Source organism: Astyanax mexicanus, chromosome 17, assembly GCF_023375975.1.
Source record: "Astyanax mexicanus isolate ESR-SI-001 chromosome 17, AstMex3_surface, whole genome shotgun sequence".
Taxonomy (NCBI): Eukaryota; Metazoa; Chordata; class Actinopteri; order Characiformes; family Acestrorhamphidae; genus Astyanax; species Astyanax mexicanus.
In genome coordinates, this window is record NC_064424.1 from 32,641,487 (window position 1) to 32,713,575 (window position 72,089).

The 72,089-nt window shown below is 40.4% G+C and overlaps 1 protein-coding gene across 1 annotated transcript; it reads right to left on the reverse strand.

Moving 5' to 3' along the window:
• Nucleotides 1–2,302: 2,302 nt before the first annotated feature.
• LOC103037947 (inactive tyrosine-protein kinase PRAG1) lies at nt 2,303–41,269 on the reverse strand. The gene is made up of 6 exons (XM_007230609.4): nt 41,061–41,269; nt 29,560–29,953; nt 25,807–27,329; nt 10,862–11,004; nt 5,281–6,023; nt 2,303–4,914 (listed from the first exon to the last, which is right to left on the reverse strand). Exons 2-6 carry the CDS (start codon nt 29,815–29,817, stop codon nt 3,826–3,828), a joined length of 3,756 nt encoding a protein of 1,251 aa, XP_007230671.3. The 5' UTR covers nt 29,818–29,953; nt 41,061–41,269; the 3' UTR covers nt 2,303–3,825.
• Nucleotides 41,270–72,089: the final 30,820 nt, after the last annotated feature.

Genomic DNA, 72,089 nt, shown 5'->3' on the forward strand with positions numbered 1-72,089 from the left:
GCCCAACACACATATCCCGCAGGTCAGTGCAGAGTTCTTATGCTTCCATGCCATGGGTCAAGACTCTAGTTCCTGTCCCATAATGCATTCTTGGAAGACTATTTAGCATATTTTAAACATTGCTCTACTAGCTGTGTGAAAAAAGTTTTCTTTCATTGACAAAGGTTTGCTAATTAAAAAATAAGCTAGAAAAGATCAAGACTGCATTATTAACATTGTATTAATGTAATTTTATTCGATTTTTAGTCTAGAATTAAGATAATTTGGCTCGCAAGTACAGTTTTTACATGTAGTTTGCCTATGGTTTTTTGACATTGTATGAGAGAATATCTAAAAATCTACAAACAAGGAAAAAAGTTCAGTTAGCCTCATAGCTCCTCATAGTTTATGGCATCTGACGACATTCGTGGTAAGGGGCGGAAACAGTGTAAGTTAATTTTTTCACTAAACTATCACTTTAAGCCCTGCGACGGGTTTATAGCAGGTCATTTTCAAATGAACTTAAAAACCAGTGAGGTTAACGAAGCCCATATGTGCCACTGACTTAAAAGGACGAGATGTTCTCCTTTTTTCCCCTCTTTACGGTGTTGGTTTTTACGATGAAAAACAACCACGTATACGGCTGTGTTTACAGCTCTCTCTTTACAGATATGCTCTCTCTCTTTCTCTCTCTCTCTCTCTCTTTCAGCTTTGTGGGCAGTGTTTTGCTGACTCAGCAGCATGTGGGCCAGTTGTTTACAGGACAACCCACATGCTTTTCTCTAGACAGGCCTCTGTGAGTAGGGGGGTGTACTGTCTGCAGTTAAATGCTCTGGGTAAAAAACATCCCTCAAGGCAGATCACACCAGCGTGTATTTTCTCTGTTCTGACCTTGCAGCTGCTTTCAAACCCGGACGGACGAAGCACTTTCACCAACAGACTCCTGATACGGGCGTCCACCGACATCCCGCTTTTCAAAATCCGCCACCCCGCAGAGCCGCGATCCAAACCTAACCTTCCACACTGCGTCTAATCCCAGGCTTCGGGAACACAACATTAGAACCAGGTGCGTCAGATCTGGGACGGATTGGACCACCACAAGCAAGGCTCCTACTTCACAACATCAAAGCGAGCCCTGAGGACGGTATCGTGGTTACCTTACAAAGCTTCAAAGGAGGGATGCAAGGTTTGGACTGAGTAGTTTAAAGCAAGAAGGCGGCAACACCTAGTTGGCAGGATATCTACACCTGAAGTCTGAAAGATTTGCGCAAATGTTTCCAGTACTGCAAAATACTAAAAGCTGAACCATTATTGGGTCAGTCCTCTTTTGGCCTTAACAGTGTGACCACTGATCACAGAATTATGTAATACTTTCATATCATCTTCTTAGACTAGAGACAAACTTGCTGTTAACTATGCTTTGATGGCTGCACATAGGGGATCCTACCTGGTGTTGTGCTGAATTTAGCAACCCTGCCAAGAAAAGCACCCTCTCTCGGGAGCATGCACGTCTTCTTGGCTTAAACTTTTTTTTAGAAAATGAAAATACCCAAGATGCTGTTCTAAGCTACGCTGACTCCTAAGAAATAATAAAAAATAGTCATGTCACCTGCAGCCTCTCCTATGAGGGAACATAGTGAACATAGGGAACATAGTAATGCCGAAATCCGCACCCCGCCATGAAAAGCTCCCCCTTTCGTCAGCGTGTACGCACCGTCTTTTTCACAAAAGCGCATTGAATTTACTTAGAAATACGCTCCAAGAATCGGTGCTTTTCCTGGCAGGGGTGCTGATTTCAGCACAACACCAGAATCATTAGGTGCAAGGCAGAGATAACCCACTGGACGGGGTGCTAGTCCATCTCAGGGTCCCACATACAACCACTCCCTCCCATATTGAGTCACAAATAGAGGGCTGTTAATCATGGCCAAATCATCTTCCACACAAATCTTTGGTAGATGGAAAGAAAACCAGAGTACCCTCACCCAGCACACCAGTTCCTTATGGACAGAAGTGGGGATCAAACCCACAATTCCAGACCCATGGAGCTGGGTGAAAAACACAGTACCTGAAGCACCACCATGCCACTCTAATAATCCTAGTAATCCTTATGGGAGGAGTGTAGGGCTGTGTGGCTGCAAATTTTTATTCCATTTTCATTAGTTGTTTGTAACTGATTAAACAAGTGAAATTAGATGTTTTAAAATGAACACCAGCAGTTATCTGCAGAACATTGTGGATAAGAGCATCCTAACATCCCTGCCTCAGGGTGTATTCAAAATCAGGCAGTATAAAGGATTAAACTCATCTTCTACTTCTACTCTTCTTCCTTTTATTCTGTCAGATCTCCTATACCTCTTTTTTCTCTGTTTTCCAATACAGTCCCACAAGTTCTCAACAGGGTCTAAATTGGATGATTTGGTGTGTTGCCAACCCATTCCATTACTTGATAAGTGGTACAGCACCCCACACTGTTTTGCTGGCAGATTAAATCATGTTTTTATGGTTATCTACCAAAAGAGGAGAGACTGATCCCTTCAAACACAATCGGTGCAGTTGCTAAGCATCAATGTAGGACATATAAAGATCTGAGCAACTCTTTTTAACTGCCAGTGTAAGTGCAGAGCGCTCAAACCAAGAAATAAATAAGTAAACAGTTCCCACAGCATTCTGCAACTTCGAGTCGTTGCAGATAAATAACACGCTTTGACATAGTGTGCACACTGGCAAAGATACAGCCCAAAGCAACACCCCTATATGGTCTTATCGACAAAGAACTAAGGTGAATACTATTTTGGGAACGGATTTCCATTTTTACTCATACAGAAAACGAAGAAGAAGAGTGTAATATTTTCAGATGCCTTGTGTTTGTTCATTGTTACTGTTAACACAAAGAATAAATAAAAGACAGATGCTGATGCGAGTCCTTAAGTCTCGGAGTCACAGTTCCCGTCATCCAGACTGGTAAGTATGTGCTTTTAAAGTCTGCTCCGTTTGAAAACAAGCTGATGACTGTTGGACAGAAGTGGCGAGTGTTCAAAAATGGAAAAAGCAGAAGTCAGTTTTGACAAATTCGTTGGCAGTTGGAGTCTGCTGTCTTCTGTTGCTTCCTGGAAATATTAGAATGTCTACGCAATATCTTTTACCACAGCGCAAAGCATGGAATTGTAAAACAGAAAACGCACATCAGGTATCAACCATATCAACCATCAACTTATTTGAAAATCTACCTTCCTGCTTAGTTCAATTTGAATCCTAGTCTTGATGTGCTTTCACATCTACCTTGTTTGGTCTGGACTTTTGAAGAAAAAAAAAGAAGAAGTTTAAAGGTGTTACAGACCATAGTCTGGACAAAAGGACCAAAAGAGGTGGTCTAGGTCTTCTAGACCTAGAGTTTTAGGATGTTGGGGGACCAATTACAGGAAGTTTATACTCATTCTGCTGCGCAAAATTTGCACTCAAATGTTGTCAGATTTTGACAATGAGGCAGAATTTTGCACAACAAAGGCAACTTGACAAATTGACAAAATAGCCAGGTCTGATGCACACCCTCCCATAAACCAATCGACGTCAAGTATAGTGAAATGCAGCCCAAAATGATCTACTTAAACTAACTGGACCAAAAATATAAACCTTGGTTAGGACTTTGGTCCAGTCTTTCAGCTGTAACAACCATGAATTGATCTAGTTCATAAAGGTCTTTAAGAAACACTGATTATGAACTTGAGCAGACTATGATTCCAATAAAAATTTACAGGAAGGTACATCTATAAGAGGAGGGTTGGTTACCCCAACATACATCATTTACACAGATATAATACTTGCAATTGTATCCCACACAAGTCTTCAGTGTGACACCTTAATTGCATACAGAAGTTCAGCAGTGTGGCACAGAGACATCGGGTGTGCAGTAGAGAAATACTGGCAGCACAACCAGTCCTCCAGCTCGGCGTTCCTTTCTGGCTCCAACGAGCGTTCAGCAAACTTCATCATCAACAGAGCCCTCTTCACATCCAGCCAGTTCAGAAGGCCATCCTGCCTAGGCTGTTCAGTGCTTCCAGTCCCAATCCCAGACGAGCCCCCGATGACTGATCGGCTCAGCTGCTGCTGCTCCATAAGCTCCTTCCTTGGGCCCCACAGTAGGCTCTGCAGCCCACGTTTGGCCTCCTGGATATGGATACGCTTGATGGGGTCAGGCTGAAGCAGCAAACGGGCGAGGCGCTGGAGCCCAGCCGAATAGATCGAAACAGCAGGAATGGGTGGTAAGTCCTCAGCCTGGTAGTCCTGCTCACGTAGAGCTGGAGTCACCTCGAATGGGTTGGGCTGGTGCAGCAGCTCGTAGATCAGGATGCCAGTCTGGAACTCGTCAAATTTGCGGTACTGCGATGCAGAGACAATCTCAGGTGCCAGGCGGGCGTGGTCCCGAGGGGCAGCGTCTTCAGCACCTGTGCCTCCTCGCTGTTTGGCTTTGGAGAAGTTGCTGATAAGAAGGCGGGGCAGACGCTGCTGCTGGGGGTCTGCAGAAGAGGGCGATTCAGAGGCATGTGGGAGGCGCCTGTGGGGTACTAGCAGAAGATTCTCCAGACAGAGGTCTCGATGGGTTACACCATGGACCTTTAGGTGTTCAAGGCCATTGCATAGCTGCAGGAGCAAGAAGCACACACGCCGCTCGTAAACCTCCGGCTGTGCCCGGTGGAATGATTCCCATTCTTTGACAAAGTCTGCCGCACTCTGTCGGGGCACCTCCCTTGTGATGACCACTACCCGCTCCTGCTCAGGGGGACCACAGTCGTCGCCAGGCAGCATGCTTTGGGGGACACAGGCGATGAAGTGACCGCAGTCCTGCTGCAGGTTGAAGTGCGGGGGGATGTTCTGCTGAACTGACAGACCATATAGATGTGCCTGCTTAGCATCAGTGGTCTGGCCTTTACAGATCTACAGAAAAGAAACAGGGTAAAAAAATATAGGGTTAGACTGGCAGGACTGACTGGGATTCAGACCAGTGGTGTAGACACCAATCTTTATTGTACAACAGTTTAAACAGCCCTAGTTTGTTCTCATCTAATTTTGTTAATTTACTCTACCTATTTGGCAAAAAATTATGTTAATTATGGTGAAATCCAAATGTCATAAGGACTTGCTGGCATACTAAGCAGGAGAGTCTTGCTTAATTTGAAAAGTACATGCTTTCTGAATGGTTTGCAATAATATTCCTTTTTACAGCTCTGATTCAGCACTACTTGTTGCTAAAGGAGGCATTTCGATAATGTTAAACAATTTAATAAATGTATTTTTTCTCACCTTTACAGCGTACATGTTGTTAGCATCTGACGCGCAGGAAGCTGAATAGTATACAGCATCACCTGCCAGGCAGCTGGGTCTGTTGCAGGTCAGTTTAAAGAGTGACCAGTTGCTCTCGTCGAAGCGCATTGGGTCCTTCTGGCTTCGAGTAAAATGCTCCTCGCACTTCAGTGCCAACCGCCGCAGCGACTCTGCATACAGTCCGCCCAGCTTTGAGTAGACACACTCACGACTGTCCATGTTGCTCAGCAGGGTGTGGAGCTGCAGAGTGGAGCCTAGCAGGTTAGCATTGTTGGACGCGCCATGAGTGGCAGTGTGGGATGGTGGCAGCATGCTGAGCTGTGGAGAAGAGCAGGAGGTCACACTTCCCCGGCTGTGACCCCCCAGCCGCCCCTGGCCTTTGGTGGTCTGCCGATTGGCGCTGTCCAGCAAGTCACTGGAGGACAACACAGGCCGTGGCTCCACAGGACTGGACGGTCCAGCACTGTTACTGCAGCTCACGTTGCTCTCTGAGCCACCAAATGGCAGCCGTGGACGAGCCCGGGCCACTGCCCTGATACCGGGGTCGCCTGGGGCAGAAACAGTGCGGTTTACCAGCTTCTTCTCTGGCAGTGGGGGCGGTTGGAGTTGCCGGCCCAGGCTGTTGCTAGGAAATGGGTTGGGACGTGGGGAACTAGGGGAGGATGCTAAGGGGCTGCTAGGGAATGGAGATGGGCAGGAGCGGAGTGTTGAATCCTGAGCACCTAGAGGAGCAGAGGGAAGAGAAAGAGAAGGAATTTTATTGAACAAATAAGAACAAAAATCCTTTTGTTGCATCTAGGAAGATACTTCTGGAAGATCTTTATTGTGCTTTAAATCTGAGGAGGTCAGCATTTCTGGAAATACTCAAACCAGCTTGCCTGTGATGAATAGTTTGACATCAGTTTCTGAGGGATCCTGAGGAATCTTAGTCCATTCCTCGTGTGCAATGGCCTTTAGTTAACTAAGATTTATTCTTATGAACATTGCATGCAGAAACCACCTTCAAATCCTTTCAAATTCCAACAAATCTTACATGTTCTTTGAAGTTCAAGTCTGATAACTGGGATGGGCAATCTAGAATCTTTCAGGACTTCTTCTGAAATCAAGTTTTGATGGATTTAATGAGGTATGCATAGGGTCACTGTCCTATTGAAAATTTTAAAAGACACCCAAGCGCCAGTGAAGTTAAAGCATTTCTCTGTCCAAAGATTTACAAGTTTTGGCTCCCAAATTTATGGATGTTTGGGTGGATTTTCTTTCCTCAAATTTAGCACCTTTATCCATGGATACAGCTCCTTATCTTTGGGAGGTGGTGGGATTAAGATGATGTAAAAAACACCTAACTGAGCCTATTATATTATTTTTGAGTACATTACTAATGTTGTAATGTATATAAATAGATCCACTTATGACTAAGTTCTATCACAAAGTAAACAAACATGCCGCTCCCTTGATGTCATGGAAAATAACACTAACCCACTGGCATTGGGTAACCAGTTAATATCTGAAAATGCTAACAAAAAACAATTAAGTGAGTGAGAGGTAGACAGAGAGAGAGAGTGAGTCAGAGAAGGTGAGACATGTTGTAGAATTTTATTTGATGATACAATATCGGACAGGTGCCAAAACCAAAAGAAAGACAGGCGAGCACAAGCGCTGTTCATTCCTCCTCACTTTAGTCAACTGCAAACCAGACTCGCCTTTATCACTGCTAACGTCAGAGTGTCATCCTCAAACATCTCACAAAACACAGCAGATCTTTATTTATCTCCAACCACAGCCTGTCCATTCATTCATCTTCTGTCTAATCAGATTATCTCTCGCTTTCTTCAGTCAGATTGAAATTCATGTGACTTTTACATTAAGGAGTAAAAAAAAAAAAAAAAAAAGTTGGGTTGTGAATGGAAGAAAAAAATAGAGGAGATGAAGCTTAAATATTTGGGGTTTGCTTAAACTAATTTTATAGGCTTGCGATTAGGGCTGGGTATCGTTTAAAAAATGTTGATACCAAAACTAATAAGATACTTTGAATTCGACACAGATACCCAATCGCTACTTTTTTCAATAAATTTTTTAAAATTAAAAAAAAAAAGCAATAATTTATGTATTTATATAATAATGTATTTATTTAACAGACATAAGTAATCTCATTATCATACTGTCACCAGGAGCCCTTCTTGTGATGCAACCGCTCCATGTTTAAAGAGCATCCGAGGAAAACGAAAACCTCAAAAATAAAGAAACTAAAGAACTAGGCATTGAAAAAAATTGTATCGTTTTTACAGATAGGCCCATTTTGATGTTGAATATGGGTCACATTAAAAAAATTGTGTAAACAACCTAAAATAAACATTCGATTTTGCAACACAATCAGATTTGAACTTGGGATTGTTTCCCTGCTCTCTCTGCACTCTACCTCTTATTTCTGGATCTCCAACCTTTGATCACTTGATTGGAAGCTTACTTGATTAGCCAGCGTGCTACCAGGCTATGCCAGTACACCTTCACACACAACTGGGATGATTTGAACAACTTTACACTTGCCAGTTTTAACGTAGGGTAACTCTGTACTCTCTACTCTTCCACTTTTTTTCTCGTGCCCCTTTTCTGTATCTCTCTCTCTCATTTTCTTTTTTACCTTCCTCTTTCTTTCCTGCTTTCCCTCAAGCCTTTTTGTCTGTTAACACTAAGGGAAATAAAGATGTATACGAATGACAAACAGATAAACTGATAGTGTAGTTATTGATGCAATAACTCAACACACCTCACATTCCTTCCTCTTAAACACACACGCGCTTATTATAATCTGGTTATCAATAACAGTGCCGTGACGTGTGGTGTGTGTTTTAGTGTAAAGGCTGGAGAGGTGGAGCCCTGTGTGAGGAGAGACAGACTGCCTGCCTCCTGTGTGTTACTGTTTAACCCAGAGCAAAGTGTGTGAGTGAGTGTGTGTGTGTGAGCTGAGAGCAGCTAATATTAAAGGGGAACTACACCCACTTTCCAAAATTCTCTGCTTAATTCCTTATTTAAGATAAACTCATTCAGAGTGGGTTGGGTGCAAAACGGTTTGTTATAGAGTAATATACTCACTCGGATTTCCTTACAGTGGTGGTGATTTTTTTCAAATTATGCAGAAATAAAAAAATATCAGTATAGTTCCCCTTTAACCCTGCCATGTTCCCTTTTCTACGGTACAGCGGATACACTAACACTGGACTTCCAGTAAATCAGATCCCCCACTAACCTTCCAAATAAAAAAAGAACAGAGATTTTTTTATAAATGTATAAAAATTATCTGTTAATCAGCCTCTACCATAAAGTAGGGCTGTGTAATGTAACTGTATCTGGCAGTATAATATGAATCAACATACAGAGGTTATAATACTATATATATTATGATAGAAATGATGTTAGTATTATATATAGTGATAAAGTATAGTGAAAAAAACACCCCATTATATACATACAATCTGAGTAAACGTTTTAAACATCTAATTTTTAGTGTCTTATGTTAAAATCTGATTACAGCATATGATTTAAACAGATGTGAGACACATCCAAATACAGTAGCTGACATTACTCTCCAACTACATCTGAAAAATGACATCTAAAATAAACTGACAATTACATGATACTGATATTAGCATCGGTTCACAGCAACATCCAATTATATGATATTATCTGACATTCGTGAGACCTGGCAAGAAAGAGAAAAGTGTGTGTGTATATGTGTATATAAAAGAGGGGGTAGTGGGATAGAGAAGGAGAGGAAGAATATGAGTGAGTCAATGGGGAGAGAGAAAGAGAGAGAGAGAGAAAGAGTGAGATAGAAAAAGAGAGTAAGAAGAGTGTATGTGTGTAAGAGAGAGGGGGAGAATGAAAAAGAGAGTGTGAGAGAGTGAGTGAGAGAGAGAAAGACAGATATAAGAGTGAAAGAGGGGAGAGAGAGATAAAGAGAGGGAAGGAGGGGAAGAGATAGAGAGATAAAGAGAGTGAAAGAGGGGAGAGAGAGAGAGGGAGAGTATGCTTTAATTAAGAGGTGGGGACTAAATTAGTGGCTTCATGGGGAATAAGAACATGGGAATGGCTCCCTGTGATAAACGAGTGGAAAACCCTTATTTCCTCTCATTATCCTTTCTTTATCTCCCTCCCTCCGTTATTATCCCTCCTCTCGTTCTGGGAAACCCTGAATGCTGCAGTTACAGGACGCCGGGAGCCGACCGCAGTCCTTAAACAGGGCCGAGTTCACCCCTCCCTGACCGGCTTAAACTGATCAGTATTTCTGGAGCAGTGCGTGTTGTAAAAAGAATTACGTAAAAAAAAGGAAAGAAACCGCAATGCCATGATGCCACGACACCAATAACACCATTTTACCATATTACTTAAACTCTTCAGTGAACCTACATGTATATTCTGAGGTATTTTATGGAATGTTGATGCCATATTACACATTGCATCCACAGTTTTAATGATCTGCATGATTAAAAACGGTTTCAGGCAGTGGTTCACTACCACTTTTAAATCCATTTTTTTTCTCTGAAGTGTTTCACACCAAACTCACACTGAAGAACTTTGTTTACATTAGTAAGAGAATTATGGCATAGCTAACAATACCAATTGATAACAATGCATTATAATGTATACAGTGTTTGGTTGTCGACTAATCTGATGATAAGATTAATCTGATGATTACTCTGTCATGCCCTCCTTCGCTTTAAAATGATAGAAACAACTGAACATGACATTTAAATGATCTTTAAATAACCATGTTATGGTGGGGACTGCCACTAAGTGCTGCCACTATGATCAGAACATCACGAGTTGGAATCCTGCTCATGTAGCTTGCCATCGGTTACTGGAGCCCTGAAAGAATACAATTGACCTTGCTCTCTCCGGGTGGGTAGATGGCGCTCTCTCCCCTCATTATTCCAAAGGGTGGTGTTGCTCAGCACAAGGCGTCTGTGAGCTGATTTATCGAAACCGGGTCGCTGCGCTTTCCCATGAGCGCGCTGTGATGCTACTCGAGCACGCAATACTACATCAACAGTAGCTTAAAAAAAGGCGGTGGCTGACTTTACATATATTGGAGGAGTATTGTTATTGTCCATTGTGTTTCCATTGTGTTTTTGTGCCCAGGATTTTGGTAGTGCGATGCTGTTACAAATTAACCAATAGTCAACACTGACATTTTCAGTAGACAATTTTTTATAAGAAACATTGTCAATTATGTTGAATAATCATTGCAGCCCTATAAATAAATTTAAGCTTATGTTATAAAAGTTAATGTACAATGCTACTGCTCATACTACAGCTGATTGGACTCAGTCATCTTGGACTCCGAACATGGGGTTGGCAAGGCTTTCCCCACTTTCCTAGTAGGAACTTGTAACTTGAAATTTTGACATCTGAGCTCAAATGGATCGCAGCAATACCATGGAGTGCAATGGATTGAGGGAGACGTGGTCCAGTAGATTGTGGGCCACATAATTCAGTGGCTTGTTAGTGATTTGTTACAGTGTACTGTAGGAGATGCATGAAAGTGGATTGTGGGTAAACTCACCACTGTCGGAGAGTGCCTGCAGGCTGTCTGTTGAGGCTGTGTTGCTGTGAAGTCCTCGCAGGGAGTGCGGAAGAGACTCGATTGATCCCTGCTGGCTGACCCGGTCCAGCTCCATACTGCTTGCACTCAGCTTAGCACACACCCTGCATAAAACACACAAATAGCATTAATAAAAATTATACACTACAGCACCAATCCATTTACACTGTACACAAATACTCAACGTCAATACATATCACCTACGTTTAATTTACCCACACGTGCACACACAGTAAAAAACACAGGAATAGAAACCACACCCCTGCGTTATCTCTATCTTACTCTTTCTGGCCTGAACCAACCTAACACACACCCTAAACACAACCAGGTCAATCAACACCTGCTCTCTCATTCTGTGGCAACAAAGCATTTAAACCATTCATCACATCATTTAATGCACAGTCATATTATACTGTATTTATTCTTGTAGTTAGTGTGTAGTACGTGGAGTGTAACACTTTGAGTAGGCTTAACACTGTGGTGTGGGTTCCAGGTCAGTGATGTAACAATGGATGGTGTTACGGGTGTGAAGTGAGTTACAGATCAGTAGTGTAACAGTGTAGTGTGTTACACACCTAGGGTTTTACAGTGTAGTGAGTTACAGATCAGAATTGTAACAGTGTAGAGTGTCAAGTCAAGTCTAGGGTGTAACAGTGTGGAGTGTGTTACAGGTATGAGGTATAACAGTGTGAAGTGAGCCAGATATCAGAAGTGTAACAATGTAGAGTGTGTTACACATCTAGGGTGTAATGGTGTGGAATGAGCTACAGATCAGTAGTGTAACAGTGTAGAAAATGTTACAAGTCTAGGGTGTAACAGTGTGTAGTGAGCTACAGATCAGTAGTGTAACAGTGTAGAGTGTGTTACAAGTCTGGGGTGTAACAGTGTGGAGTGAGCAACAGATCAAGTGTACAAGTGTAACAGTGTAGTGTTACAAGAAATCACATCCATATTTATTGCATATTCTTTAGCTTTCATGGGACATGACAAAAGTCACGGGGCACAATACTAGTTCCTGTCACATGACTTTTGGCATATCAGAGCATACAGTAGAATTTTTACCAGTTTTTTACATTTTGGACTCGCCCGGGAGACCCCTCTAGTGTCTGACATTCTCTGCGGTCACTTCCGAAACCTTCTTTAACCTTTTGTTAGAAGTATGTTTATTTTTTTGTTTTTCTAATTGTATCATCGATATTGACAGAGCTTAAAAACAATAACCAACGCCACATGTCGTTACATAGAGTGTAATTAGCCTTTAATTGGATAAACTACAGTTTATTTTGAACACAATCACTGTACTGAGTATGAGATAGTATTTGAACATTCCACTACTGATGCATTTTGTCAAAATATAGCAATATGATATTTTTCCCATATCGCCTAGTCCTAGATAGAAAGTTTAGCCTTACTTACCTTAAAATCTGACTCTCCAGATTTTTTTAATCCGTGCTTTTTCATCCGGGATCTGATACAAACACAAGATTTTGTCCTGTTGTCTACGTTTATAAAAGTTAAAGCAATGAGACGCAGCATTTTGAGAGTGACGTAAAGCTAATTCAGCACTCATATCTTTGCTGTTTTAGGGAGTTGTCCTCCTTTCCGTTCACTCCCATCACACACTCCCAGGAGTGTGTCTTCGGACAGTGGCTGTGGAAAGCTCCCTGCAAAGGCCTTGATCTTGTTATCGAAACACCCAACAGTATGTGTGTGTGTGTGTGTGTTTGTGTGAACATGAGCTAACCTGTCTAAACTACAAAAGAGCAGCCGGAGCTTCCTCCTGCATCACTCACACACAACACACACTGCCAATACACTTGCTTTAACTGGGCTTTAAAATATCTCTAATAAAAATACAATTTTAAAAACTATTATATATAAACACACGAAAGTGAAGAGATAAAACACAGACTCATATTAGCACACGCATACTGTGTTGCTAATACCTACTTCACGTGCTAATACCTAATTAACAAATTCTGATTCAGCTTCAACAATGAAATAAAAGTGAAATAACGTAAGAGAAACTTCACAGAGATGCTTTATCGAAAAAAGACCACATGAACTCCAGACTACCTTCAGTAAACACTCGCAGAGTGAGAGTGTGTTTCATGTGTGGGCATGCTGGTGTGCCCCCCGCTCTGTTAGAACCTAAAAACCTCAAACCCGCAGCACGTCTCTCTTAAGCTACCAGAGCACAGGCGGTTTAAAGTGATATGACGATGCTAATGTAGCTAGTTTAGCTAACCAGTAGAGGAAGCCAGGAACTCACCGATTAGCATCATGCTAAATCAACACACTCTTAAACTGTGTGGGAATGCTTCTAAAACAACATTAAAATCAAGTGCTTTTTAAAACACTTCAACAATCTCTTTAAAATAATAAATAACACACACACACACACACATGCACACACATGTGCACACACACACACAAAAGTGCTAATACCTACTTCACAAATTCTGACTCGGCTCAAACAATGAAATAAAGTCAAATAACAGAAGAGAAACTTTACAAAGAACACAGAGATGCTGTATCTGAAAAAGACCACATGAACCCCAGACCACTATCAGTAAACACTGCAGAGTAAGAGTGTGTTCCGTTAGAAACTAAAAACCTCAAACCCGCTGCACATCTCTTTAAAGTTACCAGCACACAGGCAGTTTATAGTGATAGGATGGTGCTAATGTAGCTAGTTTAGCTAACCAGTAGTGGAGGCCAGGAACTCACAGATTAGCATGACTCTAAATCAACACACAAACTGTGTGGAAATGCTTCTAAAACAAGATTAAAATGAAGTTATTTTTTTAAATACTTCAACAATACCTTTAAAAGAATAAATAAAATCCAACACACACACACACACACACACACACACACACGCACACACACACACACACAAACACAGAGAAGTGCTAATACCTACTTCATGAATTCTGAATCAGCTCAAACAATGAAATAAAGTCAAAAAACGGAAAAGAAAGTTCACAGAGAACAGAGAGATGCTTTATCTAAAATAGACTATCAGTAAACATTCACAGCGTGAGAGTGTGTTCTGTTAGAACCTATAAACCTCAAACCCTCATAACCTCTCTCTAAAGCTACCAGAGCACAGGCTGTTTATAGTGATAGGATGATGCTAATGTAGCTAGGTTAGCTAACCAGTAGTGGAAGCCAGAAGCCACTGATTAGCATGGTGCATAGAAATGCTTCTAAACTAATTAAATCAACTTAAGTGCTAATTAATACTCCTTAAAGACCTCAGTTAATGATTAATAATACAATTTACATCAAATACTACCACACATTTACTCACACAAATACTCAGTTTATTTCAGCAAGCAAGGCAGTTTCTTCCAATTCACCTTATTTGTCCACGTCCACTTACTAGAGTTTGTTTTGGTTATTTCATATCGAATTGTTAAGTAGCTAACTATTCCAAAAGGCTATTTAACATTATTACAGGTATTTAGAGTACAGCTAACTAGATTTACAACACAACATAAAATGTTTTTAGAGTAGTTTAGAGCTCCATGTATCTATGTATCTACTACCACCACCACCCAAAGAGGAGGAGCTGTGCCTATGGTTGAAAGTGCTAAAACATACACCAAAACTTCTTTGAAACAGCTCTTAACATTCTGTAGATAAAAAAAACTACACCAAATCATCATTACCAAAAGAAATGGCTCTGTTATGAAGCGGATGCATTTAGTGCTTTGTGTGTCTGTCAGGTAAGATGTTAGCCTAAGAGCTATCCTAAGAGTCTTACATATGATGTTTACTATTAAAGGAGACCAGGGGTAAAATAACTTGGTTGGGACATCCCTAGTATTTGCATTTATATCTAAATTAATCTAAATCTAAAATCTAAAGCTATATGCGTGTACATGTATTTTTATTACTTATTCGACTAGCTCACTGCATACAAAGTAAGGTGGTTTTTGAGATTTAGCCAGAAAGTCAGTGCTTTTTTTTTATAAAGCTCTGTTTTCCCCATCCATATGACAATAATGAAAACAGATTTAACACAAAAAGCTCAGTTTTCAGTGACCAAATATTGCTTATTGTGTGGATGGTAGGCCAAAAAATGTGGACGAGTGTTGTGTTGCACTGTAGCAAGTGCTGGAGTGTACTAGTAATTGTGTAAAACTGCTGGAATTTTTAACAAACAATTGCTTTAAGATTTTTCTCTTTGGCTGTGTGTGTGTGTGTGTGTGTGTGTATGTGTGTAAAGGAATGAATGGATCTTTTTTTCTCTTCATTCCATCTAATCACCAAACTCAATTAGGTTGAGTGACAGCTATTGAGACGCCCATTACAGCAGTTAATGAATCAAATGACCATCAGTCTCTTCATCCCTTTCTTTTCCTCAATCTGGAGTCTTGTCACAGCTTATTCATCTACCATCCCTCTCTTTCTCATATCTGTCTCTCTGTCTGACTTTTTCCATCTTCTCTTATCCTACAGTACTATCTCTTCTTTAAAGTTATGATACCTTGTGCTTAAATTCACTGGCTACTACTACTCTGTGCTTCCATTTTCCTGGCCAGTTTATTAGAAACACCCAACTCCTATTTTGTGCTTCCATCCACTGGCCACATTATTAGAAACACCTACATACCACCTTATGCTTCTATTTACTGGCCTTTTTTTTTTAAGAAACACCAACTACTACTACATTGTGCTTCCACTCACTGACCACTTCATTGGAATCCACATGTGTAGCATCCAAGTAATATTAATTTTAATAATAAATAAATAATAATCATCAATATTGTATATATATATATATAATATTTAGGTAAATATATTTCAGGTCTGTCTGTCTCTCTATTTCTGCTCCTTGTCCAAGGTCAGTTGTCTGACACTGGGCGATGACACGTTTGTCTTCATTTATCCATGCTATCGCCATGGGAACCATAGATCTCCCCTGATTGGACAAGCCAACAGACCGAGTCAGGGTTTACTGGCATTGCTGTGTGTGTGTGTGTCTGTTTGTGTGTATATGTTGTACAGATGGGCTGATCACATACATACAATTGGTTTAGAGAGAGAGAGAGAGAGAGAGAGAGAGAGAGAATGATTGAGAGCATGAGTGAGAGAGATAAAGAGATAAAGAGTGAGAGAAAAAAAGAAAGAGGGTTGGGGGGGGGGGGGGGGGGGGGGCTTGGTTTCTAATCGTCTCTTGCCCTGCATGGCTAAGTTGACCTTGGTAAGTTCTTGGAATTCAACACAGCTCTCTCTCTTTCTCTCTCTCTCTCACACTCTGTTTCTGTTCCTTGGTATGTATTATTTTAAAGTAAATTGTAAATATTCACCCTCTCCTTCTTGCAGCTTTATCAGAAACCCTTCTCCTGTGGTTTTACCTTACTGGTGTACAGCTGGAAACTGTACATCATTAGCTGACTAAAAATGATCTTGTATGTGTTTCTAATAAAGTGTCTAGTGACTGGAATCACAGGGTACTAAGTGGTTGTTTATAATAGTGATCACTGAGTAAAACCACGTGTAGTAAGTGTTTTAAATAAAGGGGCCAATTATTGAAAGCATTAGATAGTAGGTGATTTTTAATAAAGTGCACAGAATAAAACAGCAGTAGAGTGAGTGTATAGTGCATGCTGAACGTGACAGGTCGTAATATTTGGGGCAGTTCTGAGTGAATTATGAGACAGAAATACTGAGGGTCAGTGTTCCAAATTAAGATGTGTTGTGGTTGGTTCCGCTTGACACTGCAGCGTTTCGCTGAAAGCTGATAAATATGAACTAAAGCCACAGTGACACAGTTTCAGTGCAACTATAGACATGGTTTCCTGTGAGTCACAAACACAAACACAGGCTATGTGTATTTAGAAACATACTCAGACCTGCTGTCTACCTCGTTTTCACAGTGCCGTATGAGTATGCTACCCAAGTTTCCTAAACGTACAGGATGGAGGCAGTAATAGACACTGTGTGAGCTTATATTTGTAGTTTGGTGCACTTGGTTTAGACCAATCAGGAAAATTATAGATTATTACATTTAGTCCTGGTTTGCTTTGCATTTATACTGAGACAGGTCTGCAATTAAACCAAAATTAGGAGTAGAAAAGGCTGCGAGTAGAGGTCTGCACAAGGACCTATGTGAACCATGCAATAACAAGCATAAAATCCTTACAATTTAACCCCAGAACACTTTTAAATCAATATGCCTTGATCTCAGTATTAAACCGCATTTTCAATGATTTACACATGTTAACTTGCTTACTGCCAAAGAAAACAGATAAATTAAGGCAAAAAGTAAAATTGTACGATACTGTGGTTGCATCCCAACTTCCACATGTCTTTATTGTGGCAGCTAAAATATTTAATGCAGTTCTAGAGATGACGAGAGTTGAAACACTGTAGTGTGGTACAGTGTGCTTTGGGACACAGCCCAGCTAAACTAAAGCATCAGGCAAAAGAAGTTAAAGCACAGAAGCTTGAGACTTAACTATGCAAAACATCATCATATCACGTCTTGCATTTTGTTCATATTAAGCTAATATTTTGTTACTTAGTTGTTTCAAAATGGACTGAGGCCAACCTATTCATCTCAGTCAGCTTGTTTAGTGATTTCCAAAAGCAGCATTCACACTATTTCAAATTGTTAATATATTTTAATATTTCAATAATTTACTCATTAACTCATTCACTATACACTATAATAATAAACTGACTAGGGAATGAACAAACAACAAACTGTCATTGTTTGTGCTGTTCTTAGAAACACCAATGTACTGCACTACATTTTGTGATGCATTATGGGGTTATAGGTTTACTGTGTTTTTAGACATGTAGTTTGTTTCTTTAGTCCAAATTAGTTGGCAAGTTCATTAACACTTGAAGTGTTTTCCCCTTTGGTTTCACACAATTGCAACAAAGTGCGCTGCAACAACCCCAACCATAAGCACGTTGTCTCCACTTATTGGTCAGGCCTTTCTGGGGCGGTAGTAAGAAAGTAAATACAAGAAGAAGACTAGGCTCAAACTAGGCTGTTTTTCAGTGCAGTGTAATAATAAATCAGGTTAAACTGCACCTGAACAGCCTTTCAGCTCAAAGATAAGGAGTATATTTGATAAATGGGTTGGATTGAGGTTGGGTCTTGTTTGTTTGCACTACAAATGAACTGGTCTGGAGTTTGTTTGGGACCACGAGACCATCGCGTCTTGTTGTCTTGGTCTGCACCAACAGTGCAAATGAACCTGTTTTAGTCTGTTTTAGCTGGAAAAAAGGGCAGGTATGAAAACACTTAAAAAAAAGTTGTCAAACAATGTTTTACACCACAATAAATTAAGATCTGTATTTGTATTGTTTTAAGAGACAAATGTTTTGGTGACAGTCTGGATGGATGGATGGATGGATGGATGGATGGATGCTTTATTTATCCCAAAGGAAATGTAGGAGTACTAAATTTAAACTATTTTACTAAACTAAGTACAGTGCACTGGTGTGTCTCCTATTGTGAACTAATGAAGCGCACGTCAGATACCAGACATGTCTCAGCTGACAGACTGCATTTGGGGTCAGTGATCAATCATGTGCATTTGAATTTTTGCCAAACTTTTCCCTTAATGTAGGAGAAGAATAGAGCTCATTGTGTGGGGATGGATCATATGAGCACAGACAGACACACACACACACACACACAAAGAAAGAGAGAGAGAGAGAGAGAGAGAGAGAGAGAGAAAGAGAGAGAGAAGCCAGTAATAAAGCCTCTCCTTCATATTAATCACCCGCTAGCCCAACTGGGGCAATTACAACCTCTACTGCTCTCTCTCTCTCTCTATTATACTCTCTCTCACTCTTTCTGTTCTTCATATCTCTCCATCTCTCTCTCCTTTTTTCCTTTATTTAGATCTCAAAGGAAAAGTCTTTCTGCATATTTTCCCCATTTCTTTTCCTGTCCACTGACTTTCCTCTCAATTTCCAATCTCCATGTGTCCCCATAACAGTCGCAAGCTGTGTGTGTGTGTGTGTGTGTGTGTGCACACTGAGACATGCCTGAAGCATGTTCAAGTCCAGCACGGATCACGGCTCTTTCCCAGCCTGCCGGATTAAACCGGCTCCAACTTTCCGGTACCGTGGCTTTCAGGACAGACCTGTTCCCGCATCAGTGATTCGGGATCGATCCCGCCAGCCGCTTGCCGCTCCCTCAGGAAAGGCCTGAGATGCTGCAGGAACTTTATGTAATCAGAAACCTGTGAAGAGGAACTGTTTCCCCCTCTCTCTTTCCTTTCTCATGCCTTTAGTCCACTCTGGGCTGCCAGCCATGTGTCTGGTGCCAGGCGAGCCTGCCAGGCCGAGCGCTGGCACAGGCTGGTAGGCAGGCAGGCAGGGAGGGAGGTTGTATTAGGGAAATACCTTCAGCGGGGGATAAAAAAAAAACTGTAGTTCCAGCCAACCGAACAATTCGGAAAATCCCAGGCAGGAATCTTACCTTGAAGGTCAAAGTGAAGTCCTGTTCAAAGGTTACGAGGCATAAAAGGATTGCCAAAATTAGCATACATTAGCATATAAAGAGGGCTGTCTCTTGCTGAGCTTGTGCATTTATCAGCGCAAGTCGATTTTTTGCTCAGGTTCCAGAGCCGTCACTCACTGGTGGTCAGACAGTTCAAAGAGTCCCAGTTATAGGAATCTTCTCTTTGAGGTAAATGAGACGTGTCAATCTGGTGTTATAAGGCATAACAGAGCAGCTATTAGGGATGTCACAATAAGTTCAAGTTCATTTTGTTCTCATTCTAGAAACATCACAGCAATCCCAAGATGCAGAATCATAAATTAAGGTTAGGGATCAACACAATTAGCACATTCTAGCATAGAAAGTTATGCTTTGCTGAGCTTGTGCAAGTAAATTTCGTCGACGTTGTAGTTCCTTGTATCTCTTGTCAGTCACAGCACAGGAATGCTAGTGATGCCCCATGGGGGTGGATTAGCTCAGTGTAGAGGAAGGACCTTTCATGCCATTGTGAAGAATGAAAAGATCACAATAAATGCAGATGTCAGGTTCCTGACATGAAGTCCAACAGGAGTTTAGGAAAGGTCAGAGAACACATGGAATGATGGCTGGGATTAGTAAAGTCAAGCAGTGGGATATTCACCTGGAAAGTATGCTAACAACATCAGAGGAATCTGATGTTAACATGCTAAGACCCATCCTTTACCTGATTTACCATATTTTTCGCACTATAAGTCACACTTAAAATCTTTTTCCCCCAAAAATCGTCAGTACGTCTTTTAATCCAGTGCGTTGTATGTATGAATTTTACCAATCAGGTTGTAAGGAGCAGTAAAGACACTCCACTGAAGTACAGAGTTATACAGAAGTTTCAGTTTACTTTTCCAGTACTGGGGCTGGAGTAGCATTAGCATTAGCCGGTAACCGCTATTTCCCTATTCAGAGGTAAGTATATTGGCCTATAGCCTGCTGCTAACCCCGGCTAGCACTGCTGGAGTAGCATTAGCATTACCCGCTAAACTGGCTCGCTATTTCCTCGTTCAGAGGGGAGTATTATCGGCATGTAGCCTGCCCCTAACCCCGGCTAGCACGGCTGGAGCAGAAATTTGGAAATCTAAGCTCACTGTGAATAAACAAAAGCGATATACTCACCCAAATACAGTTTTCAGGGGAGAAATACATGTAGATTTACATCCAGCGCTCGTTTGACTTTAAAATAAAGTCTTTTTTATTACAGTTTTGTTTACTTAGCTTAGCTTTACTTAACTTAGTTAGCTAACCCCCACCCCCCACCTCCACCCAGTGATGAAACCTGCTGAATTAGTAGTTCTCTTAAAAGGCACCTTATAATCCAGTGCACATCATGTATGAAAATAGACCAGAAAACAGACTTCAAGACTTCAGACTTCAAGCTTCTTATAATACGGTGCGCCTAACAGTGCGAAAAATACGGTACCTGAAACCATGCTAACACTCATCACAAGATGTACCTGCAAACATGCGAACACCATAACACAGACAAATGAACCTAAAATGTTTTAGAAACAGGAGTCTCAGAGTTTTAGAAATGCTCAAATAAATCAGAAACGCTGCACCTACCTGTGTAGCAGATATCAAAGGTGTCTGGCACTAACATTAGAGACATCATGCTTTTAGTCTCCTCGGGTACACGAGCCACACTGCCTCAACAAGCCAAGCGAGTGAGTATTTTAAGTGTCTCACCCTCAAAATAAGTAATAGTGACGTTTCCTGCCACGTTTTAAAATATCCACGTCTTGTAGCTCCCTAGCCCGACTCTGAACAAGACTTTCACACCTAGCAACTACATGCTATCTTTTCTCTGTTGTCCGTGAACGGAGGGGAGGGGGGAGGCAGATCTGGACCTAGGGCATGGAGGGCCTTGGACTGGAAACAAACACCAGGGGCGAAAATCTGCCCCACTACATTTCTCTAGAACGTTCTTTAACCTAGCTATCGCTGATAAAACAAGGTACTTTAAGGGGCCTCACCCAAACCCACACAAAAACTCCAGCCAACCAAACACAGCTTCTGGCCAGCCTCAAAAAAGCATTACAGCATCTGCCACAGCTGTAGTGGCAGCCCATGTGACAGTTCTGAAGGCAGAAAGATCTCAGCCTCTGCTGTCGCTGAATGGAGGAAACAGATTTGGTCCACCATCTGTTTCTTCAATGATTCATCAGGCCAAAAAGTGCTTGCTCATAGCTCAGCATGCACCACTTTGCTTGTGACTTTAGGCTAAACTGGACGCAATGTTGGTTTTCTATAAATAGGCAAAAAAAAAAAAAAAAGGAACAATATGATTGTAGAAATATAGTTTAGAATGGTGAAAAAGTGTCTGTTTGGTCATTATCAATGTAACATGTGTTTTGGGTTTCCTTTGGGGTTAGGACAGTATATCAATATTGTGATATATTTGTATCGTATTGATACATGGCATCAAATATCTGTAGTTTTATTGAAACATAGGCACTCTAAACTCCCTAAGACTCATCCCAATATGATACAGATCACAATAAAGGGCGTAACACTTTATTGTGTTCAAAAGATAACAACATTTTGCAATATTTTAAGTAAGGAGATACTGTATATTCTGATTGCTTAAATCTTTAAATAAATCTTTTATGTTAGGAAATGTTCCATAATAATAAAATCAGAGAAAATTAAGGTTTACTTTTTATCCAATCAGGACAGCAAGATCTGAAAATAAAGTACAACACTGATTTTTAGTGAGCAGGGTTTAAACACTACACTAAATGATCCACTAATCCACTATTAATCTTAAAATAAATAAATAAATAAAATCGATGCAGTATTACAAAACATTTCACTAAACTTGATAGATATTTTCTTACACCCCTAATTATTACAAATTTGTTCTTTTTTATAGTGCTATTTTAAATACAGTTTTCTTTGACATAAAGTGCGGCAAGTTTTATTTTTTTGAAGATGTTTTTTTTATGATTTAGGATTAGCATTTAAATTATTTATTAATAAATATCAAGCTATTTAAATGTGTTTCTGTCATCTTGGGATAACTTTACCCCTTTGACATTAGTGACCTCACATCCTTCAATCTCATATAGTCTCTATATTTATCAGAGGTAAAGCTTAAGCTGTTAAAAGTCCATCCTGTTAAAGTCAAATATTACGGTAATGAAAATCTAAACCTTCTTTAAAAATCTTTAAAACAGAACAAGACCAGTCACTACAAACAATTTAACATGTTTGCAACTCTGGTTTAATCACACTTTTAGAAAATGCCAATTTGTCCCTAAATTTGTCCATCCTGTTGTGCGGCTGTACGACATGAAATAAAAAGATATTAAACTGTTACATACTGTGCCTCAGCATAGTATCCTGATCATAACTTTGTTGAGGGCAACACATCGCATCTACATGACCCTTTAGTGAAGTTGACCTCAGCCTCACATGTTCCTGCAGGAGGAGCCGGCGTCTGCAGTTTGTTGTCAAAACACCAGGAGCTTTGGCTTTTTTTATGCTCGGCTCCGCTACCAGACGTCCTGAAGAACCCCCAGCGATAAGCACGATCAGTCGCTCGGAAAGGCGAGTCTCTGCGTGTGCAGGTGCAACGGTATTTTTATCTGCTGCATGCTTGCTGGGTAATAATAGGGGGCAGATGCACCACAGTGCTAGTATTACAACAAAAATAAGGGTCTCTATGAAACAGGATCAGCAAATGTTACTGGGAACTCAGTCAGCACTCAGAGTCTCTACTCCTGCTTTCGTTTCATCCTTAAAAGCTTCAGTCCTTTTTGACGGATAGTCTTTCAGGGGTGAACGAGCTCTGAGGGAACAGGTCGATAAGTGTTGGCATAATCTTGCTACACGCTAGTCAGCCGTACAAAAACACAGGCCCGGGCGGTGGACGCCCTGAATGGCCTTCGGCTCCTGGAACGTCACGCCTCATCAGTCCCCAAGAACGGAGGAATGATAATGCTTAACTGCCAACCGTCATCGTCCAGGAGACAGATTACAGCTCGTCCCAGGTTAGAACAGCCTTCCGTTCGGGAGCCTGGATACTATCTCCAAACAGAACCCCATGTGGTCTGCATGTTAGCCCGTCTTGCAGCTAAGCAACAGCGGAGAGGAATTCACAGTTGTATTTTAAATGTAAACATGCCCACCTAAGCAGGGTTTTATTTTGATCTGGTCAGTTGCCTTGAGTCGCCACCCCCCCCCCCGCCGCTTGCGTTTATCAGCCCTCTTTACTTTCAGCTGCTCGAGTCATCTGAAAATAAAACCTCATCTCCACGTCAAAAGATCTCAGCAGGTTAGGGCTGCACGATTAGTCGATATAATCGACGATGCCGACTACAAATTTCATTGTCGACTAATCGTTAATTTGTAACAGTACCGCATTACACAAAGTGCTGGGGACAGAATGCCTTTTAAGTCTCATGTGTAGCTGTTTTTCTACTGTTTTTAGAGATGGAGGACATGGCAGAAATAATCGTTGACTAATCAACTAATCGAAATAATGATCATTAGATTAGTCGACTACCAAAATAATCATTAGTTGCAGCCCTACAGCAGGTCTAATTAAAGAATGGAGTTTATACACTTATACAGCGCCTTTCAAGGAACTCAAGACAACTCGCCACAATCTCACACGCTCAACACTTTCGAATCCAGCACAGCATACTCTCAACTGGAAACAAAACATCCACCTGGAGGACTGGCACTGGCCCAAAAAAAGAGTTCCAATCCATATCTACGCATGCCAGGTCACCTAAGGAAACCCAAGCAGATACACATAGAACATAGAAAGGAATAAATAAGGAATTGAACCCAAGACTACAGCGCTGAGAAGTGAATGTACTAATCACCAGGCCACTCTGCTACCAAAGATACCGACTACACGACTTTCAGTTGTCAGATTGCTGTACTCTTCACTCTACACAACGTGTGAGTCTTGTAATCAGGAATATTTTAGTGGTTGTGGTTTGGAGAAGTTACACACTACATGACTGATCAGTGTCACAGGCTCACACATTATAAGATCTTTTACCAGGAGGAACCCTTGACGAACTGTTTCGTAAAATGTTTTATAATGAAAACTAATGGATTAATTTGTAAGAAATGAGCGATACACATTATTTGCAGTGAGAACACAAAAGGGGAAAAAAGAGAATATTATAAATAAGAAACATATTGTTCATGCTATATAACTCAGCCCCCGGCTCTCTCAAGCTACTGGGTCTTGCCCTCTCATTGGCTGTAGTTAGTCACTGCACTTAAAAAAAATAATTAAATAATTAAACCTAAAATTATGAGACTAAACTGAAGCATAATATTCCACAATGTCCACAACCAGCAGCAAGCTAGCACGATGCATACCTCTGTATTTGAGTCAATGAAACATTAAAAAAATTACTTTGCTGGACACCAAATGCACCTCAAATCATAAGCATAGAAACGCTGCACTCTGCTATGTCCACGCAAGACATTGCAAGTCAATACAAATGTGACAAAGAGGACTTTTACAGCCTGGGTTTGTTTAGACAACAGAAATTAAAAGGACACTATTATTAACAGAACGACCAATACGACTTGCTAAAGGAACAAGGAATTCATTCAGCATCTGAGGCCCTGGAGTGGAGGCCAACACAGACAGAATAATCACTAAAAGAGAAAGAAAAAGAGATATAGAGAAACAGAGACTGGAACGAGGGTGAGATAACGGACGTGCCTCGCTGGAAAGAAACAAGGGAGGCATGGTGTGTATCTCAGTGTGTATCAGCCCAAAAGTAGCACGGGGCCTACACACAGGCCAGGGTCAGCTGATCGGCTTTTAAACAGAGAAAAGGGGAGTGCTAAAGTGGGGGAGATGGGGAGGTGCTTTTTGAATGCTAAACCGTTTCATTTAGGACCAGCGAAGACAGACGTTTGTGCTGAATCACAGACCATAGAAATGTTACCAGATACCTGGTTGAAGGGATAAAAGGAAAAATGTAGATTATCATTGATGGGAACCTGCAGAAAATGGTATTTTTTTTTTATCTCTTTTCCTCAAGAACTTCATTAGCCAGTTGCTGTAGAACCTAAGAAAGTACTATTTCAAATTTCAAAGATTTCAAAATGCTCAAGAAAAGAATCTACAATAAAAATCCCACAATGGCAGAAACTAAAAAGTGTTCCACCATCCTTTATCAGAACCACAAACTTTGTACAAACACCCGTTAAACCATTACTACATGATATTTAAAGTGTTGAAAATCTAACTATAATTCCAGACAATAAAAGCCATCTATCGATAAAAGCCTTGGACATCAAATAAATTAAAGACCCTGAACAAATTAAAGTCTCCCACAGTAGCCACATTCAGTTCATTACAAACACCCAAACAACAGCACTTGACCCAACGAAAGTACACAGAGCTGGCTCTTACCTGTGGTGTTTTTTGGGAGGCGGTGGAGGAGGTTTGGGATCAGTGCTGGCTCCGGTTGAAGCGAGCTCTGCAGAGGTAGTGAGCGGCACTGGGTTGGAATTGGCTCTGGTCAGCATGCTGCCACTCTGTGTGCCCTCTTGGGCTCGGACGCCTGCCTGCTTCTGACTGGTGCTATTGTTGCTGTTGGTGCCTGGCGTAGCGTTGCCCTCACTCTTCCCTGCAAGGTTCCATTCTCTCGCCTCCGACCACCAGACAGCAGGACCATTGATGGAACTGCTAGACCCGCCGCGAGGACCTCCCTCCTGGGCAGGCCCCTGCTTGGCTTCCCACTCCTCCTCCTCTTCATCGATACGACCCTCCAGGCTCCTGGAGGCGCTATGGATCTTCTGCCGCCGATCCAGGTGAGCACTAGCAAGGGCGTCTACCTGAGGTGGTTTGGAGGTTACCTCCTTGGACACCAGATTCAGATGAAAACTGAGCTCAGGAAGAGGAACTGGGGAAAGGCTGGAGGTGCCCAGTTTTGGAGATCTGGAGTTCCGTTTAGGGGGAATAGGTGGACTGGATTGAGGTTTGGTCTGGATGGAAGGTGAAGCGGTTACGGCAGTAATTTCTGAAGTTGCTGGTGAGGATGGCCAACTGAAGGCTGGGCTGGAGGGGTCATCCGGTGTTGTGGGACTGAAGTGAAGCCACTGGGTGCTCACAGCAGAATCGGGGCTGCTCAGGTAGAAAGTCCGGTTGTTCTCTTCTGTGTGAGCCGCCACTACTGTTATAGTCGCTCGCTGACTCTCGATGTTGTTACTGACATCAGAGTCCCCTTGCTGAGGCTTTCCGCAGGCCTGTGGGCGCCGCTTACGCTTTGTGCTCTCAGCGTAGATCGGCTCACTGTCCCCTTGTCCATGTGCACATCCTGCAGAAGAGGGACTCTCAGGGTGGAAAACATCCGGTCCATTCAGCGAGTCCGTGCTGCTGCGGTAAGAACACGAGTCAGACAAGCTGACATTCTGAGAATCTGGAGTCGCTGCAGGGGACGACAAAGTGCTTGAAACAACATCTTTTTTTGCACAGTTCACACCACTTCCGGGCATGCTCGTTATGGCCACAGTCCCGAGAGGTGCCTGTGCATCCTTTATAGGAGAACCCAATGTTGCAACTGTGTCGGAGGTTCCTGAAAGTTTTCTCTGTGCATTATTGGGAAGAATGAAATCTCGGGTACCCGTATAAGTGCTCTTGGACATTTTAGCCACTTGTGGCCTATAGGGGTCACTGTTCCCATTCTCTTTCAGACTGTGAGGACCGCAGCCATCATCTTGCGTCACAAAGACACTGCTGGTTATGAGGGAGTCTTTGGAAAAGCCAGTGGGCGAAAGTGCGCTGGGGGAAAACCTGCTAGAATAGTCCAGCTTTCCAGAGATGCCGTTCTGTAGCACTGCCTCTCGCAGCGCCTTGCTGCAGCCATTGCTGTCTATGTACAAAGGAGCCAGGTCCAGAATCTTCTTCAGTCCAACAGGGCTCTTCTGGTTCTCCTGCAACAGAGTGACAGAAGTAGGCATGTGGACATTTCAGTAAGTAAGCTTCTAAACTAGAGGTGTGCCATCGCATCGTATCTTCTCGTACGCAATTATATTGTCAACATTTTTTTATATTGTAAACGATATTATACCCTAAAATATTGTGCTATATTACCCACCCCTAATTATCAGGGTACTACTTTTTTACTGCCTAGCATCATTTTTTTATTTTAATCCTGGATATATGAAGATATTTGGAGTGCATAATTAGTATCAGGACATTCTGGATTATTTTTAATATCTCAGTCAGTTAGTATCTTAGTGTGCCATATTATATTATATGCAATAATAAAATGTAAGTTTCATTTTGTAACAGTAGTGTATTCTTGAAATATTTTTTTTTATTCAGTGTTTTGTCATATCGCCAAGAGTATCGCTTTTGTGAAAACCGCCCACACCTAGTCTAAACTCAAAGGTTCCTAAATAATACTAAAACGGTTCTCTTAGTTCCAATGACAGCAGAACTCTGAATACTGAATACCCAACATGTTTTAAATAATTTTGTAACTTTTTTAACATCAAATAAATTAAATACTATAAATGTATATTGAAAAGCAATTACAAAACTACACTTGAAAAATTATAACTGAATACCAAACAGTTTTAACATCAAGCACAATATTATTTAAAAGATATTTTAACTTAAAATCCTCTGATGATGTGAGTTGTAAGCAGATGATGTGTTGTGATTGGGCATTTTGAGGCAAAGGTAATGTAAGTAGACCCTGAACAGACTCTGAATTAAATAGAACTTATTCAGTAAAAGCATCTCTAGTTTTTGATGGACACTCCTTACTACACCCTTTTTATTGAGTCTTGCTTTATGGATAATCCCCCGCCCCACGACTAAAATGAACCTGAACTCAGCACTGGACCTCGGTTACCCACCCCTGCTTTAAGAAATTGCTTCCCAGTCATCTGTATACGTTATAAATTGGTTTCAGCAGTACATCTGTGGAAACCACTTCTGTTACTTCCCTCTAGATCAACAGATGTCCCCATTATGAAATTAATGCCACCCACACAAGTCTAGCTTGTAATAGGTTTTGGGACTGCTTAGCATGCACCGTTGCTCTTGCTTTCACTCGCTAAGCTGAGTGAAGGTAGGGTAAAAAAAAAAATATAATAATAAAATGAATATAGCATAGCATATAGCATAGCATAATAATACAATTACATCCTTTTGCATCTATTTAGACACCGATAATTTAATAGTTATAGAATACTTATTGTTACCATGTAGATGTACCAAAGATCATGTGTTGTGTTTGGGCATTTCAGTCACAGAGAAAGTGAGTAGACTCTGAATCGAATAGCATGTTAGCTACAATGCTAATTTGCTAAGCCAGCTACAGTTGCTATTAATTGGTTAGCTGATTGTTTTGGTATCCCAGGTTGTAATAGTATTACACAATGATCTACTGTTCATAGTTTGTTCTACTCAAGACTAAATTTTACATTTAAAGGAGAAATTTGGTATAAAGTGGACTTGGGGTGTAGTTAAACATGATAAGTACAAACTTTTTTTGAATAGCCCAACTTAGTTCACGGTAATTAAAAGAAAAATAATGTTCACTAACTGGAACTAACTTGAGAGTTTATAAAACTAACTAAAATGAACTGAAATTACAGATAGTATACCCTTTGTTTTCGTGTTTGTTAATTTATTTATAAGCGCTGTTTCCACTCATTTTTACAGCAGGCGGTGTTGTGCCGAAATCCTGCTCGGCACCTCACGGTCCGTGACATTACTTCTTGTTTACAGTGCGCATGCTACCAGTGAAATAATGACAGAAAACACTGAGAAACCTGCAGAATTATGTATGGGATTAGAATATGAGCATGAGGGAGATAAAAGCATGTGTCCTGTTGTGAAACAGAAGATACAGTATGTGGAATAAACACCACACAGCTATAAGTTCATTTGAGAAACAGCATAAGAGCACTAACTGTGAGTACACTGTGATAAATCTCTCTCTCTCCCTCTCACTCATACACACATTCTCTCACTCACACACACTCTAAAAGAAGTATATTTCAGCTGTGTTCACTTTCTGATGTTATATACTGTAAGTGAGGTTCAGTATAGTTAGTTCTGCACTGATATGGTAAAAAGCTGTATCTGTGTCTAGTGCTGGGTGTTGATAATTTTGAAAATGATCATAGCGGGCTTGCTTATAGTTACCTGTTCAGAGTTCATGTTGATATCTGTGGGGGTCTCGATAGCTTCCGTGCTCATCATGGTCGGCCGGACGGCGATGGTGGGCTTGCTGTAGGGGGAGGGCGAAGCACCCCCATCCTCATCGTCGGCCCCCACACTGGTCCTGGCGCAGGAGTTTCGGCAGGTCGTCTCAGACTGCGTGTGGGCGCTGCGCGGGTGGAAGCAGTTCTTGCATGAGCCGGGTTTCCACACGTGCTCTGCAAACTCACTGCACGCAGACATTTTAACCAGAACCTGGACAGCCCCCCAGCCGGGGGTCTACTTGCGGGTCACTGCCAGGCAGCGGAGGTGGTGCAGAAGGTGGGGTAGCATTTTGGCAGCAAACACAGGAGGGTGGTCTGGTGATCACAGGAGAAGCCTTAGAGAAGATAAAGGAGACAGAAGTAGAGCTTAATATACAGTTTTAAATTACATTTAATACAATATTTTAATGATTTGTATAAATCATTTTATTAAGCAAATGTCCTTTCTTAAAATAAACTAAGACAGCTTCCAAAACATGTAAATGTAATTTTTTTTATTACCCAACCCACTCATTAGGACTCCCCCTATCACTCGTAATGCCCCAACACCACGAGGGTAAAGACTAACACATGCCTCCTCCGATACGTGTAAAGTCAGCCACCACCTCTTTTCTTCTCCACCATTTCTTCATATGTTGTGTAATTGTGTGGGACAAAGTAAACCCAATAGTAATCCAAGTCTTCAAAAAGTCCAGACATGCAAAAAATAAAATATAAAATCTGCCAGAATCTTTAAAAATACTGTGATATAGATTTTGGTCCTACCGCCTAGCACTAATGAAAGCTAAACTAGTTTTTCTAGAACAAAGACTTTTCAAATCCACACTAATCCCATTCTGGGCATTCTTGACCTGATGAATGTTTAATTATGCAGGAATTCAGAGAAATCAATGACACGTATTGAGTCAATCAGCACTGTTTGTTCTCAGTCTTGTTCTGTCTTTCTAAACACAAGCACACGCCTCCTGAATGGAATATTGGGTTATGTAAGCGACTTTGGCTTAACCAACTCGATGAAATTACCTCACGCTAACCCACCGGGGGGAAACACCAGCTCCCCTAAACTCTCCAATCCTCTTTCACGCTTTACACAGAACTCATTCATTCAGAAACATGCTACAACGAACAACGACTTATGTAATACTGTTCTCCGACATGCTATAAGTCATGGGACAGGCACTAGTACTGAGTCCCATGACTTTTGCCATGTACCATGTAAGCTAAAGACTGACCTGTGAATACGAGTGTGCGTGGTCTTTTGCACTGGAGGTGAGTGTGATTTCTGATTGCATGGACAATTCTAGCCAGACACCGCCAGTCACGATCATTACCACCCACTGCACTGTGCTGTCCACTGTGGATGGTAATGCCGTCTATGATGTATTCCCAATAACAATACTGTGGAAAATGACATGATAAATGCCTGCACAACTTAGGAAAGGGCATGGCAAAAGTCTTGGGACAGCGCTGTGTGCATGTTGTGTACATCGTGAGAACTCATGGCTCTCCACTTACTAACTGAATAAATCAACATGTTTCAATTTACTTGTTGAATCATTTTCAAATTATATACTGTAAATTTTACATTGGTTCTCCGTGGTCCAGCAGATATTATGCAAGGAGGAGAGACCAAAATTTTGGGAACCGAAGGTCTAATTACCACTTGAACAACAGATTTAACATCGCTGATTAAATCAGTAAAATGTTTGGCTCAAAAAAAATGCACAACAAAACCATAATTTTTTTTTGTCTCCAAAACGAGGGAGGCTTCCCCACTAGCACGATGACTCTTCTCCACTCTCCGCACAAGCAGCAAGCTGATATGCTCTTTTTGTTGAATGGTGGGGCTTTATCCATAAACAAGCCCCATAATAAGCATTTAGAAAAATCCCTATTATTTATAAGGTCTATAGTGTGGATAATATGATCCATGGAACGCTGGTTTAAATCCTGGCTCATGATGCCTTGGCATCAGCCGCCGGAGTCCGAGAGAGAGCACCACTGGACATGCTCTCTGGGTGGGTAGATGTCCTTCCCCTCTCCACATCACTTCTAATGTAATGTTGGTAAGCACAGGTTTTTGTTAGCTGAGGTATGAGAGCTGGGGATCTGACACTTTCTCACGTTTATTAGAGAAGGCATGTGCAAGCCTTCACCCTTCTAGTGTTGGGGGCATTACAAGTGACAGGGGCAGTCCTTATAAGTGGGTGGGGTAATTAGCCTAATTAGAAAATGGGATTAAATTAGATTATCAATTAAATAATTTGTACCGTAGAAAATTTCGATGTCAGTCAATTATTGAAAAATTGGAATAAAAAATGTTTAATTTATTGTGATACTGATTTAAGATAACACTGTCTAGCACTATTACCCAAGATAACCACTTATTATCTATTGAATTGACCATTATACAAAACAACAGAAGCCATCAGTACTAAACATTTCTGCAAAAAATCTAAAATAAGAAGCCAAAATTTACAAAAAAGTCCCATCTGAATGAATGATTTGCTCCAATAAATCAAAAGAAAACTAAGATCAGCAGCTGTTCATTAGCCTGTGGGAGTGTTTCTGCCTGATTTCCCCCAGCCTGTTAAAGTTTCACCCTGCTTATGAAAGATAATCTGCACGCTACAGCCAAAAAACAACCAAATGGAGCTGAAAAACAGTGACCTATTAATGGGTTCAGTGCTGCCTGCCAGCCACTGGATGAATGGCCTTTCCAGTGTCAGTAAACCATTAACCCCGACACCGCTGACACTCATGTCATCAACACGTAATCTGAACAGGGCAGTTCACTGATCAGCACGGCTCCTGCTGTAATTAGATTCCGTCAATGAACCGAGGAGAGCGCTTATTTAACTGCATGTGAATTACAGGTAAAACTGTATTGACTTCTGAGAATTAAGTAGGTCACCATCGTACAGTTATAACAACTCTGATCAATTAAGGCCATCAAGGCAGGGACTTCACAAGAGCTCTAAAGGTGCCTGTGGAATCTGGCACCAAGACATAAGCAGCCGATCCTCCTTTAAGACCTGTAAATTGTGTGTGCATTAATTAGCTCTGGGTGCCAATGACTATCACTGGTTGATCTTCACAGGATAATTTTTTAGTAGGTACTGACCAATCCTAAACACCCCACAAAACCTGCCTGACGTTTTAAAGATGTTCTGACCCTCCGATTGTCTAGCCATCACAATTTGGTTCATGACAAATGTGCATCAGAATTTTACAACGCCCCGATTTGCTGCTTAAACACATCAACATTAACAGAAACTGACTGTTCACTCTCTGCCAAATATGCAGATACCGCATCTTGAAGTGTCATTGTAAAATCACCCATTTTCACTTGAAACAACTGACAGTAGGGATGTGCTACATCATTTCGAAAACACTCTTTTTGTAATCATTTTTTAAACAATAAAACAAATCCATATTGTGATAATATCGATATTCTTGTAAGCATTCTATTTTGTATTTGTACAGAGCAACAGACTGATAGAATGACGGATAAATAGACAGATGGACAGGCAGATAAAGGTGAAGACATAAGCAAACAGGAAGATGAACAGACAAACTGGTACGAGAGACAAACAGACAAACAGTAAAAAAAAGGTAAGGACATAGACAGATAAATAGACAGACTGATAGTGGTATGGTTAAATAGACAGACAGACAAATAGAGAGAAAGATGAAGACAAACAAATAGACAGACAGATGTGTTGACTAATAATCAGAGATGTAAAAAGATGGACAGACTGAAAAAGATAGATAAACAGACAGAGAGAAAGACAGGTAAATACACAGACAGACAGAGGCAGGTACACAAATAAACAGACAGACAGGAAAATAAATGGATAAGCAAAGAGACTTTACAGAGAGACGGGTTAACAGATAAACAGACTGATAGAAAGATAGATATATAGACAGATGGACAGGCAGACAAGACTGATGAAGGTGATGACAGATAAAGAAATAGACAGACTGACAAACGGACAGGTAAATAGACAAACTGGTACAAAAGATAGACAGACGGACGGATAGAGAAATAGATAGAAAGGCTGGTTGAGAGACCGTTGAATAGACAGACATGCAGATATAGAAATTTAAAGACAAACAAATGGATAGACAGACAGGTAAACAGATAGGATGATAGAAAGGCAGTTAAGTAGACAGACAGAAAGAGAGAAATAGACAGCCAGCCTGGTAGAAAGTCCGTTAAATATACAGACATGCAGATATAGGCATTTAAAGTCAAACAAATAGACAGGTAAATGGACAGGACGAAAGAAAAACAAGTTAAACAGACAGGTAAAGACAAACAAACAGACATGCTGTGAGAGAGACTGTTAAATAGACAGACAGACACAGACAGACGAGACAGCCAGATCTTTTCATCCAGCAGAAAATCTACTAATCCCACCCTGCCCCGCCCAGCCCAGCCATTTTTCCCAGGGTTCCCAAATTAGAGGTCTTCAGGTCTGACCCTGCAGAGCATCGGGGGTCCGTGGTGTGGAATTCAGAACACTTTCTCACGTCCCAGCAGAGAGGCAGAGGAACCTCTGTGGAATGGCTGGTATGCAGTGGGAGGTGTGAGGAGGGGGGGTGCGCTTCACATCGCAACAGTGTCCAACCGTGCCATCTCACACACCATAAACACACAATACACACCAGCACACACAAAACACACACCCCGCAGCGAGAAAACTCTCACTACACCACCACCTCGGGTCCAGCTAAGGGTTCACTACCCTCTCCACCCAGGGGCCAGTGTTGTGGTCATTAGTGTGTGTGACATTTCTTACGTAATTGTGAACTAATTATAACACTCCTGTAAACATCACACACACTGTACAGGTGTCCCTGTGTTCTTTACAGCTCTGCCTCCTACCAAATAAGCACTGATGAAAGTGTAATGGCATGACACGGCAAGGTCAAAGACCATCAAAAAAGTTGAAATGATTTAACTTATGCATTTTTAACTTATGTTTTAATTAATTATGATATTGAAAATCTATTTTCCAATTCCAAAATGACTATAATATTGTTTTTTACAGTTACATTTGGGAAAGTATATTGTTCAAAGAAATATAGTTATTGTGATAGGCCACACAAATGGGCAAGTCAACCAGCTGGTTGACCTAAAAATCCGCTTTTTGAATAGGTCATCTAAAAATGGTGAGAAAAACAGTATTTGCTTTTGTATTTGCCCATATATTTCTTTGTGACTGTTAAAAAATAGAAAGTTCTCCAGGGTTTTTTTGGCTTAAATGTATGTACAGATCTTTCTCTTAAAAACAAACCAACAAACAAACAAAAAATCTTTAAATTCTAAATATATGATTCTTAAATACAATATCAAGCTTTGGTTCTTACATAAAAACTTCAGTTTTTCCTATGTAAACCAACCGCATTATTTTAAGTCATGCACAAGCTATTGTTTCCTTTACATTTAATTTCTACATTTTTGTTCATTTTTATGAATAGTAAACAGACCCATTCAAGCTTACATGCAGCTTTTATATTAAACAAGGTGTAAACATAGGAAAGAAAAAAAGTAAGGCTAAATAAGAAAATCACTGCCACATAAAAGTAAGCAAATGTATCTGTACTGAGATTTCTTCTGGAAGTTTCTATATGTAAAGATATACAATTTCCCCAATTATCCCATTGTGAAAATTGCATTTTAAAAACAGTCATTCGATTAATCAAGTTAATGTGATTAACCTCCCAGTCCTATTATATGGTTCTATGTACATTAAATGTTTCTAGATTATTATTTAGTGAATGTATTCTGTACTATGATACCAAATGTTATATAAAAACTGTATAGGTATTTTTATTGCCCTGTCTGCTGTACTGGTGTAGAGTCTAATGTATTTTATAGCTCCGTATCAGTCCTCTCAGCCCACGTTTCTTACAGTAACAGTAGGAGGAACCATAATAGCACTTCACCTTTGTCCCCAGGCCAGTGTTTTCAGTTCCATCCTAGGAACCTGATTCAGGCTCTGAGGCAACACAGCCCCACCCTTCACACACAGCCCACGAACAAATCAAATAAATCACCGCCAATCCTGACACGACCTGGCCTACAACAAACACCAGCTCTGCCGCATTCTTTCACATAATGCCACTTTCGTCATCTCCACTCAGACTGATATTCTGGACAGACAGAAGCTTAGAGATACAGAGAGGTTTTGATAAACAACCCGCTGAGAGCAGCTCAGCTCTGCTGAGTAAACCAGCATGAAGCCCGTTTTAATCTGTAGCTCCTGATGGAACTGGTGTTGATATTACCAACTTGCTACTTCACTTTTCCTCACCCTGCCCTATGTCCAGGCCCTTTGCAACAAAGCAAGTAAAACGATCAATTGCCAGGGGGCCCCTAGTCAACAACAAACTATCTTAGCACACTTTTATATTCTGTGACGGTCAAATGCAGAAAACAATGTACATCAACACTTTTATAGAAATCAAGGGAGCTCCTCCTACTAGTTGCAGACAGCAGCCAGCCATTGAGGTTTGTGTTTTCTGCACCTGGCAAAATATGAGTTTTTCAATCAGCAACGTCTATTTTGCTTGGGGTCCCCAAAACTTTGAAACAGCCATGCTTGTATTCACACTGGAAGGTGACCAGTTGCTCGCGTCACCTCAAGTTTGTAACTTATGGGTATCTTTTAGGCTGTTCATGCTATCGGCATGACCAGTTAGCATGCTAGCTAATCTAATAAAAAAAAGCTATTTTATAAATTAATTTATTTAATCATTTGCATTTAAAATGGCCACAGGATAAGGAAGATTTCTGACAAATTTGCTGTTGCTCATGGAAAACGGGTGAGAAAAAAAAACACAGGTCAACCAGAGTTGTAGGTTTAGCAATGTGCTCTGTTCCAATCAAAAGGAAATTCACTATCCCTGGACATAGGAGTCTGCAAGGTTCACCTCAAAACCCCCCCAAGGTCATTAAACCCACTGTATTCGCAAGCATTTTCTCCTAAATGTGTGATTTAAGCATCATTTAGATGGAATATAGTCTGTGCTGTGGCCTTAGCTGTTAGCTAACGTTATCTAGGTAACTAACTAAGACTTAGACACTCCCTCAGGAGTGAGTTTGTATCATCAGTACTCAGGTTAGTTAGTCAAAAACAGCTGTACTGAGCTGTCTGATACTCTGTGTTTATGTACTTAAGGCTTTAATTTTCAGAACCCAACACCACAGGAAAAAATGTTATTTCTGTGTTCTGTCTGCCCAGTTGCTCATGTTTTTTTGTCTAAATATTTAAAAGTGAAGAGTCAGTCAGTCAGACTTGAGTGTGTTCCATGGTGAACAGAATGATAGGTATGATGACACTTGAAGTGAGGTCCTCTAAGGAGCTGTGCTAATCTTTTAATGGTCAGTCTGATGATTTAACATTTACAGTATGACTAACTTAAACGTTTGTGCAGTGTTCACTTAGTCTGTAAACAAACTGAACTTTGTATTTTAGAATTTAAAGTTTAAAAATAACCCAGAATTTGATGGTATTGTAGCTACATAAACACATGACTTGCACAGCTAATGCAAATCTCTAGCATTATACAAAACATTTCCGCTGTATATGGTATTGGTCTGCCCCACATCTCAAACCCAGAGTGTTGGAGATATAAACTAAATGTAGTAGGAATCAAAATTCACCGAGCAGAGGAGATGAAGGCCTCTGACCCAAATGTCTACAATCGGTCTGGAGAATTCGTTGGGCCAATTGTTTTAGAATATCACTTTACTGTGTCGTAACTAATTTGCGTAAGATGCTAAAATCTCAACTTCACTTGCCATTCTGTCAATTGATGCTTGCAGCCAAATCACAAAACTACAAAACACATCCTTTCACAACGACTGCTCACTTTTTGCTTGGTTGCCTGCTATTGTGAACGCAGGGTCATTGGGTTCAGCTCCACTGCTTCAAGAAGCTTGGCAATGGGAAACACATCATTCTGCTCTGAGAATCACTTGGCAATACAGCGCCAAACACAGCAAAACTTTTCCATTTTTACCAGGGTTTCAGTGATATTCAGGGTTTCTAAAGCGTTCAAGGTTGCTTGAGCATCCAGGGTTGCTTGGGTATCAAGGGTTGCTGTGGAATCTGAGCTCCCTGTGTTATCTAGTGTTTACACAGTTCCCAAATTCTGTGGTGTTCCATATTTTGTGCTCTCTGTGATATCTTAAATTTTTCTGTGGCAACAAGCATTCCTTTGATATCCAGGGTTGCTGTGGTGGCAATGGTCGCAGTGGTATCTAGGGTTTCATGGCATCTGTTGTTCCCACAGTATTTTAAATTAATGTGGTCTCCAGGATTTCTATGTGTACTGTACTCCTGAATCCTCCTATTGCTCCCTATTGTGTCCAGCAAGGTTTTTTTTTATAATTTACCTTCACATAAAATAATCTATTTTAAGTGCAGCCAAATGTGATCTAATCTGGTCTATTGCCAGAGCTCACCAGCAGGTGGATCGGTATTGCTGCCAGATTAGGAGAGGAAAGGAAGTTTCGAACATCTACTGTTAAGCAGGCTGGGATTTCATTCAAGTGGTTTACTAAGAAAATCTATAAACTTTTCTAAATAAAGGTTCCTAAGTGGTTACAGGTTTGGGGAATTGTTCAAGAACTAAAAAAAATAAATCATCATTAGTTATGGATTCCAACATTCTTAAAAGTAAAGAAAATGTTAATTAAAAGTTCCTATCTTGAATGGGGTTCTCCATTTTTGTACGGTGTATAGTTCCACCCTGATACATACAATAATATAATAATAATTTCTATATAATTTGTGAGGTATTATCTGCGAGTAAAGCTGAACACTGGTCACTGGTTCTCACGGTAAGATATGGATTAGGTGTGATGGTGTGCGCCAGATGGATGTGTCACACCATTTCCAAAGTTGTGAGAAACAGTGTTACGTTTGTACCGGGAATACATCATAGAAGGCAGCATCACCCACAGTGGACAGTGCAGTGGGAGGTAATGATCATGACTGGTGATATCTGGCTAGAATTGTCCATATAAACACACAAGTAATTCTGGCAGAAATCACATTTAATTAATAAAGTTTTTTTTAGCTTCCAGGGGACTTGGTCTTGAGACATGATACCAGTTCCTGTCCCATTACTTTTAGTCAGTCGGTGTACATTATTTAAAACAAAATGCTCCAGGAATGATCTACAATAAATAAGAGAAATATGTTTCCTTTATTCACAGACTTCTTTACTAAATCATCCCTTGTGCGGTTCTTCAAAAGCATCGCTCCACTAACTCTTTCAGACCAGCAGTGTGGGAGGGAGGTGTGCCACAGGTATGCCTCTAAAGTCCCAAAGCAAACAAGCAAATAAAGCCCGGACGGTCAGGAATTTGGTGCCTGCAGGCAGATCTGTGTCTGACGCATCGTGGTGAAATTTTTTTAAGGTTGTCAGGTCAAGTTTGCGGCAACTTTGTTTAAATAAAGAAGGAGGGTTAATCAGGCACATTCTTCTAATCACATGTGTGTCTCAATAACCAGCGAGTTTCAAAAAAGTAAATAAAAAATATATATATAGAACAACTAGTGTTGAACAGTCTTGACAAACAATGATGGATATCCTGATATTGATCATTCCTTCCTGCTCAACTTCACTCTACCTGACTTTTCCTCACTCTGCCTGACTTAACTTCACTCTGCCTCATTGTGCCTCGCTCTTCCCCACACTACCTCGCTCTGCTTCAGTTTACCTCAATCTACCTGGCTCTGAATAAATAAACATTTAAATTAAATGTAAATGAGGCAATAGACAATAGCACATCACATTAAATAATGCTGTCTGTTTACAAATAGACAATTAGTCGATATAATCAACAATGTCGACTCCAAATGTTCTTGTCGACTAATCATTAATTAGTAGCACTACACAAAGTATTGGACACAAAAACATGATGGGAGAAGGGTAATGGGCTCACCCACACAGTTTACACCTGCGTCTCAAAAAGTGCCCTAATTTTCTCACTAAATAGCAGCACTTTCCACATGTAAAGGGCAATGTTCTGGACATTTGAACGGCATTTAATCCCACATTCATTTGTTTCCATTGCTTGAAAGTGACTGAAAAACAGGAACTGTTCACACAGCAAGCAGAGATAAAGGGCATGGTAGAAACAATCGCAGACTAATCGCTAAATCAGAAAAATAAATTGCCAAATTAGTCAAACACCAAAAAAAAAAAAAAAACATTTTTAGCCCTTTCTTAAATAAAAAAAAATTAAATTGTTACATAATAACTAAAAATATAAATTGATTTAATCAGAAATCGATCACATATTTAAAACATATCCCTACCTCATACGTGTGCAACCAATTTTAAACTCCAGAGTAAATAAAATAAAATCAATTAATAAAATAAACTATAAATAAAAAAATAAATAATTTCCCCAGTAAGGGTTAACTGAGAGCTGTCTGTATTTGCTCAGGGCCAGTTCTCTCCTGCTGTTAGACTCTCTGGCTGCGGGTTTGACAAGTCAATAGCCTAGACAAGAAAAGGGTGAGGCTTCTGTTACACCAACACTCAGCAGCTGACAACACTCGTGAACAATGAAGGTGCTTTTTTTTCTTAAAGCCCACCTCGAGATGTTTAGGGGGTTTGTGGGGAACATTCCAGCATCTGCCTATAGACTTCTATTGTACGCCTGTTTCAAGTTCTTGGATTTTTGGTGATTTTTTTTGTGTTTGCCTAAGTGTACAGAAATACATATCTGTGCTAAATGACTGTACTGACTGAGAATTCTGAATTTAAATGAAACATTTTATTGTGTATCCCATTATTTACATTTTTTTTTATTGTCTATCCATCTGAACTGGTATTTGTGGCTTTATTTGAAATGTTTTTTTTTCTTTGAGTAGATAAATTGGTCTTATCTACTTGTCTGTCAATTGTCAGATTTAACCTTCACAAACACGAGACTATACAATAATTTATACAAATAAACCCTAAAACACACAGTTTACAATAAAAGAAATAACCTAGCTAGCTAACCTTCCTCCCATACAGCCGTCCACATACAGCACCTATGCACTATTTCTTTCCATGCCTGTTTTCAGGCTGACAGCGCCCGTATTGGTCGACTACTCACGAGCACGAACTCTCAGCCAATCACAGCGCAGACTGGAGAGGCCCCTAAGCCAATCGCAAAGCAATGCAGGCGGGACTTGCCTCAAAACGGGTGTGAAACATAAAAAACCCACGTGTTTTCGTTCCCAGTTGCTTTTATCGCTACGAAAAAAAAACGTGAGCCGTTTTCTTAAACTACACACAAAACCAACGGTTCTCATCTCTCCTTATCATCATAATATGATGCAAAATATATTTATATGTAAATATATTTTAGCAGATATATTTTCGCATACATGCCAGAATCAGTCGTTTGTAGCTTAACGTTACCTGTGCTCTTCAGAATCAGCCTGAAAACCGCAAAACTGTGTCCAAAAACAGCCGCTCCGTGATTTAATTCCAGATTTAGGAGTCCATACTAGAAGAAACAGTAAAATCCACAGATCCTCCTCAGCAGACAGGTTGCAGGGGGAGTGTGAGTGTGTGTGTGTGAGTGTGTGTTGTGCTGCTGCTGTAGGCTGTGAGGGTGCACCAGACTGAATGAGCAGGCAGAGAGAGGGCTAGCTGCAAGAACTCCTGCAGAGGGGCGGAGCCACGCGGCGACACGCCCACCACCTTATACAGTGTCTGAAGCTAGGAACGCCACGCCCCCAATGGCTTCAGGGATGTGGGTCCAAGCTGTCAATAAACAAAACCAGCCTGCTTTAAATTAGCATTAGCATTAGCATTGTCATGGCTATATTTGGTACAATATTGAAGTGATATCTGGTCTAACACACAGTGATGTACTGTATTCCATTCTATTAAACTGTATATATTATATACGGGTATGCGTACATTAAATTTAATTGCAAGCTGCTGAAACCTTCTAATAAATTAATAAAGATTTTTTAAAATCTTATTTTATCTTATATGGCGTCACATCAATGTCAAATGTCAAGGGGGCAAAAATACCAGGTGAAGAAAATTAACCTGTGTGTTTTAATAATTTGCGTGTGTAAATTAACTTCTTACAAGCGTAAATGGGAAACTCATGAGCAAAAAAAAAAGGAATTGTGTGTGCGCTAAACAAAATATCGCTCTCGAGCTTCATTTTTCTCCCACTTGAGTGTTTTTTATCCTCTCGAATTCACAGTTGTCCTCGTGCACTATGCGAATTGCCTGTGGTAAGGCTTTTGCGCTCGAGTTTTGAAAGGGATGGTTTTAAAAGTTTGGGGTCACAGTCACCTCCATCAGCAAATGTTATTGGCTGATATCTCCAGAGTTAGCACATTTAGCTTTAGCTTATTCCCTTTTTGCTATTCTAGATAATTTAGCATAGCAACCATGTCACACTGCCTGCTGATGTTCATAAAGGTTTTGCATCTTGATTAGCCCACCTCCATTCGCACTCATCATTCTGAAATACAACGCTTTTAGCCAATGCTCCCAACAGGCTTAAAATGCTAGTGATAGGGCCCATGCAAAAATCACTATTTTTACATCATTAACAAAATTAAAGTAGCTCCACTCCTCATTGGTAGAATTCTGAAAGCCCTGACATTTAAACCGAGGCTCTGAAAACTCTGATGCACAGGTAGTTTATTTAAAAAAACATTGGATTCTGCCATCTTGAAATTATGCCACAATAATTTGACTGTAGTAAAACCCTATGTGGTAAGTTCACGCCATTTATTTTTTGGTACTCTATGTTGCCTTATAGACAGTCCCCAGATATTTTCAGCATTTCAACTTATCAGTTCATCAGTTGACTTAATCGTAACTTAATTTCAAGATGGCGATGCCAGAAGAACAACCTCAAGGTGCCGCATGTATATCATCATGTTTCTTCACATTCTAAGTCCATTTAGCACCGGATTTCTCCTTTAATATTTTACAGCTACAACTGCACATAACTGTCAAGTCTATATGGTGAAGATCCCCTTTTGCTCAATCGAGTCATTTTACAAGCCACAACAAATGGTAATTTTTTTATTGCAATGTTTAAAACCACATTTGGACAACTAGCATCCTCTGTAAGAAGAACAATGAAAATGTAATCCAATATTGCTGTTTTCTTCAGTAATGTTTAATCATGAGTCAAATAGTCACCAGCACACCTGATTACACCTGTTTAATCAGTTAATTTGCTAGTATTGACCCACGCCCTTGATTGGGCAGAGAAGAAGAAAGAGGGGGAGCGAACTCAGAGTATTTGGGATGGAGTTCGGGGCAGCTTCGCTGTAAAGCGTGAAGCCGAAGCCCCCCCTCTCATGAAGAGAAACATGAGAAGAGAATAAAATTAAAGAAGGAGGAAGATGGGGAGGAGGTGGGTGCGAGGTTTGTTCAATGAGTAGGTAGAGAGGAAGTGACGGTTTAAATAGGGATGGAAGTGGGAGGAGTGAGGGCGTGGCTCACTCCCAAAACTTAGTTATGACACATAACTCCACATAGTACAGAGAATGTGAACTGAGTATCAAAGTTTGGCTTACTACGGTATTCTGACAGATATGACTATAACAGCCTAACTAAAAGGAGCCAGGAGGTAACATAGACACGAAGCAACCTGAAACACTGGCATCCATCTGCTCCACTGTCCACAAACGTGTGGAGATGACACCAGCATCCCAGGTTATCACAATTCCATGAACAACAAAATGTCCATAAACTCTTGAATCAGCAGTTTTTATACAAAAGGAAACATTAGTTACCAAAATCAAGTGTTCAGATCTGATTTCTCAGTGTGGTGTTTGAGTCCTGAATATGATCTGTAAAGCTATTTCTTACTTGGGGGCTTTATAAGAGAAGCATCCTCCCCATGCTGATATCCTCAGAATCCTGGCAACTTGTTAGAATCCAGCATTGTGATCTAAGCAATGTTTGATCTAAGTAATTGTGATCTAAGTAATTTTTTAATAGGAGGTGAGGTCTCTTGAAGGTACTTGGAAGCGGCAGCATCAGCAGGAATATAAGGACACTTTACTTTAAGTTTTGGTAGGTCTCACAGTTAGCATGTTTAGCTTTCACGTAGTTTTTATTTTTTTCTTCATGTTTTGGTTCATGGTAAACATTTTTTCTAAAACTAGGCAGTTATTTTAAACTACACTGCATATTTTTTTTTCAATTCTAGTTTTGTAATGCTAACTCAATTAGCACAACAACTCCATCATACTGTCTGCTAATGTTTATTAGGAATCTGCATCCACATTTCTGATTGTAAACGTCTTGTGGGACAACAATGCTGTAATTTAGCACGGTGCTAACTGACACCTGATCACAACATATCACAGACTCAGAGCCAGTGTGGAAGTGTTCACTAATCTCTAATAGATCTGCTAATGTAGTTCCTGACATTGTAGGAGACACTGTTATCTATAAACATGAGCTAAAGCAGGGGGCAATGCTAAAAACATCAGCCTGAATTTGACCCGGCGACAAGTGAAGACCCCCGTTCTGAGAGAGGTTAATTACTGGTTGGTTCTCACAGAGAAAAGAAAATAATCCCAAACTAATTAAAGTAAACGTGTGAAGTTGCTGCAGGGTCTTCTGACAGGCTGCAGAGAAGGCTGAATGGAGACCCCCCGCCGAGCGGCCCAGGGACACCCCTCAACCATAGACGGCTCTCTTTATGAGGACTGGATGACTGAGCTGGTCTTCAAAGCAAAGGGTGAAACATCACTGACAGCAGAGAGAGAGCGAAAGAGTCAGAGAGACAGAAAGTCTGTGAAAAAGAAAGACAGAGACTCAAATCAAGGGAAATAGAGGTAGAACAAGAAGGGGGGGGTATTAAAGAAAGAGAGGGTGACACCTGACACTACTTCCACCATGTTTGACAGTGCAATGTTTTGGTTCATGTGAAGAATCAGCTCTGATTTTTAGCTGTCTCAGACTGAGGATGTTGATTTGAAGGGATGTTGAGCTGCAGGAAACTTCGAGTTTCCCCTCAGTTCTTTTCTCATCAGCCTCAGAAGACTCAGCGTGAAAGAGGAACATGCCCCGGCATGTCAACCTCCGACACATCAGCCATACAGACGTTAGAACCTGGGGGGAAATGTCCGGCAGCCACAGATTCACTTCCTGCCCCGGGGCATTCCAGACATTTCACAGCAGTCTCTGTAGACCCCATTTACACCAGATAATTACATAACTGTGCTGTACAGTTCTGAGAAAACATCTGCATTCTGCAGAGAGTGTGTTTACCTGTATAATAAGGGGATTAAGTTAATTAAACTGAGCTGTAACTGGGCTAAGTCACACAAAATATGGCCCTGTGTATATATACCCCATTAAGTTTGGGGTAAGGACATGATCTGACCATAACTGGACGCAACTACCAAATATACTCCTCATGATTGAGTTATATGTTCAGATGCAGTTTAACCTGATTTATTACACAGATAAATGATACACCCTTTCTTCCTCCCCAGCACCCTCCCCTGTATACACACAAAAGACAAAAAACTAGAAAAAAAACACAACAACAAAAACAGAAACTAGTGACAGTTGTAATGTGTAAATAATCAAATAAATAAACAATAAAGTATTAATAATCCTCCGAAGAGGGGGGAGTGGTGGTGGGCCAAAAAAAAAAGATAAATGATACATCAATTAACTAATACCATCTCCATCTCTGCTGCAGCTTAATTTTGAAGTGAATTGAAATACATGCAGGTCAAAAATACAAAACCTTCTTCCTGTGTTTACTCTCTTGCCCTTCCCCAGACAGGTCTAAGCAATGAGCAGATAGTACTGTCTCACGTGGTTTATTTTTGGTGCACATGCGGTTTTCTTGTGTGATACCAAACCAAGTGGAAAAATTGTCCAATTTAAAGGTCTACTATACTGTAGGTCTGTAATACTATAGGTCTCGCTATAGGAGTTGAATATGGATGCTGCATGTGAAACTGTTCTTCAAACTCTATTGTCTGCAGTAGCTAAGAAAAGAAAATACTCAGAAAAACGAGTCTATCAGAAAAAACACAGTTTCTACATCAACTCATGAGTTCATGGCCTCGCTCACCTTGTCTTGGGACTGCCCACAGACAGAGCTGAAGCCGCGCTGCGGCAGAACCGACCTTGTCTAGCTAAAGTGCTTACAGCTCTGTTTAATCCAGCTAGTTTAGGTTAGCTATCTTGTGTAAGTAACTACATGTTTAAATCGGATCTCTGGTGGATTCCACGTTTTTCAGAGACCTTAAAAATACACTAGAGAAGAACAGTTTTACAAGGTAGCACAACTCGACAGAACACCGGTCAAAGCGTGCGGCCTTCGTGTCGGATTTTATGATACAGAGTGGACTCTGGGGCTCCGACATGGTAAAACTGACCAAGCACCAAATAACAAAGTCTGAGGTAAGAGTTCAGCAGCGTTAGTTTAGCTGAAAGAAATGAAAGACCACGGGGAGAGTGACACCGTAGCGGGAAGCCTCCACTCCCCCCACGGCATTGATAACATTTCTTACAGCCGCAAGGCCATCTCTGAAAGTGTGACGTTAAGCGAAGTTTTAATGGTTAACTTTACCTAGCACTCAGTGCTGTATCTTTATAACTAAGGCTGTATCTCTGAAAACATTTTGTCCTTCGAGTTTTAGAGCTGTAAAATTGACTGGGGGCGAAGGTAGGCGTTCTCTGCTGCGGTGCTGTTAGCCAATCAGAGGCGATATGTTTGCATGTATGAATATTCATGAGCGAGAGCCAAAATCCTGTCTTTCTTCAGAGACCTCTAATTCAGTGATCTGAAGCAGCGTTATACAGAAACACCAGAGCACTTTTTTTCAAACGGCTCACATGGCATTCATTCATGCTAATGACCGCAACAAGACATTTTAAAATGAATGAAAAAATGATGGAATGAGAACTTCAACTAATACCATCTAATACCAGCTTCGTCTTAAATTGAATTAAATTACGTGCAGGTCAAAAACACAAAACCTTCTTCCTTTTTTTTTCTTGCCCCGCCCCAGACAGGTCTAACCAATAAGCAGACACATTTGGTGCACATGCAGTTTTCTTGTGTGATTCCATACCAAACCAAGTTGAAAAATGGTTTAACAAAATTACTAACAGATTTCGACCAGGGAAAAGAAATACAGGTGTAAAAAACCCTTAGGGTCTAAACCAAGGTTCATGTCTTTGTTACACTGTGTACTTTAGTTTTATTTTCTTTTGGTTTTATGCTGCAGTAAGTGGGCACACTAATGAACTTTGGTACATCTTTTCAGCATCTACATACACATTACACTGATTGGATTGTAGAATGTTCTTAGTTAGACAAGTTTTTTTTTAGGTGTTGCACTGAATCCTGCCTCCCTGCCAGAACCCGACTCCCTTCAATACGCAGATTAAACATAACAGATTCCCCCCTGATTTCTTATATTTCTGTTAATCATAAATGTTTTATCTACAGTTACAATAGATACAGAAATCACCAGTGTAATCTGTTGTATCCATACTGCTGAATGAAGTGCCTGCACATCAAAGGTACTAGGATTTCGCATGTCCTGCTTTTAGTGATATTTTCTGTTTCATCCACATGCAATAACTCTGTATGGTGTTGTGATGTTACAGAATGTTAACATTGCATTTACCCTGTCATAAAATATTTTAAATTGCACTTCATAAATCTGACCCTATATTAGAATTAACCCATATAAACATAAAGTCAGTGGTCAATGAGAGTGTCTACCTGTAATTTACTTTATGTAAGATTAGAATGAACCCAAATAAACAGATAGTCAGTGGTCAGTGAGAATGTCTACCTGTAAATCTGTACTGTATATAAAATTAGAATAAACCAGAATGAACATAAAGTCAGTGGTCAGTGAGAGTGTCTACTTGTAAAACTGTATATAATATTAGAATAAACCCATATAAAGTCAGTGGTCAGTGAGTGTGGAAATGATAAGCTGTAGGACATGCTGCTTTGGGTGCCAGACAAGTAAAATCTATTCAGTTTGGCAGGCCGCTGTGTTGACAGCAGAAGGTTGGGTGCATTCAAGCAGTTGTACTGGGGATTCTTACAAGGACACTTGGCAAGACACTGAGACACGAAACTGTAGTTAACATCAGAACAAAAGTGGAAGTCAGTGTGGCTACTGCTCGATTAAATGACCACATCTGCCACAATATTACAATATCTGCTTGCTTCTGTTCCTTTACACCTTAGAGTAAGCAATCTGGTTCCAAAAGCTAACTCCTCTCAGATTAGCCTGATGCTAACTGCATGATTTAATCATCATTTGCCCAAAAAAGCTTATCGCAAAAAAAACGTATATGATAGCTTCTTAAGATAACTTTTTATTCACCAGTTTCCTATTTAAAAGCTCTGTTTTACCTAAATGAAATAATCTGGAGCCTGATGGTTATACCCCAACAAATAGCATGAGGCTAACTGAATCTTAACCCAGCATCAGGGGTGCAACTACATGCTTTTTGAGGTGTATGCAAACATACGGTCAATTGGATCCGGTGGAAAACAATTTTAGGGCTAAGAAACTCATTTAAACTAAGTATAGGACTAAATTCTGGCTATCCACAACATCCAGCTTCTAGCTAACTGGTTAGCTAAATACATTTTCTTTCATTATAGCTTACAGTAACCCTGCAATCCTAAATTAATAAGAACAATTTGAAAATGAAACAGTTATTGGCTGATCAGGTACATCAGGGCAAGTTAAACGTATATAGTTTTTTCCTTAAACCTTGATTTGTGTCTTTTGATTCAGAGACGTGTCAGAGCTAGCTATCAGAAACATATCACAGTTTAGATGGTTAGTTCAGTTACCTTTCTTTTAGAAAAATCGCTGTATATCCAGATATGTTTTATCATGAAATCCGGTGCAAGAACTCTCAAAAATCCTCCCCAGTGAGGCGGTGGGGTGCAGGGGCTTCCTTACTAGCCCACCGTGCTCCGCAAAACCAGCAAGCTGATTGGCTGTTTCTCCAGAGAGGTGGAACTTTATCCTGGAACTGGCCCCGTGATTCGTGTCAAGAGATTTTTCATTCACACACGGCCTCACTAATAATACAGCTGAGCTGAGCGAAACGATTCGGGGCTACTGGAAATTTATTTGGGGCTAAAGCCCCGGAAGCCCAGGGCAGGCGACGCCCCTGTGTATTATCATACATGAACAAACAGCTCTTACAGAAAATGCAGACTACAAATCCTTTTTCGGCATCGATTTGTCGCCCCCTCTAGTGCAGCGCCCCTATGCATCGCATACGCTGCATACCCCCTTTTTTCGCCACTGCCCAGCATTACAACGACTATTTAATTTTATTCACAGCTATTTACAGCATAGCTAACCAGCTTTCACACACAACACTAAGGCTTTAAATTAAGGCTTTTATTACGAAGTAATAATATATTCTGCATTAGCAAAAAAACAGCTGAAGAATGCAAACAATAAGCCTTAAAAATAAATACGCCAACAACTTTAACATAGTTTCATTTTCAAAACTAAATATCACTTGTGGGCTCCTCTGGGGGGGGGGCGAGAGGAACTTTTTCTGACCTGTGGATCGATTGTGCAAAAGCATTCATCTCTTTCTGAGTGAATAATTGCTGTTGGCTGTTGTTTTTGGATTTTACTCTGATAAAACACTCATATTGGAAGAAACAGCAGCAGGAGCTGCTCAGATAAGGTTCTGCTTTCATTTCTCTCCAGGCAAGACAGAGCAAGTTGAGTGTTTGACTCCACAGACCTGAGCCACAGTTACTCTAGTGTGTTAGCTTGTTATGCTTACTGGCTGGCGTAAGCTAGCGAGCTGTACCAGTGTTTTGCGCAGCGCTCTGCAGCGCCTCTAGTGGTATGGCGGTATGTGAAAAATGCATACTATATCAATAGTCTGCTGCTACACATTCTAACAGAAAGTAAACAAACATGGCCCTCTCCTTGTCATCATACAGAATAAGATAAATAACTGCATGATTAAATAATCATACCTTCCAAAATCTTAAAATACTGACTAGTTTCAGAGAACACTAGGAACACTTGTTAGTTACAGGCTTGGTTCCATTTTAAATGATGCAGCAGATACTATATTTTCTTCTGTTGGACTGTTTAAGGTATAATGGACTTTTTTTAATGAGAACCAGCACATAAGAAGCTAATTTCACCCTAATAATCTCTAATCAGCAGCAGCAGCAGTAGCAGTAGCAGAAGCCTAAATTCGATTAGAAGTGTGAGTTTTTGCTGAACTACTGCTTTAAACCCTGCTGGTTCCCATCAGTGCCGTCTTTGTCATGACTGTTCCTCTGACCTGTGCCCTGACCTGTGACCTCTGGGTTAATAATTCAGAAAATCTACCTGCCCCCTGTGCTCACGGGGTGAGTGATGAGTGTGGTGTTAGTCACAGGTGCTGCAGAAGCAAAGAAGAAAAAAAATACCAACATATTCAGTGGATTATTTAAAACATATATACATATGTAGATGTAAAATATATGAGATATATAATTATCAATGGAATTATGCATGTAATATACTGTATTTGAATTTTCTTTTTATTTGAGACATATACTTTATACAAATACACAAACATATACATAATAAGAACAATGTAATATCATCTTCGTCGTATATAGCTCTGAAAAAAATTAAGAGACCACTCAAACATTACAAGTTTCTTTTATTTTACCAAATTGAAAACCTCTGGAATATAATCAAGAGGAAGATGAATGATCTCAAGCCATCAAACCAAGCTGAACTGCTTGAATTTCTGCACCAGGAGAAAAGGCATTAAATGATCTAAAAGCAGCGTGTAAGACTGGTGGAGGAGAGCATGCGAAGATGCATGAAAACTATGATTAAAAATGGATCCTGCAGCATTCTTTAGCTTCTTTTGGGGCAATGAAAAAATCACAGAAGATGATAAAACTATCTAATACTAATCCTGTGTCACATGACATTTGGCATGTTAGTGAACATTGTTGTTCTCCTAAAAAATAGTATCTCCGTTTTTGTCCATTTTAAGATTACTATAAAATTTAAACACACAAACTCTCCCTTACACTGTATCAATTTCTTGAAGAATGGACTGATATAAATTCAAATGAAACATGAAATAAACTAAACAATTGGCTTGCAATAAAAAAATTAAAAAGGTTTTGTCTCTCTTCTGTAAAGTTGCTTGTTGTTGATCAATAGACAGTGTCGATTTGTATTTTATGATATATCACCATGTGGGCTGAACAGCCTGGCAGACTCCACTTTATAAAAAGTTTATTTTCTATGTTTAATTTATGATACTTGGTCATGGTTTTATATCCCAGAAATAATTACTCTTCATAATATGAACTGTTGAATTTATAAACACAGTAAGCTATTACACATAAATTGTAATAAAAACTAATTTACTACAATAGAAATACATGTTTTTCTTTTTTTTTCTTTCTCTTTTTTTGGTACTATCCCAATAAGACTTAAATGTATTTTGAATGGATGAATCTACATTTGAACTATATGGGTGGAGCTAAACTTCTAAAGGCTGCTGTATTACTATTACAGGAATTACTATTATGTTTCATGAGTTTTAACATGTTGTATAAAAGTTAAAGGACACTGCACTGACCTTTGGGACTTGCTTGTTTGTCCATATGGACAATTGTAGCCAGAAGGTGCTGGTCTTGATCATTACCATCCACTGCACTGCTGTCCACTGCGGGAAGTAATGCCTTCTATGACATATTCCCAGTATACATGTGATACTGTAGCTCAACTTTAAAGAAAATAGAACTGTTCCCAGGCCGTCCACTGAAGAAACACTTTATGATCAGCTTAGGTGCTGCTGTCCCATGACTTTTGGTACATTACTGCATGAGAATGGGTGGTGTTGGCGTTTTATTTTCCGAATCGAAGGCCTGGCGTTAATATTCATGGGTCACTGTGGGTGAACAGAGCTATATTTGTGCAGAGCTGTGGTCCCTGTGAAGCGGTGGAAATGAGGACTCATTAGGAGGCACACATTAAAGCTAACTCTGCACTCTGTTTACCACCGTCCTCCCTCTCTCTCTCTCTCTCTCTCTCTCTCTCACTCTCACACCCTCTCTCGCTCTCTCTCAGTCTCTCTTTTTCGCTCTTTGTGTATCTTTTATTGCGCTGAATAATTTAAAGGGTAAGCTCCCAGAAGAAATGACTGTAATATCTCGTGACATAACTACCCAATGCAGCAGAAATACATTCTGCGTTCTGTTAGCATTATGCTATGCTAATACTTATTACTTACAGTAAAATGTCAAAAAAAAAAGGAAAATTATCTGTAAAGTAGGGACATTTGTCTGGACAGTAAGAGTTTACTTGCCCAAAATCACACTAATGTTAGAAATGATTTAATTCTATTGTAGTTGAAGTAGTTGAGCTAAACATGTCCAGCACCCTTCTGACGGAAGGCCAGTATTTTCAGTTTCCATCCAGCACTGGAGATGGACCCGAAACTGTGATTTTTGCATGATGCAAACAGGTGTCACACAGCAATGAGCTCACACACATAACAACTTCCAACAACAATTTCTGAAATCTTTCACTACTTGTGTTGAACTCTGTTCCTTATACAGGGGTTGGACAATGAAACTGAAACACCTGTCATTTTAGTTTGGGAGGTTTCATGGCTAAATTGGAGCAGCCTGGTGGCCAATCTTCATTAATTGCACACCAGTAAGAGCAGAGTGTGAAGGTTCAGTTAGCAGGGTAAGAGCACAGTTTTGCTCAAAATGTTGCAATGCACACAACATTATGGGTGACATACCAGAGTTCAAAAAAGGACGAATTGTTGGTGCTCGTCTTGCTGGCGCATCTGTGACCAAGACAGCAGGGTAATGTCAGCATACCACCTAGAAGGACGAACCACATCCAACAGGATTAACTGTGGACGCAAGAGGAAGCTGTCTGAAAGGGACGTTTGGGTGCTAACCCAGATTGTATCAAAAAAACATAAAACCACGGCTGATCAAATCACGGCAGAATTCAGTGTGCACCTCAACTCTCCTGTTTCCACCAGAACTGTCCGTCGGGACAATAAATTATTGTGGTCTAAAACCAGGTGTTCGAGTTCCATTGTCCAACCCCTGTAGGTAGTGCTCTATATAATGATTTGAATTTAACATGCAAGAAAGCTAGTAGAGTAGTTTTAAATGTAGCTCCAGTATATCTAATTCCTAATTAAATTAAATCAGGTAAGCTACAGACTACAGAAGTTTAGCCCCACTGTGTTTCATGTTCACCCTCTTCATCTGTCTTAACTCGTTCCAGTAAGATGGCTCTGTCACACAGTACACAGCTTTACTCTGTACTGGACGGCATCTGTAGTCCAGCAATGTAGCTAAAGCACAAAACACACACTCTCACTCCCCACAAATAACCCCCCTTCCCCACACACACACAGAAAACACAAACACACAAACACACACTCCTCCAAAAGGGAAGATCAGAGTTCAGGTTCCTGCTGAGTTTGTTCCAGATGATTGACAAAACAGGTATTGTCCTAAAATCCCCTTCTCTCTCTGCTGGTGTGGGTCTGTAAACAAGCCTGTAAAACACACACACACACACACACACACACACACACACACACACACACACACAGACTGTGTTATTACCACTTCTCTACTGTTAGCGCACACACCGGTATCTGAGGTAAAAGTATCCATGTAATATATACAATTTTTGCCCAATTGCTTGTGGAAAGTCTTTCTATTAAATACATTAAGGCTGTGTTCACCAGTGTGAATTTTGTTGACGAATAATTTTCGCCAACAAATAAAAACGAGACGAAAATGTTTGGCAGGGAAGACATCCAATCAAAACCGATTTAGTTCTGTGAAAGGTAGGGACCAGTTGGGAAGAGATCCAATCACTACTACTTCAGCGAAGGTGGAGACAGAAATTTGGAGCATATTCATTAATTGCACATTGCACCAGTAAGAGCAGAGTGTGAAGGTTCAATTAGCAGGGTAAGAGCACAGTTCTGCTCAAAATATTGCAATACACACAACATTATGGGTGACCTACCAGAGTTCAAAAGAGGACAAATTGTTGGTGCACGTCTTGCTGGCGCATCTGTGAACAAGACAGCAAGTCTTTGTGATGTATCAAGAGCCATGGTATCCAGGGTAATGTCAGCATACCACCAAGAAGGACGAACCACATCCAACAGGATTAACTGTGGACGCTGTAAGAGGAAGCTGTCTGAAAGGGATGTTCGGGGGCTAACCCGCATTGTATCCAAAAAACATAAAACCAGGGCTGCCCAAATCACTGCAGAATTCAATGTGCAGCTATGCTGTTTCCACAAGAACTGCCCATCGAGACAATAAATGGTTTCAGTTTCATTGTCCAACCCCTGTATATTGAACTGTATGTGGATGAGCATTGTCTTGTTGAAGCATTGTTGGGTTCAGGAAAGCTTGGGCCACTAGTTGCAGGATTTCATTAGTGTAACATTGTGCTGCTAAAGTGCCTGTAATAAACATAAAATCAGTCATCATACGAAATTGCAACCCTCATCGTAACATCAAGATGTGATTCTGAAAACAGTTAATGACACGAACAGTTTCTCCACCAATACATGTTCCATATACATTTACACTGAACAAAAATATAAACAGTTTGTTTCCATTTTTCATGAGCTGAACTTCAGCCCAAGGTACACCTGTGTAATAATCTGACTTGTGGATGGTTTATCTCAGTAAGAGAAAAAGGCCTTTTGTGTACATCTAACTAAAGTCTTAGGTCTTTGAGTTCAGCTTATTAACAAAGGGATCAAAACCAAAAGTATTGTGTTTATATTTTTGTTCAGTGCATGTACTGTACTGTACATTATACAGTATAAACACAATAAACACACACACACACACACATGCACTTAGACAGATTAAGTGTGTCTACAGTATTATTCCACCTCCTCCATGTGTTCATCCGCTGCATGCTGAAACAGGCCGTCAGATTCTCTGGCACGCAGATTATGAAACAATGTCCCTCCAATTGATGTTTTGAAAGTCTTAAAATCACAATTTACACTGCGGGCAGGGCTATAAGCACAAAGCGTTCTCCATTACACCACAGCGAAAGTATGAGCACGGCTCTGCTCTCTACGTGTGGAAACTCTACAAGTTTCCATTCTTCACTACTGTTCACATCCTTTCTTACACTGTATCCATATCCACAACACATACCACTGTAAACTGCAAGATACTCACTCTGGCCACTTTATTAGAAACACCTACTACCTTGTGAGTATATGTTAGAAATTCTGTGTAATCCAAGACCTGCTTAACACTGTATTATCTAACTATATATATAATAGCTAACACTAGAGCCTTAATAAGCAGCAGGTTATGAATGTAGATAAATGATGGTAATCACAGCAGCCCTGTAACAGGTCATGAGCGGAAAATGCTCCTTTCCCTCTTAGCGTCTTAAACTGGCAGCCCAAGTAATTCATCTATTTTTTCCTTTTAAAATTATAACTTTAAACTTCTGATTTTTCCTGGTAGACTACTGTGTTTTTAAACCAGCCATGCCGCAGCACTGTTTGCGGTATGTAATGTTATTTGTGTGCATTGTCTATTTAATTAAAAGTACTGCTTATTGTCAGGTGTAGTTTATAGTCAGGTGCGACCTGTATATATGTACAAATGTTTCAAATTAGTGGGTGTGGCTTACATTTAGGTGTGCTTAATTGCCCGGAAATTACAGTATATATTTGTACAATTTTATAGAGATTTAAATATGTCTTTTTCACTCTTGTCTCTAGGGTCTTTCTGGTAGTAGCAGTATATTAGTGTTAGAAATAGTAGGATTTGAATAGTGGTGCTATTAGAAATAATAAGTAAGTATTGTTTTTATTTATAATTTAGAGTCAAAAGCTAGTCTTGTCAAAGTAGGTTTTAATGTAGATTTAAAACAGGATTAGAAGGTGTGAACTTAATGTTCAGGATAGGCTGTTTCACAGTGTTGATGCTGCAACTGCAGAGGCTTTATCATCTTTAAGTTTCAGCCAAGAACCCGTACAGCCAGGAGTAACTGATCTGAAGACCTCAGAGACCACGGGGAAAGGATAAGGTCAGTGCAATGTAGCACAGCGCATATTCGAGATCCGAGATCTACACCACACGCTGCATCAGCAAAGCCACCAGCATTGTGGACGACCCCACCCATCCCTCACACGGACTCTTCGCTCTGATGCCGTCCGGCAGAAGATACAGGAGCATCCGAGCCTCCACTACTAGACTCTGCAACAGCTTCATCCACCAGGCAGACAGACTTCTCAACGCACAGAGACAGAACTGAAATCCCACCCCACCCACCACTCACCCAACACACTCACACAAAACTAAACTGTACACTCCCCCCCCTTTACACACAAAGAACTGAACTTCACCCACACACACACCCAGTCAGCACACAGAGTCTGACATGACTTTATTCCCTTCAGCAATATTTGCTGCACTCTTAAAAACTATAAACTCTACCTCAGTACTGCTGTGATTATATATGTTCTATATGTTACAGTATGTCACACATCTCTGCACCTTATCCCAACTATACACTTTATTATACCGTATCGGTACTGCACTGTCCTGTCTTTAAATTGTCTTGTCCTTTGTATTTATTGTATTTATTGTTATTTAGTGTTATAATTTTATAATTTTATGTTGCACTGTCATCACTCCTGCACTTTATGTTGTCTATTGCTTGTGGTTCTATGTTGCACCATGGTTCCGGAGGAACGTAATTTCATTACACTGTGTACCTGTACTCAGATGTAATGACAATAAAAGCCTCTTGACTCTTGACTTGACTTGATATTCATTTAGGGATGTAAAAGAACTAATAAAATGACTTTAAATTGATTCCTGTGACTTAAAGGAAGCCAATAAAGAAATGCCAGCACTGAGCTAATAAAGACTTATACAAAATGTACAAGCTGTTATAGTTGTCTAGGTGAGTTAAAAAGGGGCATACATTCATTATCAAAGTCTTCAGCCAACAGAAATGATATATTTTTTAGCAATTCTTCTAAGGTGGAAGACGTTACTCCTGACAACAGAGCTAACTTTATCAAACCTGAGGTCAACATATTATGCCTTAATGTTTCATGTAATCTGATGTTTCACCCGAAATGCGTATTTAAAATGAGGTCAGTGTACCAAATGGAAATAACTAGATTATGATTAAAAAAACTGTTTGCCAACCAACATTTGATAGTCAAGCCCAGGAGCGATACACAGTACCGATCTCTGGGCCTCCTAAAATTGCAGGTCTGGGGTTTGCTTCTAATGAGCTCTGAAATAGCCTGCTGCAGAGGTTATCCTCTACTTGAGGCTGTCTGCTCCCTGTGCTGCATATGGGGTCGAGTAAATGGTTCATTTTGTAATGGTCCTACTTCAATTTAGCGTGTTAGTTCCCTTTTTCATTAGTTTATCCTTATAAAACCACACGTTTACCGGACTGCAGCGAGGGTACTGTATGGTGAGAGTGTAGGCACTAACAGCATGGTGTTGAACGTTCCTCTCTTACTGATCTTCATTTATATAAATATTCTTAGATGTGTACAACTGAACGGCTCCTTGTTTGGAGGAGTTCCTGCATGGTAAAATACCCAAAATCTCTGTTCCGTACTGCTTAAATGTTTGTATTTTAGAAAAATGCCAAAAGCAACAAACGACAGAAACCTTTGCGATACTACATGCAGAAAAGTGGCGCAATTGATTTACAGATTGAATGTTTGAAATTCTTGAGTGTGTCAGCTAACCAGCGATAATGAGCCCCTTCCCCAAACGAGCCTAGAATTGGTCCTGGGTGTGCACTCATTTATTGGAACACCCCTAATTTTCCCCAGACATTAATTAGTTGTGTTTAATTGAGAAGGCACACATCTGTAGGCTGCAAGGGGAGGTACAAGTGAGTTTACAGTAACTGGAATATTAAAGGGATTGAATATTATACTTCTTAATGATCATCTTAATGGAAGTATGTTTAATGGCTATGGAATAAAGCCTTGAGGAACTCCACAGCAGATGGTAGAAAGAGAGAAATTACAGTTCTGGGAAAAAGTATTTGTCCCCTAAAGATTTATTTTGTTTTTGCTTTTTTTTTTATCATACTTACATTTTTGGATTAACAAACACATATTATTTTTAGACAAATATAACCTGAGTAAACATAAAAAGCAGTTTTTAAATGATAATTTCCCTTATTAAAGGAAAAAAATCTATTCAAATGCCACCCCAGGCAGCAACAACTGCCATTAAGTGTGAGTCTTACACATCTCTGTGGATGAATTTTGGTCCACTCTTCTTTGCAGAATTGTTTTAACTCCTCCACATTGCATGAGCGGCCTGTTTAAGATCATGCCACAGTATCTCACTCAACCTTTGACTAGGCCACATCAAAACATTTCCACTTTAACTTTTCAAAGCATTCAAAGGTGGACTTTGGATTATTGTCCTGCTGCAGAACCCAAGTATGCCTGAGCTTAAGGTCACAGACTGATGGCTGGACATTCTCCTTCAGGATTCTTCAGGATTTTCTGATAGAGAGCAGAATTCCTGATTCCATTAATTACAGCAGACTGTCCAAGTCCTGAAGCAGCAAAGCAGTCCAAGACCATCACACTACCACCACCATGTTTTACATTCAATATGGTTCTTTTTCTAAAATGATGTGTTTGTTTTCCCTTAAGATGTACAGGCGTGACAGCTTTAAAATGTCCCACTTTTGTATTTTTTGTCAATCCACAGAATATTTCTTACATAGAGCAAGGTTTGTTTGGATAGCTTTTTTCCTTAATAAATGAAATTGTAATTTAAAGGTCTCATTTCATCATTTTTAAATTCATTTTAAAATGTCTAGTTGTGGTCTCTAGTATGAATTAAGGCACTGTGAGCTGTTTTTTTGTAAAAAAAAAAAAAAAAAAAAAAGTGCTCCAGTGATCCAGTATAGCGCTACTTTAGTCCGGTAGAGGAGGATTTCGGATCTTGCTCATGAATATTCAGGAGGCAGTTAGAACAGGTAGAAACGTTTTAAAATAAAGACACTTTTACACTAGTAACAGTCTTTGCAATGTAATCTGTGACTTTACAGCATGTGTAATGCCCTGCTATGTGCAGTTCAGCCACTGACCTAGACTTAGAGTCTCTGTAAAACGTCAAATCCACCGGAGATCCTATGTAAACCTACAGTTACACCCAGAGGTAGGTAGTCCAGGTCCAGAAAGTAAAAATCCACACCAGCAGAGCCGACCAGGCAGTTGAAACAAAACTCTGGGCTGGATTTTTACTTTCTGGACCTGAACTACCCACCTCTGCTTACACAAGATAGCTAGCTAGCTAAGTAACTAGTGTAAACAGAACCGTTTTAACCATATACCTACCTATCTCAATACTATTTCGCTGGTGGTGTTCCACAGACAAATTCTATTTAATTTAATTTGTTCCTTAGCTCTGAATTATCGGGCAAAGCATATAACACTGATGTGTTATTTGCCCTAATAACACAGGAACGAACTGCCATCTTGTTCCTAGCCTTGTTAGCTCTATCTGATTAGACGTGTCACTGCCTGGCTGCCCACCTGTCAGGAACTCTGTCTGTGGGCGGTCAGGAACCAAGGTGGGTGAGGCCATGAATACTAATTTGCGGGTTGATGTAGATGCGGTGCTTTTCCTGATCGACTCGTTTTTTTTAACCAGCTACTGCAGACAATAGAGGAAGAGTTTCATGTGCAACATGCATAGTATTTCACAAAGAACAAGAAAAAGTGGATTTTAGCGGAAGGACATCTTTAAAAACTGTTTTTTTATTTTATTTATTCAGCATTTATCTATTATATATGTTTTATCTTAAAGTTTGATTGATAGGGGCGCCGAGTGGTCCGGCGGTCTAAAGCGCTGCCACTATGAGCGGGAGGTCGCAGGTTCGAACCCCAGCTCATGCAGCTTCGCCATCAAGCTGCCGGCGCTCAGAGGGAGCAAAATTGGCCCTGCTCCCTCTGGGTGGGTAGATGGCGCTCTCTCCCCACATCACTCGGTGATGTCTGCAGCACAGGGCGTCTGTGAGCTGATGTATCAGAACCTAGTCACTGCGCTTTCCTCTGAGCGCACTGGCTGCTCAGCAATGCAGCATCAGCAGCATTGGCTGACTTCACATGTATCAGAGGAAGCATGTGTTAGTCTTCACCCTCCTGGTGTGTTGGGGCATTACTAGTGATAGGGGGAGTCCTAATGTGTGGGTTGGGTAATTGGCCGTGTAAACTGGGGAGAAAATGGGAAAAATTTTAAGAAAAAAAAAGAAGTTGATTGATAATCTGAAAAAGTATGATAAAAATCTGTAACTAACAGCACTGTACAGTTAAAGTCCTATCATAAAATAGTATTAGTACTAGTAGTGGCAGCAGTATTGGCTCAGGTGGTAGTAATTTGTCAGGTCAGTGAGCTAAGCTTTTCTGAGCAGACTCAGTGGGGTCACTCTGGCTAATGGAAGCATCAGCTGGACGATGCAAAAACACCCGTTACTTAGTACACTTCTTCGCGTCTAGGTAATGTGCCACACACACATACACATACACACACACACACTTCCCTTCTCCTGTAAATTTGCATTTCTGCAGCAGCACTTCACAAACACTGCCATCTGGCTTTGCCATCAGCAGCTCAAGAGTGTGTCAGCAGCTTTACACGGCCTGCTAATGGCTTTAACACACCAGCCGCTGTCCTCTAACCCAGGGCAGGGCTGCTGGGGGGAGGGGGGGTGGGCTGGCTTTTACTTCAGCCACGACCCCAGGAGGGCTATCTCTCCCTGGGATAAAAGCTTCTACACACGACCTGCACACACCTGAACCTTCGACCACCAACGGAGCTCATTATTACTTAATAAGTGGACAGTCTAGTGCAGTGCTCCTCACACACTGAGCACAACCTCAGCCTCATCTGGTGGGCAACAGACTTTCAGCTTTAATCAATATCTTTATTAGACTATTATCTACTAGTTTATTAACATTAGGTCTTGGATGTTCCTAGCTGGTGTTTTCCCAAATTATGTCAATGAGCCAAAACATTACGCCTTACATGGGCTGCAAAAGCCTCATACGGGCTCCCAGAACATCCTTCAAATTAGCAATATGTACTAAATGACAACAGCCAAATGAAATGTCTACAGCAGTCCTTGTTGTCTGCCCCACCCACTCATCCTTACACCTGAACCAACACAAATGAGTGCAGGACAAGTTCAAGAACCTTTGCAATGTCAAGATATAATAACATTCGTTGCTAAACTGAGTCAATATAGAGGCCAACATTTGGTTTCTGTCTTGTACCTCTATTAAAATGCTGGCTACAGAGGGAGTAAACAGCTGTTGTGTCCCATCTGCTCCTCTAATGTGACTGAAATCAGTTCAAGTTAGCATGTTTGTAGCATGACAGCATTAGCAAGCAAAAGTCTGGATCACTTTTCCTCAGATCTCAGATACGCAGTTCCACACAGACCACTCAATATGAATGCAAGACTTGAATGTTTAAATTATTTAAAATGCCTCTGTCTCTTCTACTGGTTGTGACAAGTTAGCTTGCTATGGTTAGCTAATCTTAGTTAAAGCTCTGTGCTTACCTGTTCAGGAGCAAATTAGCCAGCTTGGCATCTGTCTTGTAGCCCTTCTGGGTTCTAAGGGCGTTTTCACACCAGCACTATTTGGTCCAGTTAAAACGAACTCTGGTCCGTTTGTAACTTTAGTGCGGTTCGATTGAGCAGGTGTGAAAACAGTAATCGCACTCAGGTTTGGATCAAAAGAACCGGACCGAGACCAGCTAGAGGAGGTGGTCTCGGTCCGGTACCAAACGAACTCTGGAGCGGTTCGCTTGTGGTGAGAACGTGATCCGGTCTCGATCCGACCCAGCTATTAAATTTAGTCCATTTATTTGAGCTAAACGGCTGATAAGACGCAGTCTAAACTGATATATTAGCCAGATAACGCTAATTACCACAGTTAAGAACAAACACTGTGTCCATGCGCACGGTCTGTGCTGCGTTCACTGCTCACGGCCATGTAACTCTGTTTATTATGTTAACATCTGCGCTGCACATAGAAACGCTGTGTTTAAAAGCGCAACGTTTCAGCGTTCAGTGTAAAAACACATATATGCGCTGGAACACAGAATCTTCTCGCTATATTTACTTTTTTTGTGTATGTATATTTATTTCCACGCCAGACCACGCTCTGACCAATCACAGGACACAGCCTGCTCGCGTGTTTATTGGTGCGCATTTTGGTCATATCTCATATCTGGCAACTCGGGAGTGGAAATAGGACTGGGGAATGGGCTTAAACTTAGCATATTTCCTTAATATCTGAGGACACCTCCCGATTATTTTAGTAGTGAGGACAGAAAATATCATATCCTGGTCCTTTAAGTCCTGGAAGTTCTTATGAGAGGTACAGTAAATTATATTAGGACTTTGGTTCTTATGCTTTTGTGTTCATTATAGTTTCACTTCTAAACACTGGACATAGATTATCATTGGCACTTTAGGGAGCATTGCGCTGGTTGGTGTGTGATGTGGCACGGTTCCCCTGTAACCACAAACCATTCAACATTTCTGTGACAGAAAGCCTTCCCTTGACTAAGATACCCTTCCTTTGGATATAGCTTTAGCCTTATGTTATTCGCGCTGCCGTGGGGTGAGTGGCGTCTTGGTGGGAAGTCTCTACTTGCACTCACACCGCGACATAGATAACATTTCTCGGCTGTGGGGCCACTCGAGTCTGACGTTAAGTGAAGTTTAAGGGTTAACTTTACCTGGAACTCAGTGCTATATCTTTATAACTAAGGCTGTATCTCTGAAAACATTTTGTTCTTTCAGTTTTAGAGGTGTAAAATTGACTGTGGGGGAAGGCAGATAGGCGTTATCTGCTGCAGTGCTGTTAGCCAATCAGAGGAGATATGTTTGCATGTATAAATATTTATGAGCAAGAACCCAAATCCTGTCTTTCTTAAGAAAAGGGATTAAACTTAGCCTATTTCCTTAATATCTTAGGACACCTCACAATCATTTTAGGAGTGAGGACAAAATATAATATCCTGGTCCTTTAAGTCCTGTAAGTTCCATGAGAGGGACAATACATTTTATTAGGATTAGGTTCTGATCCTTTTGTGTCCATTATAGTTTTACTTCTAAACACTCGACATAAATCATCATTGGCACTTTGGGGAGAACCTTTCTATGACTAAGATACCATTCCTCTGGATATCCTGCCTTAGACCACCATTTGTAGGTACTCGCTACTTCTGAGCAGGAGTCCCTTTACAAGCCTTGCCATTTGGGAGACTAGAACTGGGGCTGGGTCAGGGCATCTTCCAAATGGCGAGGTTGTGGAAAGCTCCCTTTCTGGACAAAACAGACTCTCATCAAAGAGGAGGACTTAACTCTGTAGTTGGGTTTTAATACTGTGACTTGACTCTTAAGACTTGGGACTTGAGTTTTAATACCTGAGACTTGAGTTTTAAGACTTGGGACTTGAATCTTCAGACTTGAGACTTGTTACATTCAACAGTTTGTTGTAAATGTTTGACAGCCACAAGGAACAAGGAATCAAAAGTTGCAATCTTGCAAATAATGACTGTGCAAAATTCCTTCCTCCTGATATCCTGCCTTAGACCACCATTTGTAGGTACTCACTCTTTCTGATCAGGAGTCCCTTTACAAGCCTTGCTGTTTGAGAGACTTGAACTGGGGCTGGGTAAGGGCATCCTAAAAATGGGGAGGCTTGTGGAAAGCTCCCTCTCTGGACAAAAGAATCTGACTCTCATCAAAGTAGCTCAGGTCCTCAGACTGCCCATTTCTGTTCAGGTAGCGTTAATGTTGGCCTTGCACCAAACAACCTTTTAAGCAATTTATAGTCATATGTAATTTCCAATGTTCCAATTTTCAATAAAATCACTACTGTCATCTCAATAGTTTGGTAAAATTGGTCAGGGTGATGAGTGTTGAGTTTTAAGGCTTGTGACTAGACTCTTAAGACTCAGTACTTGACAGAGACGTTAAATATACACTAGGGAAACACAGTTTGACAAGGCAGCTCAAGTCAGTCAAAACCGGTCAAGGAGCACGCCGTTGACATTGGATATTATGATATAATATAGTGGCTTCAACGTGGTAAAACTGGCCAAGCACTAAATCACCAAGACTAAGGTGAGAGTTCAGTAGCTTTAGCCTTATGTCATTTGCGCTGCCGCGAGGGTAATGTAACCCTTTCTCTCCCATGGCTCCTTAGCTGGAAACAGCATTTTAAGCTGGTATTTGAAACTTCATGACTAATAAAATAACTGATTTAAACTCTCAGATATACACCACATTAGCTGAAATATTAAAACACCAAATACTCAAATAGAACACAAAAATACAGTTAAATTTATACATCTAACAGAACTTAAGATGTAATCTTGTATTAATCTGTACAAAATATTAATGGATGGCATATATTTTTAAAGGATTAATTAGGATTAATCTCAGAGCACAACACCGCATGTGTTACCTTCAGAGAAAGCACACAACACTGTGGCTTCCTGGGTGAGCAGCAGCAGGAAATAGAAAAACTAGCTAGGCACAGCGCATATATTGCCACCTAGAGGCCAGCACTAGCAACAGCACCCTACAGTAACTGATAACATCGAGTCTGACGTTAAGTAAAGTTTAAGGGTTAACTTTACCTAGCACTCAGTGCTATGTCTTTATAACTAAGGCTGTAAATCTTCTGTGGGGGAAGGCAGGTAGGCCGTTATCTGCTGCAGTGCTGTTAGCCAATCAGAGGTGATATATTTGCATGCATAAATATTTATGAGCAAGAGCAGAAATCCTGTCTTTCTTCAGAGACCAGTGACTCAGTGAGCTAAAGCAGGGCTACATAGAAACACCTGGGCAATTTTTTACCCAAAAAATGGCTCACATGGCATTCATTTATATTAGAGACCACAGCTAGACTGTTTAAAATAAATGAAAAAAAAAAAGTATATATTTATATAAATAACATTTGATGTACTCAACTAAAAACAAAAAGTGAAATTGTTTTACAGGGCTGCATATGTGAAATCAATGATCTGAACACAAGACAATAAGTTATATATAAAAAATAAATCCATGAAAAAGTACCTGTACTAAATGTTTTGGTTTTAGGGTTTTTCCCAAAACATAGAAATTTGAGTTAGCCACAAAACTCAAAAACGCAGTAAGCTGCAGTAAGTTCCCTTGAAATGTTGTGTATTCCATTTATACATAACTATCTCATAAAACACAGCACATCTTTATAAACATGTAAGGTTTTTTGTTATTTAAATCAATTTTACAGGGAAAATACTGTCAATTTTATGTTTTCTTACAGTGTGGCAGGAAACTCCCTTTTTAAAATAAAGTACAGACTCCAAAACCCAGGCTGGGGATTAAAATCAGTGACCTCTCAATAACGGCTGTTCTACTCTTGATTAGTGAGCTCATCAATTCACATCACAGCGGTAAAATCAGGCTTTTGTTCCAGAACTGAGTTTTGCTCTGCCGATGTGTACTGATCTATTATTCATGTGTGTTTATTATTATTAATATTGTTCAATCAACAGTTGCTGCTCCCAAAGCCTAGGACATGATGAGGTGTGACAGGCTGAGCTGACCAACATCAAAAACAGATTAATAAATCATTATTTTCTGACAATAGAAAGGATAGCAGGTTTGTCCTCTCTCATGATTTATTCATTCTGATCATGAATAAATCATTAACTGATTGTTTGATCGAATCACTTGATTCAGCCAAACTCAATGAGATGGAAAATTAGTTTTTACACAAAAATAGAAACAATAGGCTGTGTGTTTCATCTCTGCACCAGTGAGGATAATAAGATTTCTGATTCTGAGAGACACCTGCTTCTGTACATATATAAATATATATAAAGTTCATAATCACATCTGCTCTGTTGTTTCTAATAAAGTGGCCAGTGAATAGAAACACAATGTAGTAGTAAGTGTTTCTAATAAAGTGGTTTCATATAAAGTGGCCAGTAAATGGAAAAGCACCTTAGATATTTGTAATTAAGTGGCCAGTGAGTGGAAGCACAAGGTAGTAATAGTAGGTGTTTCTAATAAAGAGGCCAGTGAGTGGAAGAACAAGGTAGTAGTAGTAGGGTGTTTCTAATAAAGTGGCCAGTGAGTGGAAGCACAAGGTAGTAGTAGTAGTAGTAGGGTGTTTCTAATAAAGTGGCCAGTGAGTGGAAGCACAAGGTAGTAGTTTGTAATGGAAGGAATAGAAATATTTCCGCTGGTTGTTGTGTTGCAGGTGTGGAGTCACAGAGAAGGTGTAGAATTTTAGCTGTGCCTCTTTATATGACCCCAGGCTCTCTCTCTCTCTCTCTCTCTCTCACACACACACAAACACACACAGCTACACAGCTGCTGCCGCTGCAAGAAAATCTCTGTAAAGTATGAAAACTGATAAGGGCCACAAGGGCTTAACCTGCCATTAACCTCTCTCTTTCTTTCTCTCTCTCTCTCTACACACACACACACACACACACACACACACATACACTATTCCCCTCTTGCTGTTCTACTCTCTGTGGGGTAATTACTATGGGGTGTGTGAATGCTCCTCTACTGACCTGAAGGCGACTGCATTCATTTTGGAATGTTACAATCAATTATAATATCAATCAATAAAGCATTTTATAATTCAATAATTTTTCCCAGGTTAAGAAGTAGTTTGGTATGAGGTTCACTGTGGACCTCTACCTTACTCTACTTGTCAGTTCTGATGCTGTCAGTCTGCCTGCTCTGGACACAAAGACTCCATTTCCCAGCATTCTCTCGCTCAGGACTACAATGACTCATCGGATCACGTGACATTATGGCATTCTGGTTCTCCTAGCTACTGATTACTGCACCTGGACCTTTGAGTAGAAATACCTCTCAGTTTGCTCTGCTTTGAGTATTGAATCTATTCCCTAGCTCTTCTACAATGTGTTTGTCTTTGTTTATTTGGCTTTTTGTTTTTGACCCGTTTCTGTGTTACCGATTATCCTTTTTACATATCCCAGTTCATTGCTTGTTTTCTGTTGCCGACCTTGCTGGTATTTTTGACTACTCTTTTGCCTATTCCCCTTCTGCTGGATTACCTGTGTACCGAACCTACTTACTACTCTGCTCCCTGGTATGTTGTTTGTTTAGGTTGCCTCATTGTTAATGAACCTGCTTCCCCTAGACTCTCTTCCCCTAGACCTTTGTTAAAGGTCTCCTTCCGCTAAAAAAAAATTAAAAATCTTTTTTTGTTCTTTGTGAAGTTTGTTTGTTGAGTTGTATATGGATGCTGCACATGAAACTCTTTCTTAACCTCTATTTTCTGCGGTAGATAGTAAAAGAAGATACTCAGAAAAACAAGTTGATCAGGAAAAGCATTGTGTCTACGTCAACTTGTGAGTCCATGGCCTCGCCCACCTCGGATCAGGACCGCCCACAGGCAGAGCTAAAGCTGGGTTGCCGCAGAGCCAACACTGTCTACAGTTCTGTTTACACCAGCTAGTTAACGTTAGCTATCTTGTGTAAGTAACTCTAGGTTTAAATCGGATATCCGGTGGATTTCGTGTTTTCCTGAGACCTTAAATATACACTAGGGAAGAAATTCTGAAATAAAGCAGAGCTATACAGAAAGATATCACTAAAAGTACAACCATGAAGACCAAGTAAGACATAGCATTAAGTACTGATACACACTTACCAGATAGTGCTGCTATCCTCTCATTGTGTCCTTTTAGTGCATTCTCTCATCGCGATGTGCTGGTAGCAAGCAATGGAAAGTAGAGGCGGTAAAACTAGCATTGGCTACCATTAGTTTTAAGTCTAGTGTTGATCCCAGCACAGATTGAGCTTTCCTTCTTCCTTCATACTAGCTGCTGTTAAAAGTCTGGGGTGATGAGCTGCTCTCCAGTATCAACAACACCATATTCTCCTACAGTAAAGAAACTGTAACATTACACATATTCAATAGGCCTCACTCGAACTCCGATAATTCACATCAACCTTGCAATAAGCATGCTGGCCAGTGTTCACAAGCCTCAATCACAGGATAACACCTCACAACTTAAAATACAGAAGTGTACAAAACAATGACAGTGTTTTTTATGGTTTATGGTTTTGTCATGTCCATGTAGAGAACTCTCATTATTCAATGATGACAAGATAAGTACCATCCCATTCCAGAGCCTCTTTACCCAGTACAGACACTGCTTCAGGCAAACTAACCCTGTAAAGATCAAAGCGTACAGGTCCGATTGACAGATAGCTAAAGTAGCCGCTAGCGCTAATATCATATTTCCTGCCCACGGTCATTAACACCTGCCGCTAATTACCTACTTAAAAACCAGTTCGTCAGCTCTCATCATTTACTACACCTACTGAGAGACACTTTAAAAGCAGTGTTTCTAATAAAATGGCCAGTGAGTGAAAGCACAAGTTTACAGGGAGTTTTTAATAAAGACTCCAGCAAGTGAAAGCACAAGTATAAGTTCCATAAAAAAAATATTTTATTGTTTTGTTCACACCTGTATTGTACGTTGTGAGGTGTTATCTTGTGTTTTAAGCTTAAACACTGGCCAGCCCAAGGTATGAGTCAGTGTTTCTAATAAAGTGGCCAGTGAGTGGAAACACAAGGTATTGAATAGTTGTTTCTAATAAAGTGGCCAGTGAGTGGAAGCACAAGGTAGTAAACAGGTGTTTCTAATAAAGTGGCCAGTACGTGAAAGCACAAGGTTGTAGTAGAAGGTGTTTCTAATAAAGTGGCCAGTGAGTGGAAACACAAGGTAGTAAGTAGATGTTTCTAATAAAGTGGCCAAAGAGTGGGAGCACAATGTAGTAAGTAGGTGTTTCTAATAAAGTGGCCAGTGAGTGGAAACACAAGGTAGTAAGTAGGTGTTTCTAATAAAGTGTCCAGTGAATGTAAGCACAAGGTAGTAGTAGTAGTAGTAGGTGTTTCTAATAAAGTGGCCAGTGAGTTGAAGTATAAGGTAGTCTGTGTTTCTAATAAAGTGGCCAGTGAGTTGAAGTATAAGGTAGTCTGTGTTTCTAATAAAGTGGCCTGACTAAACTGTTCTAAATTGAGAGAGCTGGTAAAGGACAATCTGTCCAGAGACAAATGCTTTATTTTTATTTTTAGTGTTTATGGGGTAAAAATACACAGCTATATTTTAACAGTCACTGTCTCCACACAGACCAACCACACACACTTCCATCCACACTCACACTCACACCCACCCTCACACCCACACCCACACACTCTATTTATATAGGAAACGTTGATATGAGAGAGTATTGGGGGTTATTCTGAGCAGCACTGTGGTTTTACAGGCGCTGTTTTTAGGGCTGAACAGTCTGTCGCTCTGCTCTGCTCCGCCCTGCAGCTCCTTCACTGCTCACCACAGCCTTCTGCACACGTCCTCATCCTCATCCCCAATATATTTAAATTATGAATTCATTTATTATATATATTTATAAGAGAAGAAAACTGTCCAAACTAATGTAACCCTTTGTGGAAAAGTGTTTGCCCCCCATAAATTAACTGTGATAAATCACACTAAAGCTAAATTCTATTTCACTAACCACAACTAGGCCTGTAGAATCAAGAAATCACTTACATAGAACCTGTCTGATAACAAGAAGCAGATAAAAGATCTCAAAAAGCAACATATTATGCTCCAATCTGAAGAAATTAAAAACAGATGAGAAAACTAATTCATTGGAACATTTTCCAGACGGACAGATTCCAAAGTCATTTCTAAGGCTTTGAGACTCCACTGAACCACAGCGAGAGCTATTATTCACAAAGGGAGAAAACATGGAACACTGGTAAGCCTTCCCAGGAGTGGCCGGCCAACTAACATTTTCCAAAAGGGCATGGACAACTCATCCAGGAGGTCTGAAAAGAACCAAGGAAAACATTTTAAGAATTGCATGTCTTACTTGTTTCAGTTAAGATTAGTTTTAATGTTTTAATAATAAGAAAGAGCCTGGACAATAATGGTCTCCATGGGAGAGTTCCAAGGCACAATGTAAAACATGGTGGTGGTAGTGTGATGATCTGGGGCTTCTATGCTGCTTCAGGGTCTGGACAACCTGCTGTAATAGATGGAAACAGGAATTCTGCTGTTTACCAGAAAATCCTGAAGGAGAATGTTTGGCCATCAGTTCGTGACCTCAAGCTCAGGTGTACTTGGGTTCTGCAGCAGGACAATGATCCAAACCACTGAGTGTTTAACTTGTTTGTGTGCTATGGCTCATTGTCCTGCTGCAGAACCCAAGTACGCCTGAGCTTGAGGTCATGAACAGATAACCGGATATTCTCCTTTAGGATTGTCTGGAAAACAGCAGAACTCCTGGTTCAAACCCTGAGACAGCAAAGCAGCACCAGACAATCACACTACCACCACCATGTTTTATGTTAAGTATGATGTTCTTTTTCTGAAATTATGTGATAGTTTTACGCCAGATGTAATGGGACACACACCTTCCAAAAAGTTCCACTTTTGTCACGTCAGTCCAAAGAAAAGTTTCCCAAAGTTAAAGATCATCAAGACGTCTTTTGGCAAATGAGAGATGGGCCATTGTGTTCTTTTTGGTCAGCAGTGATTCTTGCCTTGGAACTCTCCCATGGAGACCTTTGTATATATATCTTATACACTAATCTTAACTGAGGTGAGTTAGACCTGCAGTTCTTTAAATGTCGTTCTGGGTTTTTTTGTGACCTCCTGGATGAGTTGTCCATGCCCTTTTGGAATGATTTTGGTTGCCCGGTCACTCCTGGGAAGGTTCACCAGAGTTCAATGTTTTCACCATTTGTGAATAATAGCTCTCACTGTGGTTCACTGGAGTCTCAAAGCCGTAGGAATGAATTTGTAACCTTTCCCAAATTGCATAATGTGTTGCATTTTAAGATCTTTTATCTGTTTCATGTTGTCAGACAGGTTCTATTTAAGGGATTTCTTGATTCTACGGGTCTGGTAGTAATCAGGCCTGGTTGTGGTTAGTAGTGAAATTGGACTCAGCTTTCCAGAAAGTGTGATTAATCACAGTTTTTCACAAAGGGCTAGATTGTTTTTTTTTTTTTTTTTTCCTTACTAAATTAAATCATCATTTACAAAGGGCTTTTTATATTTACTCAGGTCATATTTGTCTGATAATAAAGTTTGTTTGATAATCTGGAAAATTTAAGAATGTGGAAATATAGCAAAACAGAAGCAAATGCTTTTTCACGCCATTGTATTATTTTTCTCTCATATGTTTGACTGTGTTCTTTTTATCTTGTTTAAGGACTTTTAGGAATCTAATGATGTTTTCAGATTTAAGCAGAAATATAGAAACTTCTAAAGGTTTCGCAAACTTTCAAGCCTCAATATATTTAATGATTTAGAGCTTGTAGTCTGGCAGTCCAGCTTCCAAACAACTCAAATACAGACATTTCACACACAATTACAAGTTTCAGTGAGTCACAAAACCCAGCCCAGCAAGCAGGGTCCTCTCAGCCAAACCTGTATTTCAGGAGGGTCTACTCTTTCTCTCTCTCTCTTTCTCTCTCTCTCTCTCTCTCTCTCTCTCTCTCTCTCTCTCTCTCTCTCTCTCTCTCTCTCTCTCTTTCTCTCACACACAGAGGACTATTTTTAGTATCCTGATCTTCATGTTCTTGGACTGTAGGAGGAAACCCACGCAGATAGGGAACCAAACTCCACCCAGATAGGGACTTGAACCCAAACTCTGAGAGGTGAATGTGCTAACCACTAAGCCACCACTGTTAGTGAGTAATGAATAGTACATATTGAGTCATTCAGAGCAGATACTGAACACACCTGGAGGAAATTTCAGAAACAGATCTGTTTTATCCTTCATGTAAATATAATCTGTCTGTAGAGCCAAAATCCTCCTCCAGCCAACTCTCTCCCCACTTTATAACAGCTTTAACTCAACACTGGTGTGAACTTACTCACATTTTGTAGGTAATTAAGAGGCTTTGTTTATCTGCTGCATATGTTCCAACCGACTGGTGATCAACTCAATTCCCAGAGCAGTCAGCACACACAGATAGATCACAGTCTGTCTGGCAGATCTGTGCTGGTCGTGTGTTTTAGACTTAATCACTTTTAAATGAGCTTTTAATGAGAGAGCTGACAGTTTCAACAGGCACCACGTCAACGCCACTTAACCTTATTCCACCCAAACACCTGTTCAACCTGCTTCTACTCCTCACACAACAGCACTTTCACAACACTGACCACTCACTTTTCCTTTATTTAGGTTTATTCTAATGTTATATAGAGTTAATTACAGGTAGACACTCCCACTGACCACTGACTTCATATTTATTTGAGTTTAT

What these genes read in the sequence shown, in the direction of transcription:
- LOC103037947 (XM_007230609.4), bottom strand. Translation starts at nt 29,817, where the DNA reads ATGTCTGCGTGCAGTGAGTTTGCAGAGCACGTGTGGAAACCCGGCTCA. An exon ending in TCAACATGAACTCTGAACAG is followed by an intron (nt 27,330 to 29,559) that starts GTAACTATAAGC and finishes ACTCTGTTGCAG; the next exon opens with GAGAACCAGAAGAGCCCTGT. An exon ending in CCTCCCAAAAAACACCACAG is followed by an intron (nt 11,005 to 25,806) that starts GTAAGAGCCAGC and finishes TGTTTTATGCAG; the next exon opens with GGTGTGTGCTAAGCTGAGTG.